General features: G+C 38.8%; 1 protein-coding gene, 1 long non-coding RNA gene and 1 other non-coding gene across 4 annotated transcripts; 2 read left to right on the top strand and 1 right to left on the bottom strand.

Moving 5' to 3' along the window:
• Window positions 1–21,658: 21,658 nt before the first annotated feature.
• On the top strand, window positions 21,659–21,762 carry LOC132616363 (small nucleolar RNA R71). Its single transcript, XR_009573149.1, has one exon. It is a non-coding gene; the product is annotated as a small nucleolar RNA R71 (small nucleolar RNA).
• Window positions 21,763–37,119: 15,357 nt separating this feature from the next.
• LOC132615191 (uncharacterized) lies at window positions 37,120–40,919 on the bottom strand. Its single transcript, XR_009572610.1, has 2 exons — window positions 40,501–40,919; window positions 37,120–37,574 (listed from the first exon to the last, which is right to left on the bottom strand). It is a non-coding gene; the product is annotated as an uncharacterized LOC132615191 (long non-coding RNA).
• Window positions 40,920–50,111: 9,192 nt separating this feature from the next.
• On the top strand, window positions 50,112–55,540 carry LOC132613582 (uncharacterized). Of its 2 annotated transcripts, none has more exons than XM_060327654.1 (3): window positions 50,112–50,269; window positions 51,058–52,639; window positions 55,157–55,540. In XM_060327654.1, exons 2-3 carry the CDS (start codon window positions 51,059–51,061, stop codon window positions 55,370–55,372), a joined length of 1,797 nt encoding a protein of 598 aa, XP_060183637.1. In that variant the 5' UTR covers window positions 50,112–50,269; window position 51,058; the 3' UTR covers window positions 55,373–55,540. The 2 variants fall into 2 exon arrangements, with proteins under 2 accessions (XP_060183637.1, XP_060183638.1); XM_060327655.1 differs by having other exon boundaries at window positions 55,168–55,398.
• Window positions 55,541–72,089: the final 16,549 nt, after the last annotated feature.

Raw genomic sequence — 72,089 nt, 5'->3', positions numbered from 1 at the left:
CAATTTTTCCATTGTTTCATCTCTATCTTCTTCTTTCTTGATTTTCTTCTGAGATAATACTATTTTAGAAGGACCTCCTCCAACGATTTTCGCCTCTCTAGTATGCCAAGCTTCTTCGGTCTCGGTCAATTTATTGAGTAGAGTACTCACCACATCATATGAATTGTCCATAACTGACCCCTCCGCAATATTGTTAGCCACCGACTTGTTGACCAAGTCAAGTGTCCGATAGAAAGTTTGGAGAAGAACACTATCTGGCAACCCATGTGATATGCTCAAATTACGCCCATTAAATAATGTAAAGCGGACGATATCAAATATAGTAGCCCAAAAATGTTGGGATCAAATGTCACATGGAATATGGTGTGAAAAGGTTACTAAAGTCGTATAGTACTTTCTTGCAGTCTAGTTTCATATTCCGTTGAGTTTGTAGAAAATTAATTGTTTATTAACTAATTGCTTTTGGTTGTAATAAATGGATAAAGGAAATCAAGGTTGTGTCACCCTTTAGAGAAAGTGTATGCTATGATGATTAATCATGATATACTTCTAATGGATCATTATAAGAATGCACTTAACCTCTAATTAAATCCCTAATGTTTCCCAACAATTAAAGATTATTTCTCGTTATGATTTTCCCAAATATAAAAGAGTGTATATGAAGAACGGTTAATTTGTGCCAAGTTAATTCCTCTTATTCCTAATTGAATTTATTAAACAAGGGTTAAATCCTTGAGTTCTTGTTATTTATTCCTACCAAACCCTACTCACTTTCCCAAGTTAAGCAAAGTTTATGGCTTAAATCAATGTTTGCAACCATCAATTATGAATGAAGAACAAAGAATAAATAAACCCTAACAATCCATTATGCATGTATCAATATCAACCCCCAATCACAAAACACCCATCCTAGGGTTCACTACATTAGTACTTGGTTTAGTTACTCATAGTAAATGAAGAACAATAAGAGATAATAGAAATCATAATGCTTACAATTGATTAGAATTAGAATAAAGTAACTGCAATTGTCTTGTTCTCCAAAAAGCATTAAAAACTATGAGTATTCAATGCTAGGGAAATAGAACTGAAATCTGATAAAAAATAATCTAAACAAACCCTACAATGAGTATTTATAATGGTCCAAGTCGTGAGAAATAAGATGACAAAACTGCCCCCATCGGCATTGTTGTGCAGACCGTAAAATGTTATACGGTCCGTCAAAATTCCTCCTTCAGCCGTCAAACTAACTTCATCAGACTTTTTGAGCTTCCACTTTTATGGACCGTCAAATGTTATACGGTCCGTATAATTGCTCCACAGAATTTCCCATGTCTGAGTTGCTCTCTGTTACTGCTTGACGATGGCTTTTACGATCCGTAGAATATTCTGCGGACCGTCTTTTGCTCCGTGAAATTTCCTTTGGTCACAAATATCCTACGACAAGTCTATGGTACATTTGACGTGCCGTAGAATGCTCTGCAGTCCATCTCTTATCCCATCAAAATGCTTGTTCAGTCAACTTGCCATTTTTTACTTCTTTTTGCAAACTTTTCATGTAACTTCTCCAACTTTCGCCATATAAACACTGAAAAACCAAAACCACAAAAACAAAACCACATAAGAATGACACGAACTTGCTTGAAAACAAGTAAAACTCTTTGTTAAAAGCATCAAATGTGCCGAAATTACGCGGCATATCAAGACCCCCAACTTAAAGTCTTTGCTTGTCCTCAAGCAAGTCACAGAACACAAATGACTCAACTAACTTAGATATAACAGAGTAACAATGTCTACAATGGTTTTGACTTTGAATTGCAGGCATGCAAGTTTCTCACAGCTAACCACCTCATTCTCATGTTCAAAACTACGACACAACGCTCAAGAATGCTAAAACTGACAATGACGCTTTGATCCATGACATTACATTACCGGAAATATCAATGAACACACAAATGTCGCCTCGGATGGTCTTTCCGCATTTCACACTTTCAATCGTTATGCCCTCATACAGACCAAAGAATGTCCCACACACATATATATAAAGAACAGGGGAAAAGACAAAGGAGAAGATAAAACACTCACACTCACACTCACACTCACTGAGAAGTTCATACACTATAAAAGCAAATGCCATATCCCTTCCCTTATTTTCACAGCCTTTACCTTCGGATGGTTTGGCTGTGATCACACTAGGACTTTGTCTCAGCTTATAATGTAGGCTTAGGGACGGGTAGGATAGTTATTTAGGTATTAGTGACTCACCTTTCTTGAACACTACACTTCTCTTTACGTTACTTGCCTTTTTTTTCTCCCTCTTTTTACTTTTTCAACTTCGATGTGTTTTTCAAACTAATGTATCTTAACTATCTTTTTGTGCAACAATTTTCTAGTTTTTGATATTTTTTTCTCTTTTTTAATTTTTTTTATAAGTATTTACAGCAACTATATGACAACCACATCGAGTCCTCAACTAAGTAACTCACACCATCCCCAACTTAGGCATTAGGCCTCTTTTTCACACATGTTTCACCCCCAACATAGGCTTTTAGCCTCATGTTCTCTTATAGTGTCAAGGAGGGAACGGGTGCAAAGCTGGAATCATTTAAAACGAGGGTATGGGTTTGTTAACGGCTAGTCAAGGAAAAGGTCAAAGGCTCAAAGGGGAAGACTAGGGATTATATACATGAACGGGTAATCGCATATAAGGCAAAGTGACTCATTTACACAAAAAAAGCCTAAGATCATCTCAACAACCAAACTATCCTCAGAATTCAAGCATGACAAACTGGGAAATTTCTAGATTACAAATGTAGCACATGAACACAAACTAACAACTCACACACAAAATGGCATAAGGATCTCTTTTGCTACTGCAATTACAACCTCCTAGCAATCATTCATTATCCACAATACCTAATAACCATGATGTCATAAAAAAAATCAATTACATCAATCACTAGCAGTTCTTAAGTATGCATCTAAATTTTGAGGGGTTTACAAATTTTAACCAAATGCACAAAACATGCCATCAGTTCAAAAACCACTACGATATAAGTCATTATACTCTATTCTATCTAAGCAACAACCTAAACATACCAGTTTCAATAAAATAAAACCCCTTAGGAAAAGAACTTTGGCAAGAAAAGCCGAGGGGGTTCCTAAACACATATATACAATTACAACAAGATCACATATCCCACCCCTAACTAAAAATCATGCATTGTCCCTAAAGCATGTAAAAAAAGTAAAAGAGAGGGTTAGGACTACCTTGGGCTCTCTAGGCGCGCTGCTCGTCTTGAGGTGTAAACACCTCATCAGTGTTGACCAGTGCTGGATCAACTGCTGGGATCGTAGTACCAGTGGGTAGCTCTGTCTGTGGTACACCTTATAGTTTTGTACGTTAGAATTCGTTAGGTGTTAGCTTTGTAATTGTGGATACTGGAGTACCTTCTAGGATATATGAGATTATATGCGCCTACCTTATGATTATGAGGGTTTAAGTTCATATAATAAGCTAGGGAAGAATTTGAGCGCAAGTGGATTAAGGAAATTACGTTTGTTGGAACTTTGGAGAAAAGATGGGGGATAATTTTTGTCCAGCTCGGAGAAAGAATATCTTTTGGCATATGAGAAGTTTTGAGGTAAAGTAAAAGCCTAAATTGAAATTCAGGAAGTCTAGTTTCCAACGCAACAAACCCGCATCAATCCGACATCGGAATCAAACGTTATGAGCATTTTAAGACAGAATGCCGGGGCAGGGAATAACCCTGCGCGAACGTGCCTGGGAGTGGCGCAAACACGTAGAGGAGCAGGCAGAAACTCAGCGCGAACGCTATAATAGACGCTAGAATATTATAAAAGGTGGTTTACCCTCTCATTTCTCATCCAAAACACCCCCAAACCTCCTCCAAATATTCTGAAAATTTCCCCCTACTTCCAATCATCAAATTTTAGCGCAAATTAAGTATAATCTCCGAATTTAGGTTCGAACAACGTATAGTTGCGATTATAATATCGTATTGCGAGGGATCTTGTCTTGGATTCAAGGCAGATATTAAAGATATTGCGGTTCTAGCGGAAGTATGGTATGAATCCTTCCTTATTGATATTGATTTAGTGTTATTTACGGAGATAGCTATTAAATAATCGTATAACGAATTAATGGGTTGAGAAATTGGAAAAACATCGTGTGAGATGTTTTATGTAATATTTTGGTATGGATGATGATGTTGTTGGTATTAGAGTTGTTGTTGTTGTGTTGGTGGTTGGTATTGTGATTTCGGGCTAGGTATATAAACAAGGGAGATGCTGCCCGAATTTTGGCAGATTTTAAAGAAGTCTAATTTAAAGACTTGAGATAGGCATATGTCAACAAGCCTAACCGTAGTATGAATTCTCTTGAATGTAGATTTACGAGCTTGGGAGGATAAGCGTTAAGTAGAAGGAGATCAAACAGGTATGTTAAGGTTGTTCCTTCTTTTCTTGGCATGATCCCATATATGGTAAGAGCGTAATGAACCTTGTGAATAGAGATTTGTCTAAGTAGAGCTTGTCATATTGTTGCCTGACTTCTGAGTGTTCTGTTATTCTTTCTGAGGGGCCATATCCCCTTCCTATGTCCTAGAGTTTATAGAGAGACAGAAGAGACATGTTACAGAGTCGAATTTTTTAGCACATGCATGATATACATATATTTACATTTTATTTAGCCTGACCACTTGGTAATGGAGTTGTTGCCTGGCCTATGGGTCATGGAGTTGTTGCCTGATCGATGGGTCATGGAGTTGCGCATACCTGACCTACGAGTCATGGAGTTGATTACACCTGGCCTATGAGCCATGGTATTATCTATGCCTGACCCTCGGGTCACGGAGTAATATATATAGAGTTATCTTATCTTGCCTCAGATGAAAGGCAACCTTGGTAGAGTACCTCCAGATGCTTTCTTGAAATATCCAGAGTATAGCTTGTTACTTTACTTCAGCTGTTACCTTGCCTTACATATTCAGTACATTATTTGTACTAACGTCCCTTTGTATGGGGGCGCTGTATTCATGCCTGCAGGTACTTATCGACAGAGTGATAGACCTCCCGAGTAGGTAGAATCGGAGATCAGCTGATTGGTGTGCTTCCTTTTTGTTCAAAGTTGCCAGGTCCTTGGAGTCTCTGATTTTGCTTACTGATTGTATGGTACAGTCACACATTTCCTAGAGGCTTGTAGACGAGTCCTGTATATAGTATGTCTGTGTGATAGCTTTATCGGCTTTTAAATATCTGTTGGATACATGTTGGTTTTGCACGATCATAGCAGCCTCGTCGGCTTGCTCAGTTGTATATGAACACGTTTTGTGTGTGTGTACCCTGTTCAGACGAGATAGTTAGTATCTATATATATATATATATATATATATATATATATCTATATTGCAGTTTGTGGGTATTGTCTGTGGTGCAGGTAGGCCTTACCGGTTTAACTTGGGGATTACTCCCCCAGAGTTCCAGATTTAGAGTGGTTTGCTCAGGCCTGATTTGATCTCGAGTACCGGTCACGTCACTCCGGAATTGGGGCGTGACAAACTTGGTATCAGAGCAGGTCTGTCCTAGGGAGTCTACAAGTTGTGTCTAGTAGAGCCTTGTTTATAGATGTGTTGTGCACAACATCATATAAATAGGAAGCTACAGGGAATTTAGGAATTGGTTACCCTTCTTCCAGATTTAAATCGTGTTGTAGAGCCAAGTCATAGGAGATCTGAGTTAAACTTACTCTTCCGTATTTGTGCACAACTATTTCGGTGACTAGGAAGACTGTAGCTAACCGGAGAGGTGATACGGCAGCTAGTGAGGGGAGCAGTAGGGCACACCCGACAACTGAGGCCCAGCCTGAGGGCTAGGGTGAGACCTTATCCCGGCCATCATCGACGACTTCACCGCTCGAGGAGCTCCCGAGGGAGACAGTACTTCCAGTACCCCCTCCTACACCGACAAACCAGGATCTTAGGCGAGCGTTGCACTTATTGACCCAGATTGTGTCAACACAGAGGCAGCCGAGAGCACTTGCTGGAACACTGACCGCTGATGGGCCCTACAGTTTGAGGTTCGTGAGTATTTAGCACTTCACCTTCAGAGCACTCAAGGGTTAAGCGGGATAAGGATCCACAGAACTTCGTTGATAAGCTTCATCATATATTCAGGGCCATGCATGCTACCAAGATCGAGGCAGCAGAGTTAGATGCTTTCAGGCTTCGTGATATAGCGGTCTTATGGTATGAGCGATGGGAGCATGCCAGAGGTCGTGAGGCACCTCCAGTGTGTTGGTCTGAGTTCTCAGAGGCCTTTCTTTATCATTTTTACCATTAGAGGTACGAGAGGCGAGGTTAGATCATTTCTTGACTGTGCAGCAAGGTAGTTCCTGCGTCCGAGATTATTGCCTCCGATTTGATTCCTTGGCCAGATATGCTCCATCCTTCTTTGATTCTTTAAGGGCCAGGATTCACAGGTTCATAGTGGATTTGCCTCCCGACTATGTTGAGGCTTGTACCCCTGCGGCGATGAATAATAGTATGGACCTTGCTCGTATCCATGCATTCGCACAGAACTGCAAGGATCATAGACTTCAGGGGTGGGCGGTTGAGAACATGGATAGGGAGTATTATAAGAGGGCTAGGAGTACGGGTCAGCGGGGTGAGAGTAGGGGAAGTTTTAGACCCCAGCACCAGGATATGCCATTTAGGCCACCCTCAGCTCAGACCCAGGGATACAAATCAGGATATTATATTCCATCTGGACCAGGTGAGAGCTCCCGTATGTCAGGGTCACAGCAACAGAGAGATTTAGGATAGAGCAGACCAGCGCCACAGGCATGTGGTGATTGTGGTAGAGCGCATCGCGGACGTTGTCAGTTTGGGTCAAATGTATGTTTTGGTTGTGGTAGCCCGGATTACTTTGTGTGAGATTGTTCGCAGAAGGGACCAGGTGGTATGGCTCAGCTGACAGGTTCTATAGTAGGGTCATCCGCATCCATGCGTCCCTCTAGGAACGATCCTCAGTCTTCGGCTGGTAGAGGCAGAGGTAGGGGAGGAGTTTCTGGTGCAGGCGGTGCTCAGAACTGCATTTATGCTTTAGCAGGTCGTCAGGACTTGGAATCCTCACCAGATGTTGTAACAGGTACGTTGACAGCCTGTTCATATAACGTTTACGAGTTAATAGATCCGAGGTCCAATTTGTCCTATGCCACTCCACTTATCGCGAGAAGATTCGGTATAGCGCCAGAATTGTTAAATGAGCCATTTTCTGTGTCTACACCTGTTGGTGAACCTGTTATTACTAGGAATATTTATCGTGGTTGTTCTGTTGTTGTTTGTTATCGTCAGACCATAGCAGATCTCATAGAATTGCAGATAGTCGATTTTGACGTTATTATGGGAATCGATTGGTTAGCTTCTGTTTATGCTAATATGGGGTATTGGACGAAGACTGTCACATTTCAGGTCCCGAGAGAAACAGTTTTGGAATGGAAAGGTAATACAGCTTCGCCGCGAGGTAGGTTTATTTCCTATATCAAGGCGAAAAAAGATGATTTAGAAAGGTTGTATCTATCACATAGTTCGAGTTCAAGATACAGAAGTAGAACCAAAAACTCTTCAGTCTATTCCCGTAGTTAATGAGTTCCCAGATGAGCTTCCAGGCCTCCTACCAGAGCGAGAAATTGACTTCGCCATAGATGTACTACCGGATACTCAGCCGATATCCATCCCTCCTTATAGGATGGCCCCTGCTGAGTTAAAAAGGTTAAAGGAACAGTTGAAGGATTTATTGGAGAAGGGATTTATCAGACCTAGTACATCACTGTGGGGAGCCCCAGTATTGTTCGTAAGAAAGAAGGACAGTTCGCTACGGATGTGTATCGACTATAGGCAGTTGGATAAGGTGACGATTAAGAATAAGTATCCACTTCTGAGGATAGATGATTTATTTAATCTACTGCAAGGTGCTCGATATTTCTCGAAGATAGACTTGAGATCAGGTTATCACCAGGTCAGGATCAGAGGGAAGGACATTTCGAAGATAGTATTTAGGACTAGATATTTTCATTTCAAGTTCTTTGTTATGTCTTTCAGGTTCACTAATGCTCCAGCTGTATTCATGGACCTAATGAACCATGTGTTTAGGCCCTTCCTAGACCTATCCGTGATTGTGATTATAGATGACATTTTGGTTTATTCCCGATCGGAGACTGAGCATACAAATCATTTGCGCGCGGTACTCAGAGTCCTTCAAGACCAGAAGTTATATGCGAAATTCTCCTAATGCGAATTCTGGCTAAACTCCGTAGCTCTCTTAGGCCATATTGTTTCAGATAAAGGCATCAAAGTGGATACTCAGAAGATAGAGGTTGTGAAGACTTGGCCTCGACCTACGACGCCGACGGAGGTTCGTATTTTTCTGGGTTTAGCAGGGTATTACATAAGATTTGTAGAGGGCTTCTCTTCTCTTTCTGCCCCATTGACGAAGTTGACCCAGAAGGCAGCCAAGTTCTAATGGACAGATGCTTGCAAGCGGAGTTTTAAAGAATTGAATGATAGGTTGACTTCGGCACCAGTTCTAGCACTTCCAGAGGGATTCGAGGGTTATGCTGTCTATTGTGATGCTTAAAGGTTCGAATTGGGTTGTGTATTGATACAACACGGCAAGGTGATTGCTTACGCTTCTAGACAGCTCAAGAAGCACGAAAAGAACTATCCTACTCACGACCTAGAGTTAGCAGCCGTGATTCATGCACTTAAAATCTGGAGACATTACTTATGTGGCGTTCATGTCGACATCTATATAGATCATAAGAGTCTTCAGTACATCTTCAAGCAGAAGGAGCTAAACTTACGGCAGAGGCGGTGGTTAGAATTGCTGAAGGACTACGATGTTGATATTTTGTACCACCCAGGGAAGGCGAATGTGGTAGCAAATGCCCTCAGCCGCAAATCTATGGGTAGTTTAGCATACCTGTAGGCTGGAAAAAAGGAGCTGGCTCATGAGCTTCTTCTGTTAGCCAACTTGGGGTCAGAGTAATAGATTCGGGAGATGTAGGAGTCATTATTCAGATTACGACCACATCATCCTTAGTGGCCGAGGATAAAAGGCGTCAATATGAAGACCCTTCATTGACCCATTACAAGGACACAACTCCACAGAAGAAGAAATCACCATTCGGAATTACTAGAGATAGAGTCCTCCGATATCAAGGTAGGTTGTGTGTTCCCGATGTTGTGGGGTTACGTCAGAAGGTTATGGAGGAGGCTCATTGCTCCCGCTATGCTATCCATCCAGGGTCAACAATGATGTACCGCAACATCAAAGAGGGTTATTGGTGGGATGGAATGAAAAAGGATATAGCGGAGTTCGTAGCCCAGTGTCCTAATTTCCAACAGGTGAAGATTGAACATCGAAAGCCAGGCGGATCATTGCAGGCTAGGGAAATCCCGACTTGGAAGTGGGAAGTAGTTAATATGGATTTCATTTCAGGTTTACTCCGGTCTCAGTGTAGGTTTAACTCTATATGCGTAATTATCGATAGACTGACAAAATCAACACATTTTCTGCCTGTCCAGACTACTTACACTGCCGAGGATTATGCAATGCTTTATATTAAGGAGATAGTCCGACTTCATGGTGTACCTATATCCATTATCTCCGAGAGGGGTGCGCAGTTTGCGGCTAATTTTTGGAGATCCTTTTAGGAGGGTTTGGGGACTCAGGTGAATCTTAGCACAGCATTTCACCCCTAGACAGATGGTCAGGCTGAGCATACTATTCAGACCCTTGAAAATATGTTAAGGGAATGTTTGCAAGACTTTGGAGGTAACTGGGATGACCATCTGCCGCTTATTGAATTTGCGTACAACAATAGTTACCACGCCAGTATTTAGATGGCCCCGTATGAAGCTTTATATGGGCGGAGGTACAGATTACCAATTGGATGGTTTGAAGTGGGAGAGATGAAATTAGTAGGGCCAGACTTAATTCATCAAGCGGTGGCTAAAGTTAAGCTTATTCGGGATCGATTACTAACAGTCCAAAGTTGACAGAAGTCTTATACGGATAATCACCGATGAGACTTAGAGTTCCAAGTTAATGATTGGGTATTCCTAAAGGTTTCGCCGATGAAAGGCATTATGAGATTTGGTAAAAAGGGTAAGCTTAGCCCGAGATATTTTTGGGCCTTATAGGATTATTCTTAGAGTGGGCAACATAGCTTATGAATTGGATCTACCTTCCAACTTAGAGTCTATACACCCAGTCTTCCATGTATCCATGCTCCGTAAGTGTGTTGGAGACCCTTCAATATTTGTACCCATCGATGATGTTCAGGTTACTGAGCGACTATTATATGAAAAGGTTCCCATTGCAATCCTGGATAGACAAGTTCGGAGGCTGAGAACTAAAGATGTAGCCTTAGTGAAAGTTCTTTGGAGAAACAATAATAGGGAAGAAATTACTTAGGAGGCTGAGTAAAATATGAAGTCCAGGTATCCACATTTGTTTCCACTCCCAGAAGAAGTTCAGACAGAGACGCTATTGTCTTCAAGTGCGTAACGCTTTCCTTCTTATAGTTTCTTAGTCGTGTGGGGCCATTATTGTTGTTTTTTGTTGTGGCCCTGTGAGGCACTGTATATTTTAGGTTGTTGTGACAGGATGGTAGTGGTATAGTTATAGGGAAAACTCAGGCAAAATTCTCATGGAATTCTTAAAGAGTTTAACATTCGAGGACGAATGTTTCTAAGGGGGGAGGAATGTTAAACCTCATAGTTTTGTACGTTAAGATTCGTTAGGTGTTAGCTGTGTAATCTGGATACTAGAGTACCTTCTAGGATATATGAGATTATATGCGCCTACCTTAGGATTATGAGGGTTTAAGTTCATATAATAAGCTAGGGAAGGATTGGAGGGAAAGTGGATAAAGGAAATTAAGTTTGTTGGAACTTTGGAGAAAAGATGGGGGAAAATTTTGGTCCAACTTGGAGAAAGAATATCTTTTAGCATATGAGGAGTTTTGAGGTAAAGTAAAAGCCTAAATTGAAGTTCAGGAAGTCTAGTTTCCAACGCAACAAACCCGCATCAATCCGACATCAGAATCAAACGTTATGAGCATTTTAAGACAGAATACCGGGGCAGGGAATAACCCTGTGCGAATGTGCCTGGGAGTGGCGCAAACGCGTAGAGGAGCAGGCAGCGACTCAGCGCGAACGCACTGAACAAATTCTAGGTCGGTGCAACCCGACTCTAGAACATTATAAAAGGTGGTTTAACCCCTCATTTCTCATCCAAAACACCCCCAAACCTCCTCCAAATATACTAGAAATTTCTCCCAACTTCCAATCATCAAATTTTAATGCGAATTAATTATAATCTCTGGATTTATGTTCGGATAGCGTATAGTTGCAATTATAATATCATATTGCGAGGGGTATTTGCTTGGATTCAAGGCAAATATTAAAGATATTGCGGTTCTAGCGGAAGTAAGGTATGAATCCTTCCTTATTGATATTGATTTAGGATTATTTACGGAGATAAAGCTATTAAATAATCTTATAATAAATAAGTGGGTTAAGAAATTGGATAAACATCGTGTGAGATCTTTTATGTAATATTTTGGTATGGATGATGATGTTGTTGGTATTAGAGTTGTTGTTGTTGTTGTGTTGGTTGTTGGTATTGTGATTTCGGGCTAGGGATATAAACAGGGGAGAAGCTGCCCGAATTTCGGCAGATTCTAAAGAAGTCTAATTTAAAGAATTAAGATAGGCATATGTCAATAAGCCTAACTTTAGTATGAATTCTCTTGAATGTAGATTTACGAGCTTGAGAGGATAAGCGTTAAGTAGTAGGAGATCAAACAGGTATGTTAAGGCTGTTCCATCTTTTCTTGGCATGATCCCATATATGGTAAGAGCGTAATGAACCTTGTGAATAGAGATTTGTCTAAGTAGAGCTTGTCATATTGTTGCCTGACTTCTGAGTGTTCTGTTATTCTTTCTAAGGGGCCATATCCCCTTCCTATGTCCTATAGTTTATAGAGAGATAGAAGAGACATGTTACAGAGTCAGATTTTTCAGTACATGCATGACATAAATATATTTACATTTTATTTAGCCTGGCCACTTGGTTATGGAGTTGTTTCCTGGCCTACGGGTCATGGAGTTGTTGCCTGATCGACGGGTCACGGAGTTGCGCATACCTGACCTACGGATCATGCATTTGATTATACCTGGCCTATGAGCCATGGAGTTATCTATGCCTGACCCTCGGGTCATGGAGTTATATCTATAGAGTACGTTATCTTACCTCAGATGAAAGGCAACCTAGGTAGAGTACCTCCAGATGCTCTCTTGAAATATCCAGAGTATAGCTTGTTGCTTTACTTTAGCTGTTACCTTGCCTTACATATTCAGTATATTATTCCTACTGATGTCCCTTTGTCTGGGGGCGCTGCATTCATGCCCACAGGTACTTATCGACAGACTGATAGACCTCCCGAGTAGGCAGAATCAGAGATCAGCTGATTGGTGAGCTCCCTTTTTGTTCGGAGTTACCAGGTCCTTAGAGTCTGTCCTTTTCATTACTGATTGTATGGTACAATCACACATTTCCTAGAGGCTTGTAGACGAGTCCTGTATATAGTATGTCTATGTGATACCGTGGTCGGCTTGTAAATGTCTAATGGATACATGTTGCTTTTACACGATCATAGCAGCCTCGTCGGCTTGCTCATTGTATATATACACGTTTTGTGTGTGTGCCTAGTTCAGACGAGATAGTCAGTGTATATATATATATATATATATATATATATATATATATATCCAGATTGCGGTTTGTGGGTGCTTTCTGTGTGCAGGTAGGCCTTACCGGTTTAGCCTGGGGATTACTCCCCAGAGTTCCAGATTTAGAGTGGTTCGCTCGGGCCTGGTTTGGCCTTGGGTGCTGTTCACGTCACTCCGAAATTGGGACGTGATAGTGTGGCTCTGAGATAGTGGGTCCTCCTCGAGGACCATATTGACAGTAGTAGCCGCTACGAGTACCACAATGCTAGGCACCGTCTGTTGAATAGGAGGGGCGTGGCTGGACGACGCTCCCGTGAAGTGGGTATCATGAACGGAGTATCGCTGGACATTTCTCACTTGATGCTCCTCTTATTCTCTTACATCCTCCTCATCATCATACTTATCCGCTCCTGTAGGTCTCTTGCCCGCAGTTTGGGGCGGTGAGTTATCTCCAATTAATCGGACCACTGAACAAGGCTTGCCAAATCTATATCCTGAGCTGGTGGAGGGTTTGCAGGTGCAAGTCCTTCTTTTACCTTCAGCTCTAGTACATCACTCTTCAGCTGCAAAATATCACCCAGAATCACCCCCAAACTAATTACGAGGCTGACCTTCTCTAACTCGAGAACTCTCCTCTCAAGACCATCCATCCGAGAATGAATCTGGCGATGAGACTTCTTCCAAGATTGTTTCAACGGATCCAAGAACGCCTTGATGTGCTTTTCCACGAACCCTGCCAACTCTCCCATCAAACTGACAAACTGTCCGTCAGCTCTATCGGCTCTCACATAGGTATCATGAAAATTCTAAGCAGCAAAATGAATCATGGTGCCTCCGGGCAGAACAGTGGATCCAGGTGCAACATGGGCAGCAAGGGTGGCTGTGGTGGTGGATGGACCTGAGGATGAGGCGGGACCTCTATAGTAGACTGTACTGCTGCATCAGTATCACCCACCCTCCTGTGAAGTCTCGAGCATGGCCCCCCCTCCCCCTTCCTGAGTCTGTCTCTCTTAAGGGGGTTGTGCCACCGTTGCTGGCTGCGCAACAGTAAGCTCTGGGGCATGAAGGTCAATATCCTTGCTCTTCAACAAATCGTATACGCTATTAGCCGGGAGCCGATGATTTCGAATGGAAAAATTTTGAACTCCTGCTTGCAGGCACAACCGAGCAATGAGACACGGGTATGCCAATGATAACTCCTTTGTCATAGCTCTCTGGTGGAATTCTTTAGCAACCAACTGGCAAAAGTCAATGAGGTATTTAGACATGATGGCAGCTACTAGAATGGCCCTCTCATCCGCCAATGTATTATCAGACTGAGTAGGGTACACCCTGTGGATGAGGACACTCCACCAGAATTTCCCTTTAACAAAAAGGTCAGCCTTTTTACCGAGGTAGAGGTATTTTTACTCCAAGCTGGAGACCATATAGCAATAATCGATGCTACCCAAGGTAACTCGGACAACCTGTCTTGTCAGGACCCACTCCACCTATATGTCAGTGTATCAGTGTTCGGTGACAACACACAATCATTCTCGAAGATGAAGCGGTAGACCGTCCGGCTCGAAATATCAATTTTCACCCCTCGAACTGTCACCTCTGTCAATGGCTCAAGTTTCTTCTTTTTGAGTTGGACTAGCTTGAAGGTGTTGTTAATCTCAGCCGCATAGTTGGCATAGAACTCCCGAACTAGAGCCGGTATATATTCTCCTGGGGGTGGCTATGAAAATTCCATTGATAGTAGTCAATGAGAGAGAGGATTCGCGGGAACGCCTCCAACCCATCCATGCTGATTCTTCTTTCCTCGTGGATGCTTCTTCTGGGCTCACCCCTTCTTTCTCTTCTATTCCATGCTCATATATTTCTTTTGACCCCTGAACCTTTCATTCTGACCTCTCGCCGCCTCGCGGCCTCCTCCTCATTAGCCAAGCTACTAGTGGATGACGATGATTCCTCCTCTTCAGACTGGGCGAATTGTCGAGCTTGAGTGGCAGCCCTACCTCGGGTGACTCTGGCCAATGGTACATTATCCTCTGACTCCTCTCCAGCATCCTCGGGTTCGTCACGGAGGTGTAGGCGTCCTTGTAGTTGGCCCCTACCTCGGCCTCTACCCGTGGGTTGAGCATCCCTTAGCCTTACTGGATTCTTCGGAGCCATACATGTACAAACAATATTAGTATCGCCATTCAAGAAAATAAAACAAAATATTTTTGTTTTGTTTGTTTTTTTTTTTTTATTTTTTTTTTTTTTTATTAATCTAAGGCAAAACAAACCAACATATAAACTTAAAATAAGATACAAGTACATATATACACAATCTAGAATATGATAGAATTGGACCGTAAAATATATCACGAGTCGTGAAAAGTTTTGCGATCCACAGGATGTGGCGCCAAATAGTAACAATGAACAAGTTTGTGGAAGGCCATTTTGACGATAGAGTTCTACGGTCCGCAGAAAATTTTGCGGCTCGTAAAACTCACCATAAAATGGTAACAGTGATCAAAACCTGGGGAACCTATTTGACGGTGCGAGTTACGGCCCGTAAAACATTTTACAGTCCGTAAGTTGCATCGTAAAATAGGAACGGGATACTCAATACTTGTATGGGATTTTACGACACCATTTAACGGTCCATAAACAAGTTTACGATCCGTCAAATATGGTCCTAAAATTCACATACAAGACAATTGAATTATTATTTTTTTCAAATTTGAAACCATTCCAATTATGTTGTTTTACACACCACACATGATCATGATGAAGCCTAGCAATTCAAAACATATTTTTCACACTCGCATAAGCCCCGGGGTTACTCGGGCTTCACCCCTTTTACACTTTTGTTCACTCAAGCTTTCAATCGAACAGTTGGTGGGCATAATGATTTACGACTTCAAAATATGAAATTGATGATAGAAATGCCCTCCAACCTAATATGCCAACATCCCATAAGTTTAACAAAAATATCCAACATGCTAATATCCCCACCCCCAACTAAATTTTCGAATATGGACTCCTAAGCTTAAATCCCATGATTTTGCATTCAAGTTTCAACGAAAACAATGTGGCAGTCGTTAACATCACCTTTGAGCATCATCATATATGAGAAGAAGAGTAGAAAAGAGTGACAGTACCTGAGAATCGAGTTTTCTTAATATGTAGAACATACAAAGAACCCTTTTTATTTTTTGACACTGTGTTGAAATGGCTAGGGTATGGTGAGAGGGGATGGTAATGGCTACTTATGTTTGGTGGTGGAATAATGGGTGTTAATATAGTGGAGTGATTTACGAAGAAAAATTAGCAATTTTATTTGGATTGGGATAAGGGGAGGGAACAGTTGAGTTGTAGTGGGAGTGAAAGTTTTGAATGGAAGTTTGGTTTTAATTCAACCCTAGCTGCAGGTTTTAATTTAGACGACTCCTTTTTTTTTTGACGGACCGTAGAATGGTTGAAGGACCATTCTATGGTCACTTAACTTACCTGGAGGATGACCCACTTACTATCACACTTTTACGCTTCACTTCACGGTCCGTAAAATTTTCTACAGGCCGTCAAATTGGGCGTAAAAGCCTAACAGTGAGCTTGTTTCGCTGAACTTTTTATACGCTTCCTTTTATGAATCGTAAATTTTTATACAGACCGTAAAATCTGGCGTATAACAGGAGCATTATGCTTGTTTGGTCATCTCAATTCTGCGCTTCCATTTGCGGTCTGTAAAATTTTTTACGGTCCCGTAAATTCTGGCGCAAAATTTCCATCGGTATTTTTGCAATTCCTTCTTCTAACCTGTGCACATCCTACACACAAACACACATCAAACTACTCTAAAAACAAAAAAAATGTATGAATATAAACTTGGATTGCCTCCCAAGAAGCGATTGATTTAATGACGCGGCACGACGGTGTTACCACTCTATTCAGGATCAAAAGTGTAACCATGCTTCAACTGGTGTCTGTCCACAATGCAGTCGCCATCATTGCACCAATGGTAGTGCTTCACTCTCTGTCCATTTACTCTAAATGTTCGAGACCCATCCATGGTTTTCAATTCCATTGAGCCATTGGGTGAAACACTCACCAATTTGAAAGGCCCGGACCATCTTGATTTCAACTTGCTCGGAAAGAGCTTCAACCTTGAGTTATACAGCAGGACAGAATCATCCTTCTGAAAGTCCCGCTTGAGGATCTTGACATCATGATAGTATTTCATATTGTCCTTATATAAGGCCGCACTTTCATAGGCATGGTACCGGAATTCATCCATTTCATTCATCTAAAACAACCTTAGCTTGGTTGCTTTTTCCCGGTCCATGTTCAACTTCTTTAATGCCCACAAGGCCTTGTGTTCAAGTTCAACTGGTAGATGGCACGCCTTGCCGAAAACCAACCTATAAGGAGAAGTCCCAATGGACGTTTTAAATGTTGTTTTGTATGCCCAAAGAGCATCATCAAGTTTCCGAGCCCAGTCAGTTCTGTTTACATTGACCGTCTTGGCCAAGATGTACTTTATCTACCGATTGGAGACTTCCACCTAGCCACTAGTTTGAGAGTGATATGGAGTAGCCACCCGATGATCAACACCATATTTTGCAAGCAGTACCACAAATGCCTTGTTATAGAAGTGTGTCCCGCCATTACTAATACGAGCCCCTGGAGTGCCAAATCGGGTGAAGATGTTCTTTTTGAGAAAGTTAATAACACTCTTCCCCTCATTATTGGGTAAGCCACCGCTTCTACCCACTTTGAGACATAATCAACAGCTACCAGAATGTATTTCATGCCACCAGAACTTATAAAGGGCCCTATGAAGTCGATACCCCAACGATCAAAGAGTTCAACTTCCATCACATAGTTCATAGAAATCTCATGCCTCTTAGAAATAGCCCCTTGACGTTGGCATTTATCATAGGATTTCACCATCAAGTTAGCATCATGATAAATTGTTGGCGAGTAATGCCCACATTCAAGCACTTTTGCTACAGTCCGATTTTCACTATGATGACCTCCAACAGGAGAGTCATGGCAAGCCTTTAGAATATCCATCACCTCCAACTTTGAAACACAACGCCGCATGATATTGTCAGCACATGTCCGGAACAGGTGTGGCTCATCCCAATAATACTGCTGTGAGTCCCTCAAGAACCTTTTTATTGATATACTTTGATTTAATCTGGAATAACACCCGTCACCAAAAAGTTGGCGATATTTTCATACCATGGTGCCATCTCAGAAGACACCGCTAGAACCCTCTCATCTGGGAATGCATCATATATATCAAGCTCTTCTGACGATCTTCCAGCTTCCTCAAGTCGTGAAAGATGATCTGCTACCTGATTTTCAGACCCTTTGCGATCTTTCACCTTGAAGTCAAATTCTTGCAACAACAGGACCCATTTAATCAAACGTGGATTTGCATCTTTCTTCGCCATCAAATACCTCAACGCTGCATGATCAGTGTATACCACTGCCTTGGACCCCAACAGATAGGCCCTGAATTTCTCGAACGCAAAGACTATAGCGTGCAGCTCTTGCTCAGTAACTGTATAGTTCATCTGCGCCGCATTGAGTGTTTTGCTGGCATAATAAATCAGGTGCATGATCTTATCATGTCTTTGTCCAAGCACAACACCAATAGCAAAACCGTTCGCATCACACATTAGCTCAAATGGGAGTGACCAATCTGGTGAGACAATAATAGGAGCAGAAGTAAGGCACTTCTTCAACTCTTCAAACGCCTTCAGGAATTTCTCATCAAACTCGAACTTAGCCTTTTCTTTCAAAAATCTTGCACATGGGATTCACAATTTTGGAGAAATCCTTAATACAACGCCGATAGAAATCGGCATGCCCCAAGAAACTTCGGACTCCTTTCACAGAGATAGGTGGAGGAAATTTGTCAATAACATCAATTTTAGGTTGATCAACCTTAATCCCTTTTTAAGAGATTTTGTGACCGAGGACGATCCCTTCCTTTACCATAAAACGACACTTGTCCCAATTAAGCACAAGATTGGTCTCTTCACATCTCTTCAGCACTCGACCCAAATGGTCAAGACACTCATCAAATTAAGCACCTACCACAGAAAAATCATCCATGAAGACCTCCAAGAAGTCCTCAACCATATCTGAGAAAATAGACATCATACACCGCTGAAAAGTAGTTGGTGCATTACAAAGACCAAACAACATCCTGTTGAAAGCAAACATCCCATAAGGACACGTGAAAGTAGTCTTCTCCTCATCTTCAAGAGCAATATTAATTTGATTGTAGCCAAAGTACCCATCTGGGAAGAAATAATATGACCTTCCCGCCAGCCGATCAAGCATCTGATCAATAAAAGGCATGGGGAAGTGGTCCTTACAAGTAGCAAAATTCAGCGTTCGAATATCCATATAGACACGCCACCCAGTCACCGTCCTTGTAGGAATCAATTCGTTCTTAGCATTAGGGACCACCAAGATGCCTCCCTTCTTCGAGACACATTGGATCGGGCTCACCCATTTACTATCTGCAATAGGATAAATAACTCCAGCCTAACCATTTTATAATCTCTTTCTTGACTGCTTCTTGCATGGGTGGATTCAATCTTCTCTGTTGTTCAACAATCAGTGTACTATCCTCTTTCAGCTGAATTTTGTGCTCACAAATACCAAAAGGTATACCCCGAATGTCTGCAACGGTCTACCCAATTGCACGTTTGTATTCTCTCTAAATTTCTAGCGACCTCTTTGTCTGCTCATCATTCAGCAATGCAAACACAATCACTGGCAAAGTATTATTAGCACCCAGAAATTTAAACCTCAGATGTGAAGAAAGCTGCTTAAGCTCAAGCTTCAGCGGCTCCTCAATAGATTATTTTGCTGGAGGTGTCTTTCTATTTTCAAGGTCAAGGTCAAGCTTCTTTGGTTGGTAAGAATAGGAACCTAGCCCCACAAGAGAATTCACCATCTCTACATGACCTTCCATATCATCAACATCAAAGTTCACAAGAATGGTTGCTAGAGCCTCACCCAAACACTCTTCCTCCATTTTAAATTCAACAGCTTCATCCACCACATCAACAGAATCAACAACCAAAATGCTTTCGTAAGCACTCGGTAACTTCATCCCCTTACTCGCTTGGAAATTAACTTCCTCATTGTTGACTCAAAATTTGATTTCATTCTTTTCAAATCCATAAGAGCCTTTCCTATAGCAAGGAAAGGTCTCCCCAAGATAATAGGAATATCCCTATCAATAACACAATTGAGGATTACAAAATCAGCAGGCAACAAGAAGTCACCAACCCTAACATGCACATCATCCACCATTCCAACTGGCCTTTTAATAGATCTATCAGCCATCTGCAATCGTATGGTGGTAGGTCTAAGCATTCCCAAACCCGATTTCTTATAGATAGAAAGAGGCATGAGATTTATGCTAGCCCTGTCATCACATAAAGCGCGCGCAAAATCATGCTGACCAACAGAACATGGAATAGTAAAGGCCCCTAGACCCTTCTTCTTCTGAACATTGGTGGTGGATATAACAGAACTAACACGGCAAGTCACACTCACAGTGTCATGCTTCACAAACCTCTTCTTTGTCAGTAAATCTTTCAAATACTTTCCAAATCCTGGCATCTCTTTGACAGCATCCAGAAGTGGAATGTTCATCGATAACTGCTTCAGCTGATCATATAATCTCTGACACTTAGCATTTTCGGTCTTCTTCGCCAACCTCTAAGGAAAGGGAGGTGTGGTTTTAAATAATTGATTCAAAGGATGAAGAGCCCCTTTAACCATTGACTTGCTAGTGTCATTCTTGCCCTCTTGCTTTTTAGAACTTTCTGGATCATCAACAACCTGCTTAACAATAGGAACTTCTGTCTAGACCTCATCAATAATTGTTGGCACATCAGATTGCGCCTCTTCTTCTTCAGCAACTGGCTCGAGATTTATCACCTTCTTTTTAGCACTTTAGAGTATTTTACCACTCCGAGTACTGATAGCATATGCACGGTCTACACCACCTCCCTCATTCTTCAAATTCGGAATAGTGTCACTAACAAGTCCTCCCTTGTGTGGAGGGTGTTGTTCTCTAGAAATATCTCGCATCTACGACTCGAGCTTCTAAATGGAAGCCGTTTGAGATCCCACTGTTTCTGTCATCCTCTTCAATGTTCTATTTGCTTTGTCTTGGTTGACTAGCACCTTTTCAAGCATGCTCTCCAACTTAGAACTCCCTTGTTCAGTCGACTGACCCTTCAATGGAATATGGGGATTGGAACTCCTATTTCTAAAGTTATTATTATTGTTGTAGTTTCCCTGGTTCGAGCCACCATAGTTGTTGTAATTACCTTGTCCCTGTTGAGGTCTCCATTGATTCTGAGTCTAATTTTGATTGCCTCCTTGATAATTCTGCCTTTGGTAACCCCCTTGAGAGTTATTAACATAGTTAGCATCCTTGTACTTCATAGAAGGCCCCTCTTGATATGGACCCTCTTGAACTTGGTACATTTCCTTGGGCATTCCTAGAACTTCCTCAACAACATTAACCTTCTTCGCTTCCTTTTCATCATGTCTCCTGACCAGCAAAGAAATATTAATTGCTATCTGACCTAGCCTGCTGAGTTTCTTGGTTCTCCTTCACAATGTTATGGATCATTAGAGCTCCATAGGCTACACTGTCAATACAATCTGAATGCCATGCTTGATTGTGAGTAGTAAGCTTATCAAGCAATTGAGTGATTCGAGCATAAGTCTTGTCCATAAAACACCCACTAGCTACATTATTTGCGACAGATTGTGTCAACGGATCTAGCCCTCTATAGAACTTCTCCATCAAAATATTTTCTGGAAAACCATGATTAGGAGACTTCTATAAATATTCCTTGAATATATCCCAAGCTTCAAATAGTTGTTCCTCCAGAAGCTGTTTGAAATCATATATCTTGTCACGTATCTCAACTTTCTTGCTTGGCGGAAACCATTACTTAAGAAAACCAGCAACAAGCTCTCCCCACATATGAATAGTGTTGTAGGGCAGCTTCTCAAACCAAACTCTCACTTCACCGGCTAAAGAGTATTTGAAAACTCTTAGCCCAACAACATCATCTGGAACAACATTCTGCATAAGTTAGAAACACACACACCCAAGAAGTTCTTCAAATGTTGGTGAGGGTCATCATCGGTAGATTTTCGAAAATATCCCTCAAGTTTGAATAGTTGGTAGATAGTGGAGTCAATCTTGCAGTTTGCAGCATTAATCCTCGGTGGAACAATAGCAGAGGCATATTCCACCTCTTCTAACATATTCACAAAAACATTCTCCATTTTCACTTCTACTAGTGGGTCTTGCACCAGCACATTCCTATTACCACCTGCTCCACGTCCCCCTCTGTTGTTCATGATCAACCGGTTCACAGTAAACAGCAAACAAGGTGTGATGGAATAGAAAAATATTTTAAGTAAGGCACAAGCTCTTTAGTAATTTCAAAACCGTATTCCCTGGCAACGACGCCAAAATTTGATACGTTCAAATTACACCTATTAAATGATGTAAAGCGGACCATATCAAATATAGTAACCCAACAAGGTTAGGGTTGAATCCCACAGGTAATATGGTGTGAAAAGGTTAATAAAGTCATATAGTACTTTCTTGCAGTCTAGTTTCGTATTCCGTTGAGTTTGTAGAAAATTGGTTGTTTATTAACTAATTCCTTTTGGTGGTAATAAATGGATAAAGGAAACCAAGGTTGTGTCCCCTTTTAGAGAAAGTTTATGCTATGATATACTTCAAATGGATCGTTATAAGAATGGACTTAACCTCGAATTGAATCCCTAATGTTTCCCAACAATTAAAGATATTTCTTTTGAAGTTCGGGAAGTCTAGTTTCTAACGCAACAAATTGCATTTCGATCTGACATCGGAATCAAACGTTACGAGCATTTCAAGATGAACTGCCAGAGCAGGGATTAACACTACGCAAACACGACCAAGGTGGTGCGAACGCGAAGGGAAGCAACTGGGCAACTCTTCTCGAACGCGAAAAGCAAAAATTAAGTCGGTACAAACCGACTTTAAAACAATATAAAAGGGGGTTTACCCCTTATTTTCAGCCAAACTACCCCTTAAAAATATCCTAAAACCTCTGGAACATTCCCCAACTTCCGTCCATAAAATTGTAGCGCAAATCAAGTAAAATCTTGGGATTTAGGTTCAGATAGCATATAGTTGTGATCATAGTATCGTATTGCGGTGAATCTTGGCTTGGATTCAAGGTGAATATTGAAGATATTATGGCTCTAGTGGGAATAAGGTAAGAATCTTTCCTTATTGATAGTAATTTAGGTTTATTTATGGAGATAAAGCTATTAAATGGTCGTATAATGAACTAATTAGTTGAGAAATCGAATAAACATCGTGTGGGATGTTTTATGGAATATTTTGGTATTGACGATGATGTTGTTGATGTTGGTGGTGTTGTCGTTGTTGGTTGTTGGTATTGTGATTTCGGGCTAGGGATATAAACAGGGGAGATGCAACCCGAATTTCGGCAGATTCTAAGGGATTTAACTTGAAGGCTTAAGATAAGTATGACGATAAGACTAACAACAGTATGAATTCTCTTGAATGTAGATTTACGAGCTTGGGAGGATAAGCGTTAAGTAGTAGGAGACCAAAGAGGTATGTTAAGGCTACTCCCTTTCTTTCTAAAGGCATGATTCTTTTCATATGAACCCATACATGTTTTCCATAACGTCCTCACTCCCAGAAAGCTAGAATTTCATGATTCTCAAGTTCTTATGATGCTAAATATAGATGTTTTCCATGATGATATTGATGATGATAATGATTCCATTGTAGAGATTCCAAAGCTTATGGTTTTGATGCTATTATGAGATTATTGAGCTTATTTCATGATTTTCTTGATTTTATTCATTGTTGTTGATCTCACCTTAAGTTATTTGTTCCTTCAAGGTGAGATGTAGCGACGATGATTGTTCCATAATATAAATCGGAGGTTACCGACCTTACGTCACTCCGATAAAGTAGTAGCTTCTATTTGGGCTCTCATGCATGCTACTTATCTTATATATGTACATTATGTATGTACATATTTGATATGGGAAAAAGGGCGAGGCGTTATATACGCATAACCACCTGATCAGCTAGTGTACTATGATATCGTCCCGAATGCGGGATATATGGATAAATAGAACTGGCTGTTCGTTCCGCGGAAACATATATAATCTATAATATTTATGGATCGGATTGCACGTTCCGCAGCACTATTATGTTTTATATGTATGAGAAATGTTTTCTTTAAAAAGGCTAAGCATGCATGGTATCTGCCTTAAGAGGCAAACAGATGTACAGGTTATCTCTTTATCTCATGTTATGTTCCATATCTCGTTTTATGTTATTATTCATGTCTTTCATACTCAGAACATTGTTAGTACTGACGTACTTTCTTGTGGACGCTACATTCATGCCCGTAGGTAAACAGGTAGGCGGATCTAATCTTTAGGGGTTCATCAGCGGAGTCTCAAGAGTGCTCCATTTGCTTCAGAGCTGCAGTTTATTGGTACTACTCTTTTGTGTATAGACTTGGGCATGGCGGAGTCCTGCCATGTCTTTATGTTTTCCTGTATTCTATATAGAGGCTCGTAGATATATGTATGTAGCTGAATGTTCCTTAACCTTATCAGTCCATACTACTGTACAACATTTTGGCAGTCTTGTTGGCATATGTTTATGGGCATAGCTATTGATGATTATATAAAGATGTGTCGTTATCTTATGATATATGCCCTTACAAAGTATGACGCTCATGAGCTAGCTTTGTGGCCTACCTAGAAATGACTATGAGATGTATGTTCGGAGGTGCTCGGTAGGTTAGCACCGGGTGCCCGTCATGACCCTCCGGTTGGGTCGTGACAAAAGTGGTATCAGTGCAGTTTGTCTTAGGTTATGTCTACGAGTCGTGTCCAGTAGAGTCTTCCTTATAGGTGTGAAGCACGCCACACTTATAAACATGAGGCTGCAGGGCATTTAGAAATGATTGTCCTTTTTTTCTTATCTTAGATCGTGCGATAGAGATATGTTATCAAGATCCCCTTTTTCCTAATCGTGTGTTATGATTTCAGCGATGCCTGTGAAGAGGAAAGCTACAGCGGCCCAGAAGGGCAAGACGGTGGCCTGAAGGAGGATTGGACGGGAGCTACCAGCAGAGATAGAAGAGGGTGATCTCATAATGAGGTTCCATCTCGGACCTCTCCTACTCTACCCATTTCAGATAAGCATGAAGGGGCCTCATCTCCAGCTCCAACACCCCTAGTTCCTCCACCAGATGCCTCCGGTCAGGAGATGAGAGAGACCATTCAGTTGTTGACCCAGTTAGTTGCCACTCAGGCTCAGCGACAAGATGCGGGCCGTGGTGATAGATCAGTCAGTGCAAGAGCTCGTGATTTTATTAGCTTGAACCCTCCAAAATTTTACGGGTCAAAACCGGATGAAGACCCGCAGGGCTTTATAGATGAGATACTGAGGATGCTACGGATAATACATGCTTCTGATACTGAGTCAGCAGAATTGGCTTCTTATAGATTGCGGGATGTGGCCATCCATTGGTACAACACTTGGATGTCTTCGAGAGAGGTAAATGCACCTCCCCCGGTATGGTAAAAGTTCGTAGATGCCTTCCTCCGATATTATTTGCCACCGGAGGTTCGACGGGCTAGAACTAACAAGTTTTTGAATCTTTGGCAAGGGAATATGAGTGCTCAAGAGTACAGTCTTCGCTTTAATTTCCTGGCTAGGTATGCTCTAGCCATGATAGCCGATATGGGGGACTGTGTACACTGGTTCGTGAGTGGTTTGGGGCCAAATTTGATTAAGGAGTGCTTGAGGCCTCACTTCAGGATGGGATAGATATTGCACGTATTCAGGCCCATGCCCAGAATTTGGAAGAACAGCAGCAGCTGCAAAGGGGTGAGCGTGATTCTGATAGAGGGTATAGTAACAGGGCTAGATCTTTCGGTGCTGCTAGCGAGTTCAGAGGGGGTCAAAGGCAGTAGTATTCTAGGCATTCAGGCCAATCAGTGGCTAGTGCACCTCATCGATTTGCGAGCAAGAGATTTGATTGCCCTATTTATTCAGGACCGGGTCAGAGCTCCAAAGTTTCGGGTTCCCAGTATCGAGGTGATTCCAGTCAGATGAGACCGCCCTTACCACAGTATAATTAATATGGTAGGCCGCATTCAGAACAGTGCCGCTTAGGCTCAGACGCTTGTTACGCTTGCGGACGGATTGGTCATAGGATGTGTGATTGTCTATTTAGGAAAGGCAGAGATAAGGTTCAGCCCACGGGATCAGCAACTGGTTTTTCATCGTCCATAGGCCCTATGGGGCAAGATTCACTGGCACCAGGAGGTCGTGATAGAGGCAGAGGAGGAGCATCCAGTTCAAGCGGCCCTTAGAACCGTATATATGCACTAGCTAGACGATAGGATCTTGAGTCCTCCCCTGATGTTGTCACATGTATATTGTCAGTATCCTCTCATGATGTATATGCATTGATTGATCTGGGTTCTACTTTGTCGTATATTACTCCTTATATTGTCGATCGTATTGGGGTGAAACCTGAGCCAATCAAACCTTTTGAGGTGTCCACACCCGTAGGGGACCCAGTGGTAGCTAGGCGAGTATATAGGAATTGTGTGGTTGTAGTTTTCAACCGTCATACTATGGCTGACTTACATGAGTTGAAAATGTTACATTTTGATGTCATTATGGGTATGGATTGGTTGGCCTCCTGTTATGTCAATGTTGATTGCAGAACAAAAATGGTTCGTTTCCAGTTTTTGGGAGAACTAGTTTCAGAATGGAAAGGTGATACGGCATCCCCGAAAGGTAGGTTTATTTCCTAACTCAAAGCAAGGAAAATGATTGCTAAGGGCCATATCTATCATTTAGTCCGAGTTCAAGACACAGAAGCAAAACTGCCAACTCTTCAATCTATGCCAGTAGTGAATGAGTTTCTAGATGTGTTTTCGGACGAGTTTCCCGGTCTTCCACCATAACGGGAGATTGAGTTTACCCTTGATGTATTGTCGGATAGTAAGCCCATATCTATTCCTCCTTATTGAATGGCCCCTGCAGAATTAAAGGAGTTAAAGGCGCAACTGAAAGATCTGCTGGAAAAAGGCTTTATTAGGCCTAGTTTATCGCTATAGGAAGCACCTGTGTTGTTTGTAAGAAAGAAAGATGGATCCTTACCGATGTGTATCGACTACAGGAAATTGAATAAGGTGACAATAAAAAATAAATATTCACTTCCAAGGATTGACGATTTGTTCGATCAATTGCAGGGTGCCAAGTGATTTTCAAAAATAGATTTAAGATCAAGATACCACCAAGTGAGAGTTAAGGAAGAGGACATCCTGAAAATAGCCTTCAGTACTAGATATGGCCATTACGAGTTCTAAGTAATGTCGTTTGGATTGACTAACGCCCCAGTGGTATTCATGAATCTGATGAATAACGTGTTCAGGCCTTTTCAAGACCTATTCATGATTGTATTCATCGATGATATTCTTGTATATTCTCGATCGGAGGCAGAGCATGCAGATCATCTATGCACTGTTCTTGGAATTCTTCAGGCTCGGGAACTATATGCCAAGTTTTCAAAATGTGAGTTTTGGCTGAATTCTGTAACTTTTCTATGACATATTATTTTCGCTAATGGTATTCGAGTAGATACCTAGAAGATTAAAGCTGTGAAGACTTGGTCAAGGCTTACAACACCTACGGAGGTCCGTAGTTTTCTGGGGTTGGCCTATTACTACAAAAGATTTGTAGAAGGATTCTCTTCTATTTCGGCACCACTGACGAAGCTGACTCAGAAATCAGTTAAATTTCAGTGGACGGACGCATGTGAGCGCAGTTTTCAGAAGCTGAAGGACAGATTGGCTTCGGCCCCAGTCCTAACATTTCCCGAAGGATCGGAGAGCTATGTTATCTATTGTGATGCCTCAGGTGTTGGGCTAGGTTGTGTGTTGATGCAGCATGGCAAAGCTATTGCTTATGCTTCGAGACAGTTGCGGAAACATGAGAAAAACTACCCGACTCATGATCTAGAGTTAGTTGCAGTTATTCATGCACTGAAAATGTGGAGACATTACTTATATGGCGTTCATGTTGATATTTATACAGATCACAAGAGTCTTAAATATAATTTCAAACAGAAGGAATTGAATTTATGACAAAGGCGGTGGTTGGAGCTACTGAAAGATTATGATATAAGTATTTTATATCATCCTGGAAAGGAAAATGTAGTAGCCGATGCTTTTAGCCGCAAATCCATAGGCAGTATATGTGATGTTCAACTGAAGAAGAGGGAGTTAGCTCGAGCGCTTCAACAACTAGCCAGTCTGGGAGTTCGCTTAATGGACTCGGGCAGTGCGAGAGTTATTGTTCAGAACCCAACTGTTTCATCCTTAGTAGAGGAGGTAAAGAAGCACCAGTGTAAGGACCCCATGTTAGCTCATTATAGGGATGTACTTCCTCAGAAGAAGAACAAGTCACCATTTGAGATTCCTACAGATGAAGTTCTCAGGTATCAAGGCAGATTATGTGTTCCTGATGTTGTAGGGCTACAATGACAAATTCTGGAGGAAGCCCATCATTCCCGTTATTCTGTTCATCCGGGAGCAACAAAATTGTATCATGATCTCAAGTCGATATATTGGTGGGATGGAATGAAGAAAGATATAGCGGAGTTTGTAGCTCAATGTTCTAATTGTCAACAAGTGAAAATTGAGCATAAGAAGCCTGGAGGATTGTTGCAAGCTATGGAAATTCCAACCTAGAAATGGGAAGTGGTTAATATGGACTTCATTACAGGCTTGCCTCGTTCCCAGCGTAAGTATGACTCTATATGGGTGATTGTGAATAGACTAAAAAAGTCACCTCATTTTCTACCTGTCAGAACTACGTACGCAGCAGAAGATTATACAAAAGCTGTATATCAAAAAAATAGTACAACTTCATGGTATTCCAGTATCCATTATCACCGATAGAGGAGCACAATTTACAGCTAATTTCTGGAAGTCCTTTCAAGAAGGTTTCGGAACTCAGGTGAAACTTAGCATAGTGTTTCATCTACAGATTGATGGGCAAGCTGAGTGCACTATTCAGACCCTTGAAGATATGACAAGGGCATGTGTGCTAGAATTTGGAGGTAATTGGGATGATCATTTGCCGCTTATTGAGTTTGCATACACCAATAGTTACCACTCCAGCATTCAAATGGCCCCATATGAAGTTCTATATGGGAGGAAATATAGATCACCAATTGGATGGTTCGAAGTAGGGGAGACAAAGTTAGTAAGCCCAGACTTGATCCAGCAAGCGGTGGAAAAGATTAAGCTTATTCAGGATCGACTATTAACAGCTCAAAATCATCAGAAATCCTATGCGGACAATTGTCGACGAGACTTGGAATTCCAAGTTAACAACTGGTATTATTTAAAGTATCACCAATGAAATGGGTAATGAGATTTGGCAAGAAGGGCAAGCTTAGTCCCTGATATATTGGGCCTTACAAGATTGTGCGCAAGGTAGGTCAAGTGGCTTATGAGTTAGATATGCCCTCAGATTTGGAGTCAGTCCACCCAGTTTTTCAAGTGTCAATGCTTCGTAAGTGCGTTGGAGATCCTTCCAGAACTGTGCCTGTAGATGATGTCCGAGTTACTGAAAAATTGTCCTACGAAGAAGTCCCCATTGCAATCCTGGATAGACAAGTTTGGAGGCTGAGAACCAAAGATGTAGCCTTAGTTAAAGTTCTATGGAGGAATAATAACAGAGAAGAAATGACATGGGAAGCACAGAAAGATATGAAGTCCAGGTATTCGCATCTATTTCCACCCCAAGAAGAGCTTCAGACAGAGACACTATCATCCTCAGGTATGTGATGCTTCTTTGAATGATTTCTTGGTCGTGTGTGGCCAATATGGATATTGATGTTGTATCCCTGTGAGGAACTGTATATTTTGGGTTGTTGTGACAGGATGGTAGTGGTACAATTAGAAGGGAAACTCTAACGAAATTTTTGTAGAATTCCTAAAGAGTTTAACATTCGAGGACTAATGTTTCTAAGGGGGTAGAAATGTTATACCTTGTAGTTTTGTATGTTGAAATTCGTTAAATGCTACTTGTTAAATTGTAGACATTGGAGTTAATTTCTAGGATATATGAGATTATATGCGCCTACCTTATGGTTATGAGGGTTTAAGTTCATGTAATTGGTCATGGAAGGATTGGAAAAACAAGTGATAAGGAGATTAAGTTTGTTGGAACGTTAATGAAAAGATGGGCAAGGTTTGTATGATAATTTTGATCTAACTTGAGAAAGGAATAGCTCCAAGTATATTAGGAGTTTTGAAGCAAAACAAAAGCCTAAATTGAAGTTCGGGAAATCTAGTTTCTAACGCAACAAACCGCTCTTCGATAGACATCGGAATCAAACGTCATGAGCATTTCAAGATGGACTGCCAGAGCAAGGATTAAACCTGCCCGAAGGCGACCAAGGTGGCGCGAACGAGAAGGGAAGCAACTGGGAAACTCATCGCGAACGCGACCAAGGTGGCGAACGCGAAGACCAAAAATTAAGTCGGTGCAAACCGACTTTAAAACAATGTAAAAGGGGGTTTACCTCTTATTTTCAGCCAAACCACCCCTTAAAAATATCCTAAAACCTCTAGAACATTCCCCAAACTTTCGTCCATAAAATTTTAGCGCAAATCAAGTAAAATCTCAGGATTTAGGTTCGGATGGCATATAGTTGTGATCATAGTATCGTATTGTGGTGAGTCTTGGCTTGGATTCAAGGTGAATATTGAAGATATTACGGCTCTAGGGGGAATAAGGTAAGAATCTCTCCCTATTGATATTAATTTAGGTTTATTGACGGAGATAAAGTTATCAAATGGTCGTATAATAAACTAGTTGGTTGAGAAATCAAATAAACATCGTGTGGGATACTTTACGGAATATTTTGATATTGACGATGATGTTATTGATGTTGGTGTTGTTGTTGTTGTTTGTTGGTATTGTGATTTCGGGCTACGGATATAAATAGGAGAGATGCTGCTCGAATTTCAGAAGATTTTAAAAGGATTTAATTTGAAGGCTTAAGATAAGCCTGACAATAAGCCTAACAATAATATGAATTCTCTTGAATGTAGATTTACGAGCTTGGGAAGATAAGCGTTAAGTAGTAGGAGACCAAAAAGGTATGTTAAGGCTACTCCCTTTCTTTCTAAAGGCATGATTCTTTTCATATGAACCCATACATGTTTTCCATAAAGTCCTTATTCCCAAAAAGCTAGAAGTTCATGATTCTCAAGTTCTTGTGATGCTAAAGATAGATGTTTTCTATGATGATATTGATGATGATGATGATGATTCCATTCTAGAGATTCCAAAGCTTATGGTTTTGATGCTATTATGAGATTATTGAGCTTATTTCATGATTTTCTTGATTTTATTCATTGTTGTTGATCTCACCTTAAGTTACTTGTTCCTTCAAGGTGAGATATCGACAATGATTGTTCCATAATATAAATCGGAGGTTACCGACCTTACGTCACTCCGATAAAGTAGTAGCTTCTATTTGGGCTCTCATGCATGCTACTTATATGATATATGTACATTATGTATGTACATATGGGATATGGGAAAAAGGGCGAGGCGTTATATACGCATAACCACATGATCAGCTGGTGTACTATGATATCGCCCCGGACGCAGGATATATGGATAAATTGATCGGGCCATTTGTTTCGCGGCAACATAATATATAATATTTATGGATCGGGTTGCACGTTCCACAGCACTATTATGTTTTATATGTATGAGAAATGTTTTCTTTAAAAAGGCTAAGCATGCATGGTATCCGCCTTAAGAGGCAAACAGATGTACAGGTTATCTCTTTATCTCATGTTATGTTCCATATCTCATGTTATGTTATTATTCATGCCTTGCATACTCAGTACATTGTTCGTACTGACGTTCTTTCTTGTGGACGTTGCGTTCATGCCCGTAGGTAAACAGGTAGGCGGATCTAATCTTTAGGGGCTTCATCAGCGGAGTCTCAGGAGCGCTCCATTTGCTTCGGGGCTGCAGTTTATTGGTACTACTCTTTTGTGTATATACTTGGGCATGGCAGAGTCCTGCCCCGTCTTTATGGATTCCTGTATTCTATATGGAGGCTCGTAGAGAGATGTATGTAGCTAGATTTTCCTTAAACTTATTAGTCCATACTGTTGTACAACATTTTGGCAGCCTTGTTGGCTTATGTTTATGGGCATAGTTGTTGATGATTGAATAAAGATGTGTCGTTATCTTGTGATATATGCCCTTACAAAGTATGACGCTCATGAGCTAGCTTTGTGGCCCACCTAGAAATGACTATGAGATGTATGTTCAGAGGTGCTCGGTAGGTTAGCACCGAGTGCCCGTCATGACTCTTCGGTTGGGTCGTGACAATTTATTCCTACCAAACCCTACTCACTTTCCCAAGTTAAGTAAAATTTATGGCTTTAATCAATGTTTGGAACCATCAATTATGAATGAAGAACAAAAGAATAAATAAACCCTAACAATCCATTATGCATATATCAATATCAATCCCCAATCACAAAACACTCATCCTAGGGTTCACAACCTTAGTAATTGGTTTAGCTACTCATAGTAAATGAGGAACAATAAGAGATAATAGAAATCATAATGCTTACGATTGATTGGAATTAGAATAAAGTAATTGCAATTGTCTTTTCTCCAAAAAGCTTCAAAAACTATGAGTATTCAATGCTAGGGAAATAGAATTAAAATCTAATCAACAATAATCTAAACAAACCCTACAATGAGTATTTATAATGGTCCAAGTCGTGAGAAATAAGATGACAAAACTGCCCCCGTCGGCACTGTTCACCGGAGAGTAAAAAGTTATACGGTCCGTCAAAATTCCTCCTTTAGCCATCAAACTGACTTCATCAGACTTTCTGCGCTTCCACTTTGACGGACCATCAAATGTTATACGGTCCGTATAATTGCTCTGTAGAATTTCCCATGGCTGAGTTGCTCTCTGTTACTGCTTGACGGTGGCTTTTACGGTCCATAGAATATTCTGCGGACCGTCTTTTGCTCCGTGAAATTTCCTTTGGTCACAAGTATCCTACGACAAGTGTATGATACTGACGTGCCGTAGAATGTTCTGCGGTCCGTCTGTTGTCCGGTCAAAATGCCTGTTCAGTCAACTTGCCATTTTTCACTTCTTTTTGCAACTTTTCACATAACTTCTCCAATTTTCGCCATATAAACATTGAAAACTTGAAACACAACAAAACCCACATAAAAACGACACGAACTTTCTTGAAAACAAGTAAAACTCTCCGTTAAAAGCATCAAATGTGCCGAAATTACGGGGCACATCACCATGCTTTGGGAAACTCTTGACTTTCTTTTTGAATCGAGCCCAAGCTTCATGAAGAGCCTCATTTGGAAGTTGATGAAAGTTATTGATTTTGTCACGGAGTTGCAACATCCGAGATGGAGGGAAAAACTTCTTGAGGAAAGGTTCGGTTAATTCCGGCCAAGTAGTGATGGACCCGGATGGAAGATCATCCAACCATGCGGTGGCTTCCCCCGTGAGAGACAATGGGAAAATCCTTAACTTGATCGCCTCGCTTGAGATGTTCGGGAGCACGTTAGTGGTACACAACCCAAGAAATTTCTTAAAGTGCCTATTCGGGCCATCAATGGGTAGACCTCCGAATAGGCCCTTAGTGTTGAGCAGGTGCAACATTGTCTTGTTAACATAGAAACTCGCGATCCCTTGAAGCGGAGGTGGGCGGATAGCGGCTGCATACCCGGACTCCTCCACAATGCCATCATCGGATTTGGTATCCGTCATTTCACCTGAATCAACACAATCAACAACAAAAAGTAAGAAGAGAAATAAAGACTAAAAGTAGAGTTTTACACTAATTGGTAAATTTCTAGACCGTATTTCCCGGCAACGACGCCAAAATTTGATATGCCCAAATTACATCTTTAAATAGGTATAAAGTGGTCGTTGGTCAAATATAGAACCCAACGAGGTTGGATCCCATAGAGAATACAATGAAGAAATGTACTTACCAAGTGTAACGCTCGACTATTAGTCTATATTTCTATGGAAGGGGGTATAAATATTGTTTGGTTTTAAGTTTGTCACACTAGTTGCTAGAGAAATCTTGTTGCGGATATAATTGATTGATAAAAGGACTAAGGTTGTGGTCCTAAAGGAAATTAATGCAAATGAGTATCAATTCAACTCATTTATATGTCTAGATATAGTAAACAATGGGTTACTTAAGTTAACAAAAATCTTCCAGCCAAATTGGTAAATATCATTATTAAGCTTTTTCAAGCCTTGGAATGTTACAAATGTGAACACCCATTTTATTTTCAAGTAACTTTCCTATTCCTAGATCAAGCTATTAAATGGTGTTTAAAGCCCCAAATTCTTACTAATTAACTCTTTTCCTAACTTCTACCTTCTTTTCCAAGCAAAGTACAAGTATTTAGGCACAAATAATGTTGGTCACTATTAAAAGTCGTTCAAGCTTGAAGAGTTAATAGAAAACATTTTTAACATACAAATGACTTTTGAATACAAAACCCAATCACATAACTAACACATTTGATCCCATAACCTTAGCTAATGATATTAGCTACTCATAATAATTAAATAAAAAACAAGAGTAAAGTAATATTCATGGTGCTTACAAATATAATGGAAGATGATGACAAAAGTACAAGATTCTTCTTAAAAGCCTTCAACCACCACTGTTCAATGCTCTTAATGCTAAAAGACAACAAAAAAGTAAAGTGAAGATTCTCATTACAAAACCCTAAAAGAATATTTATACATCCCAAAACGTGCAAGAAGATTGGACAAAAATGCCCTTGCGTACCTCTTCTGCAAATAATGAAACGAATCACATGCGCAACCCGTGAATCTCGCGTTGCGCACTTCTCTCACACGCTGCACAGTTCAACTCCTTAGTCTTCAGTTATAGGCGAGGTGCATGGCAGGTCTGTGATTCACAAGCAAGCTGTGCAAGTCAATCGTGTGAATCATGGGTGATACTTTTTCTCCAAATTTTCCACTCCTATCTCAGACAAGTCGTGCGTTACCTGCGTGATTCAAAGGATTTTCCTGCGATTCACATGAGATGCTAGCTTGTGTCCTTAGCTCATTTTTGTTCATTTCTTATCTTTCAATGTCTAATCTTTACAAACACACAAAAACGTACGAAACAAAATAAAGCACACTTAAAGAGTCACAAAAGTTCAAGAAAATAGCAACAAATATGTCGTAATTTCATGGTACATTAGAGACCAAGTTGGACATATGGAGTAGATATTCCATCTTTTCGTCGATTCAGTTACTTCTTTCTCTTTACATTCGAGGACGAACTTGTGTTCAAGTGGTGGATGATGTAACGATCCGTTAGGTCGTTTTGTTGATTTTACCTCTTTTTGCCCAAATGACCCTTCCCTTAGCTTTATTTTAGCGTATTTGACTTTTGCGGGAATAGGTGGCGGGTTATCGAGGCAATCGAATGAGTATCAGAAAGGAAAACCTAATTTTTGATTTTGAGAAAAGCTTTAACCACTAGTTGACTTTTGGGTAAACATATCCGAAATTGAATTCTGATAGTTTCTTTAGATCCGGAACGTGATTTCTAACTTAGTTGGGTGGTTGCTACATATTATGAGAGGTTCGTAAAGGTTTTGGGTGTTTGGTTGCTAAGTTGTGGTTTTTGAGAAAGTTAGAGTATTTTTGTAGAAAAGCGTGCCTTAATGATGTGGGATCAATGTTTTGAGTACACGAGCAAGTTCATAGCACTGTTTATACTTGAGTTGCATGTTTGATTTATGTTCACGGGGTTCCGAATGAGTTTCGATTGTTGGATTGGAATTTTTGGGAGTTTGAGAGTTGCTGGTTTTGGTGTCTTCGCACTTGCACATGTGGGAGCGCGCCTACTGGGTGCACCTATAGAAGGTTGGTTGCGGGTACGAAAGTGGGCTTAGGGGACAGGACTTCACACCTGCGAAGGGAAGGTCGCAGGTGCGCAGATGTGTGTCTGCACCTGTGAGCCTTGGGTTCTTTTAGTGAGGCACGCATCTGCGAGCTGTTTTGCAAAAGCGACTTCGCAGGGGCAGAAATTGGACCATTAATTTTCACGTTTTCAAATTCTAAAGCTCGGTTTGGAGGGATTTCAAGAGGGATTCACTTGTTTAAGCTTGGGGGTAAGGATCTAATCCTTAATTTAATTGTATCTCTTAGATCCTACCATTAATTAGTAGCTTAAATCATGATTTGAGGTGGGAAAATTGGGGGTTTTAGCCTCAGGTTGAAATTGGGAATTAAATTGAAGGTCAATCCATGATTAGTTATGTATGATTTTCTGGACCTAAACTAATTAGGCTATGGGTAAACTAATTCTAACCTAAAATTCTAATTTTGTCCTTAGGGCTTGGGTTTAGCTATTTTGGGCTCGCCCTAGGGTTCTAAATAGAAGTATAGCAATATGGGTATCTACGGATTCATATTTTAATGTAGATTCTATATTTGATAGACACAATTCATTCAGAAGCTGATAACGTTCGAATCCACAACTCAAGTGTGAAAGTGTACACGATCGTCGCAATATAATTTACTCAACTATGAGTCGGGGTAGAATCCCACAGAGAACAATATAAAGGCAATTAAGAAAGTAAAGGATTTATAACCAACTAAGCTAAGCCAACCACTTTTTAAATATTTGATTTTTGATTTAAAAACTAACAAAGATAAAACTAACTAGAAAGCGGGTAAAGTGATCAATGGCCTCACAAGCAAAGGAAAACAAGAGAAATTACTCTCAAGCAACGATCGAATGTATTTTACAATTTTACAACTAAGAGCGATTTTATGTTAATAGATAATGATTTTTAAAATCTCATTGAAAGTCTTCCAACCAAATCAATGAATTTCACTCTAAGCATTTCCAAGCCTTAGAGTGTGATATAAAGCACAATCAATTTAACTTCAAGTTAACTATCTTATTCCTAGCTCAAGTTATTAGATGACGTTTAAAGACCCAAATACTTGCTATTTACTCTTTTCCTAACCCTTACTTTCTTTTCCAAACAAAGCCAAGGTAAAATGACGCATATAATGTTTGCAACCACTAAATGACATTAAAGCTTGAAGAGTAAATAGAGAAACATTAACCCACTTCATTAGAAATAAAAATTGTTTAACACATAAGCAAAACAAGAGATTCGATCCAAACTTTAACATATGAATGTTTGCATAAACAAGATTAAAGTGATGGAATAAAATGCTAAATACTTAGATATACAATAAAAGCAAGAGTTGAAGAAATGGGTAAAGAAATTCTCATTGAGTGCCTCAAAATCTTCAAACCCTAGGTGTAGTTTCTTGCTCCTAAACTTGGAAGAATGGCCAAAGATGTGAGAAATTTCCCCCAAGTCTTGTTTTTGTAGATCCTCAATTTTCCCCATAAAAAATGACGAAAATAGCCCTTCATATTTCAGATTTTCGAAATTGCAATGCTGGCCACTTTTTGCACTTCTAGCCAGTTTTCTCATTTTCTTCAATTTGGCCTCTTTTGACTTGGTTTCATCCTGATCACTTCTAAATCACATAAAACCTGTAAAATGGAAGTAAACGACATTAAATTCACCGCTTTCTCAACCAAACATGGAAAAAATCTAAGATTACTGAAGAGATAAGTTGGTAAAATATCAACTTATCAAAACCCCAAACTTAAAGTGTTGCTTATCCTCAAGCAAATCAAGACATAAAATTTCTCTCTAAAGACTGTATTCAAAAGTGCACCCACATCATACCAAGTCAAAAGAGTCAACTTTAAGCACAAACACGACTTTGATTGATACCAACAATTAATCCAAGACATATGAATTACCAACAACTTCTAACAACTTCTCAAAAACTTCATCTTCTTTTCAAGTGCTCAAACACCAAGTTTATCAAAGTAGCAATCAAGTGATGACACTTAAGCTTCAAATTTGCCTCTTTGACACAAAACAAACTTTTTTCTATTCATTCCTCTCAATTGGAAATTGAAACAAATTCACACTTAGAAAATGCAATTCAAAACACAAATGCGATATCAAATGGAAAGAATTAGCGCTCTCTCTCTCTCTCTCTCTCTCAAAGATGTTCAATGCATACATGTAGAACCATAGGCTTGCCTTTTATGTATTTCTCACTAATGTAGACACACTTGGTTCAAAATCAATTAGGACTGAAAGGGTTGTAATGTAAGCTTTTGGTTAAGGTAGGGCACAATTTAGATAAGAGTGACTCAAAACCTCTCTAAACACTACAATTTGCATCAATCAAAGCACACTTCCTTTCAAGACTTTACCAACCTTTGCTTCATTTTTTTTTCAACACCTAATCTTCTATTTATTCACAACTCTCATTTCTTTTATTCCTCTTCCCCACCCCCCACCCCACCTTTTTCCTTTTGTTCTTTTTCAAGAAACAAGGAAGGCGGTTTCAATTTTTATTTTTATTTTTGCTTTCACTTCTGAAGTTTTCACCTTTCAAGCAATTCTCACATCACCACTTTACGTAATCACCCCCAAATTTAGGGTTTTAGCCTATTTTACAAGGTTAAAGCACTTAGGGAGTTATGGTGTCAAACGATAGATCATTAAGAACAAGAGGTTAAAGCTTGTAACATGGTTGTCAACAAAAAGGTTCAAAAGCTCAAAGGAGGTTGACTAGGGAAAACATGCAAAATGTAGGCTATTTAAGGCACAAAATGATCCAAGGAAGGCCTAACATTATTTCTCAAAACAAGTGCAGCCTACAATTTTGCCTTGAAACACATTTCAGACAAGTTCTAGACCACAAATAATTCAAAAGAACTCACAAATACCTCACCACACATGGCACATGAAAATCTAAGTAGAATATGTATCCAAAACTCAACTGAAACAAATGAATTCAAAAAGTTATTTCTAGTCTAAAAAGACATTAGGTCAAAAAGTCACAACAAGAATCCTCACTTCTATCATTTTTCTTTTTCAAAGATCAAGAATTCATGTGTCAAGGTTTAAATAAGTTGGTACAAGCAAGCCAGAAATTGGCCAAAGGGGAAAAATATCACGTCCCACCACCATTTTTACTCCTAAACTACCTAAAAACACCCAGTTCAAAAGAAAATGAAAATTACCATCCTCGAAAAAAGAACTGTGGAACAAGAAAAAGCCAAGGATATTGCTACTAAAAAAAATGAACTAACAAAAACTAAAGAAGCTAACTAAAGATAAAAAGAAAACTACAAAATGAAATAACAACTCAACAAAAATAGAAAAAAAAAAAAAGTAACTAAAGAAAATAACTGATCCATGCCAAGTTTACATCATCATCCGCTATAATTCATCTAATATACAATCCAAAACAAGATAATATCCACCGCCAAATTAAAAATGTTATATTGTCCTCAACGCAACTAGAAAAAATAAAGCTCAAGTTAGAAGGACTCCCTGAAAAGATGGCTGGTCCAGTGCAGCAACTTCGTTTTATTTGGATTAGAAAGTTTTCTATGATCTGTCTTCAACTTGTTTATAGCAGCACCTGAGTTGAAGCTCATCCACTAACCATGTTATCATCTCCAGACACCAAAATTCCTATAGAAGACTTGCATAATTTCTCACTTACATTTAGGAACAAAAGTGAGGACACTTCATTCCATATTATTTCCTTTTATTCATTAGCAACAGGTACCCTTTTAGAAAATTCTCCCCATAATCACACAAGATGCAGGCATTTCCCAACACAAATTCACTTATGGCTCATATGCACTCTCCACCAAAAAAAAATGTCTTTGCACATATGCATACACATAAGATTTCATATTCTTCATTACTTCATGGTGTGCAATTACTCTATCCTATTTAGACAAGAAAGTTCTTGTTCTTCTCCCACATTTGAGTTTAAGTTGCAGAAAATAACAGTAGCATCATCTCCACAAACGAAAGATTCACAAAAAAAAAAAAATGCTTTTTACATATTCAAGCTACCAAATAGTTCTCAAATTCAAGCTACCAAATAGTTCTCAAATTCAAACACTTAATCATAGAAGGAAAGATCATAGACTATGTAGTTCATTTTATCCCCGATGCAAACATATTACTGCCTACCAAAATTCAGTATAACTACCATCTATCGCAGGGCTCAAAACAGCTCCGAACTTGCTCTCATACCAAAATCACACACCAAAACGTACTTCTTGGCAGCTGGTAATGTCGCTCGGTTACTTAGACTTCACCGGCGAATTAATTTTTCTCTCAGATAATTTGTCGAGTAAGTTGTGAGCATAACTTAACCAAGGTCCTTGTCACACTTAGAAGATTGAATTACCCTCCCAAAAAAATGAGAATTATAGTTCAACAGTCTAACCCAGTAGAAGATACCAATTCATGAGGCAATTTCGAATTCAAAATCAAAATCAACAATTCTACCCTATACTATGAGACAAACTCTGCCGTAGGGGAATGGGTCACGGGCAGAGAAGCGGAGAAGGACGAAGAGGGAGTTACCTATTAATCACTGGTGGTATGAGCAGCTGCGTGAGAAGCAGAGAGTCGGGGTTAAGAGTTGCGGTGTGTAAGCATGTTGAGAGGTGGAGGGGCGTGGGGAACTGAGAAACAGGCGCAAGAGTTGGAAGGAATGCATAGGCATTACTTTACTAAACATAAAAACACTTACTTGGACTAAAATTAACAAACACCATCTAAACCAGAAAAACAAGCGTGGTCCGCACTATGGGACTATTGAGTGCAAATTTGTTCAGAAAGTCATTTTAATAAAGTTTTGTGCATTTGTTTAGCTACTTCAACACCTCAAATCATGTCTAAAACAATTCTAAATGATGTGAAACTGGTGAATTAACCAAAAATAATAAAACAAGCTTAAATTAAAATTAAAAATGCAAAATTGAAGTAAAATTTAAAAAAAATATATGGATTGCCTCCCATAAAGCTCCCCATTTAATGTCATGGCATGACATGAATTAACTTTACCATTTTTCCCTCCACTTGAGGATATGAATTGACTCCCCAACTTTGAATCAAGTTTCCGGTTATGCTCTAGGGACAGTGGTACAAAAGTAAAGAGGCCAACTCTCGGACATCGTATTTTGCACTTTTTGGCCTTCAAGTGAGGAATGCCATTTTTTCGTTTTGGCATGATAAACTCCAAAATCAAAACATGTTGCTCTTCACCTCCAAAATCCTATATAGGCTCGGTTAGTTCAATTTCCATATCATCAACCAAGCACAATGTTGAAAAATTGTTGGAATGCAGTCTAAGGCGATTCATTTCAAATTTGTGCCACTTTTGACATCTTCACCCCCAAACTAGAGTCCTCAAAAATTATTTTGTGAACCTTTTTGTGGAACTCTAGTATCATTTCTTCAATCTCGGCATCTTGCATTATTTTTGGGTTGGTCGGTTGGCAATTCACCATTAGCTCTTCAAAATCTATCTTGACATCTTTCTCAATGGAACCAACTCAAAATTACACTCCATGACTCTTTGATATTGAGCATCACATGCCTCAATTTTTGCATTCAATCCAGCCTCCAATTGTAGGATAGCAACTTCAAGTTGTTTCCCTTCTTTACTTTGCTCAACATGATTATTTAGAAATTCTTCCATCATCCGTAAAATGCCTTCACGGTGATCTCCATAGACTCCTAGTTGTTGAGATTGATTCATAAGCCAATCTTGACTTACAATTTCCACTTGGTCAAGTTTTTCTTCATGGTGAGAGTCGTTCAAAGTTTGTAAAAATTCACCAATGGAGAAATCCATGTTTTGGGCACTTTTTGGTCTACTTTAAATACCCTCTTGGTGAGCATTATGAGCGTCAACCAATGATTTCATTTGATCCTCCAATGTGAGAATAGCTTTGTCATTGTAATTAATTGCTTGGCTCATGTCATTAAATGCTTGCCTCAAGTCATTAAGTGGTTGCCTCAAGTCCTTGAGTGCTAAGTTCAACTTTTCCTCATTTTCAAGAATGGTCTCCAACATAAGCATTATCTTCTCATTTTGAGCATTTGAAACTTCTTCCACTTCCATATCCCTATCATCATCAGAACCAAAACTAGAATCGTCATAGTGGGGGTTCGGGGAAGGGAAGGAAAAATAAGCACAATTAGCCCAATGATCATTTTGACCACCACACCAGTCACAAATACTCCACTCATAGGTTTGAGATTATGTGCATAATCCGGCCCCAGGAGAATTCAAACAATTTTGCCATGAGTTTGGTCCTCCACAATAAGGACAAGGGTCATCATATGAAAAACTACCATACGACCAATTTTTATTATATGATGTCATTTACACAAACTAAGAAAATAAACAAAGTCAAAGAAAATAACTACCCAAATATTCACAAGTTTGGACCAAAGCAAGTAAGCTTAAATCTCAAACTAAGCCAATTACACCAAATTGTTTCCCGGTAACGGAGTCAAAATTGATAACGTCCAAATCCACTTCTCACGTGAGAAAGCGTACATGGTTGTCGCAATATAATTAACCCAAACTATGAGTCGGGGTCGAATCCCACAGAGAACAATATAAAGGTGATTAAGAAAGTAAAAGATTTATAACCAACTAAGATAAGCCAAATACTTTTTAAATATTTGATTTTTGATTTATAAACCAACAAAGATAAAACTAACTAGAAAGCAGGTAAAATGATCAATGGCCTCACAAGCAAAGGAAAACAAGAGAAATTACTCTCAAGCAACGATCGAATGTAATTTACAACTTTACATAATGATTTCTAAAATCTCATTGAAAGTCTTCCAACCAAATCAATGAATTTCACCGTAAGCTTTTCCAAGCCTTAGAATGTGATATTAAGCACAATCAACTTAACCCCAAGTTAACTATCCTATTTCTACCTCAAGTTATTAGATGAGGTTTAAAGCCCAAATCCTTTCTATTTACTCTTTTCCTAACCTTTACTTTATTTTTGAAGCAAATCCAAGGTAAAATGACCCATATAATGTTTGCAACCACTAAATGACATTAAAGCTTGAAGAATAAATAGAGAAACATTAACCCACTTCATTAGAAATAAAAATTGTTTAATACATAAGCAAACAAGAGATTCGATCCAAACTTTAACATATGAATGTTTGCATAAACAAGATTAAAGTGATGGAGTAAAATTCTACACACTTAGATATACAATAAAAGCAAGAGTTGAAGAAATGCGTAAAGAAATTCTCATTGAGTGACTCCAAATCTTCAAACCCTAGGTGTAGTTTCTTGCACTTAAACTTGGAAGAATGGCCAAAGATGTGAGAAATTTCCCCCAAGTCTTGTTTTTGTAGATCCTCAATTTTCCCCATAAAAAAATGATAAAAATAGCCCTTCATATTTCAGATTTTCGAAATTGCAATGCTAGCCACTTTTTGCACTTCTAGCTAGTTTTCTCATTTTCTTCAATTTTGCCTTTTTTGACTTGGTTTCATCCAAATCACTTCTAAATCACATAAAACCTGTAAAATGGAAGTAAACGACATTAAATCCACCGCTTTCTCAACCAAACATAGAAAAAATCTAAGATTAAAGAAGAGATAAATTGGTAAAATATCAACTTATCAGAAGCACTTCGGAAGGGAAAGGCTCCGACTTGAGGGTTCGAGGCTCCCGTTCGCCTTCAAGGTAGGTTACAGTTTAATCTTTTAGACTCTGATTGAAGGACATATATAGTTTACAAATGTTGAAGGAGTATTGGGTGTGGAAGAGGGTCCCACCTTAGAGATTGTGATGAACACTTGGGTGGGTACCAGTGTATTTGTTTGGGTAATTAATGCAAAGTAGATTATTGTTAAGGGGAAATCATGTTGATCCTATGGGCATTGATTGTGGTGATAAATCCATTAGATTGGTATATTTGTTTCATGCTTGGGCTATGATAGCCATGTTTGATTAATACGTGTGAGCATTGAGTCATTTTGCATTCATCACTCTGTATTTCGTATAAGTCATGAAAGATGAATCATTCTTGATATTGAGTTGATACTATGTAATTATGTCGTGCGCACACACACACACACACATTTCATAATTCATGAAATTGTTGGCATATGTTACCATGCATGTTGTACTTTTCTATACTTACATGTAATTATTCATTGGAGTGAGACTTTGCATGAGATACGAGATAGTCCTACGAGACTGAGAAAGAGGTAAGAATGATGTTCTTAAAATCCGAAGGAAAATGATTCCGGGCATTATGATAAGAGTTGAGTTGATAAAAAATGATTGATATGATAGGGTTTTCACCCAGTCCGAAGGTAAATGCTTGATGGAGTGAAGAGGTATATGGACCTCGCGAGTGCCCCATGGCTCATAACTATAAGGCATGGCCTATAGCATGTGTGTACCAAGTATGAGATTGGCCAGTGCATTGCATTCATTCATTCATTTGATTCATTTCATTTCCTATGTGATTACATGATTACTTGTTGGATTAGGTAAAGCGTGACTAAATGGTTAAGACTAAGGAATGTTAGCTTTATTGTTCCATTAGGTGTGGTAGCTTTATTGTTCCATTAGGTGTGGTTTTCAATCTATATATATATATATATATATATATATATATTATGCGTGATTCCTTCGTTGTCGGCCTATGATAGCTACGAAGTACTAGTGGTTTTGTACTCATACTACACTTGTTGCACTTTTTGATGCAGATACAGACCTGTGTTTCAGTTCCAGGACTCGTGGCTGATCCCGAGGTTATCTTATTCCAGATTATAGGGTGAGCTATAGTTGAACCTGCAACACTGGATTTCTCTTTTTGTTATTCTGTCCCTTTCCATTTCGAGACAGCTTTCTATTTCTGTGTTATCTAAGACTTGTAATTTCTATTGGAAGGTCTTGTATGAGTTGGACCAGGTTTTGGGTTGTATTTAACTAAGTTATATTCCACACTTTATATATTTATATTAAGAGATAATGTCGCAAGTGTATTCTACTCTTTTGCTTTACTTTATAAATGATTCGATAATGTTTGGGGATGGTTCGCCTATCAGTGGGATGGTGTAGGTGCTATCATGACCCACGAATTTGGGTCATGACACACATGTCGGAAAATTTTGTCGGTTTTTTACATGTATTGCAATCATGTATGAATGCGGTGCATAAATACATGAAAAAATTTATTTTTGTCAAGAAAAGATTCAAACACACGTAACTGAAATTTTAGCTTATTTTTACATGTACTTCAGTCATATACGACTGAAGTTGAGACGTACATGAAAAATTCAAACATATATGGCTGGAATCTTAACCAATTTTTACACGCACCTTAGTAAAAAATGTCCGAAAATTTTCTTGGCAAGCCAGCAAATAGGTGAAAACGCCTGATGGTCTTCACAAGACCACACTTTCAGACGTGAATGTCTGAAGTTGCAAAACTTCAGACGCGACTGTCTGGAAGCGACTAAACTTGCAAAATATATATATATATATATATATATATATATATATATATATATATATATATATATATATATATATATATATATATATATATATATATATATATATATATATATATCAAAGTGGACACAAGTTAAATGGCGATCCCAAAAGCGGTTATTTGTACACTTCGGCCAAAAGATAGAGAAAAATCTAGAAAATGACAAAACTGACAAAGACTGAAATCGACATAACTTTCTGAAATTAATTTCTTCATTTTAACTCATGTATCTTTTTTTTTTGTTAGTTTGTTTAAAAATGAATTAATTTGTTAAATCTGCAAAACACAATATATTTTAGAATTAATACCTAAAACATCTCCTAAACTATTCACATTTTATTAAGTTAATACTCCCTCCGGATAAAAAAAGAGTGTCCACTGAGATTTTATTTTTTGATTTAAAAGAGTCCTTACCAAATCAAAAAAGAATGAACCTTATTTTTGCAGATTTTTCCTTATTAAGTGTTAAGTAACCAAATCTCAATGCCTATTTAATTAGGGATAGTTTAGTCAAGCCAAATTACCTATTTTTACCTAAAAGTTAGCATATTCTTAAGAGGTGTGCAAATGACTAAGTGGACAATTGGACATTCTTTTTAAACCGGAGGGGGTACTTATTAGTGTTCTTACCTCCCTAAGCTGTAGTAATTTCTATCTAAAATCTCATGCAATGCCAAGGGATGTAGTGTGTGAGAACAAGAAAATGGGGCATAAAAGCATTTATGTGACATTTAACATTCATATGATTTTAGTTATTTTTTTTCTCTTTCGGTAGATTCCGTTAAAAAGACACAAACCATAAACCATAACACACCCAATATTTATTTTAAGTACTAGTGAAATTGTCCGCGCTTTGCGCAATGATAAAAATATGAGCAAATTTATATTTTAATTAGGTGTTCTACAATAAAAAGTAAAATATACAAAAATATATGTTATCGTTCTAAGACATTCAATTTGGTGGTGGCGGTGTACTTTTTGACAAACTTTATAATTAGTATATTATTCAGTCGTAACACTTTAATTTCAGTTACGCCTGGAATAAATATTTTCATAAAGTTGATTGTTGTTTATCAAATATTGAAATCTTATTTTTTTGGACTTCAATGCATAATATCAAGCACAAAACCTTCATAATCCTATGACATATTTGTATGGAAGTAATATGTATTTATCTTGCTTTTCAAAAGATAAGGAGATCCTCACATAATTGCTCGTTAAACTCGACCAAATCATCAAATTTGAAGTCATTTTATCCAATTTCATACATCTTGCAACACAGGTAGTAGTATTCATTGATTTATTTTTCAGGACATTCGTAGAATCTTTATTTAACAATTACTTCAGCGTCTTCCTTTTAGCGTATACAGAAATCAAAACTGAATCAATTAATTTTTTAAAGAATATCAAATGTAAAAAAATAGTCGACACAAATTTTAATTCCATTACGTTGAAAATTGGAAGTAGCTTCATGATTATACTAACATTCTAGATAATTATGACTACAAGAACAAAATAATAGAGCTTTCGCCATTCCCTGCAAGAAATTAGGGTAAATAATAGTTAGAAACTTTACCCGACTTTGACAAACTCTTCCTTAAGTCCTCTAAAAATATATGCATAATCAAAATGATGTTGCAACATAAACCCACATCATTAATGAAAATAGCTACATACTGATCTTCACAGGTTAGTATTTGATCTATGTGAAAACTAATTTCATCATGTATTTAGTATATAATTATTTATGAAAATCCAAATAAAATGAAACAAAAATTGCATACCTGTTCCAGAATTATCTCTTTGTGCATGGTTGTTAAGAAGAGTATTCTCAAACCTGCAAATCAAAGTGCACATGTCATCACTACAAACTCTAGATAACCAGTAAAAAAGTATTATCCAAGATTACCAATAACCAATTCAGGTCAATAATTTCATCAAAGTGTAGGCAGAGAGGGATGTTTGTCAATTTTTCACGTCTATTATAGAGCCATATACACGTTCTTTAGCATAAATGTGGATAATTATGAATGGTTGTAACGGTTACAACCATTCTTCAGACTATTTTTATTTAATTTGGTATACTGTAATTTTAGTTATTATAGTCTTGTAACTGATTAAGACAATGAAAAGGCTACATGATAGCAGTAATAAAGATAGTCTAATGGACAAATCGCCAAGTGATATAGAGAGAGTTAAATGTAGCACATTTAACATAATTAAGAGATAATTAAGAAAGTTAAAAGGAGTAACTCTTTATCTTTTTAAAATAGCAAATAAATGAAAAAAAATGAAATAAAAAGGCAAAAAAAGGAGAAAAAAGATAAACAAGAATGGTGGCCATAGAGAGGTGCCACATCACCTTGTTTATGCCTAGCTTTATATTATATATAGATATAGATATAGATTTTTTAACATGCAAACTTTTTAATTAGATTTATTATTATTGAGTAATGTTTTTCTAATTTGCAATTAGCTAGGTTTGATATTATTCATTTATATGTTTCATTTTTATTTTTATTTTAAAAATATGAATATTCAACTGAATTAATATCATCATCATCATCTTAAAGTTATGAGTTTAAATTAACTTACTATTATTATAAAAGAGATTTGAAAAAAAAAGAAAAAAAAAATTCTTAATTTTTTTTTAATTATACTTCTTAGCTTTGACACTATACAGAGAGTGACAAAGCACCCCATAGTTTATGCTCAAGGTAATAACAATACCTCATAATTTAATTATTAAACTGTCAAAATAAAATAAGATTATAGCTTATTACCGTTAGAAATAATTAAGTGTATAAAAATATTTTGATCAATCAACATTTATATTCGTGCTTTTATAATAAAATATAGATAGATATTGATATACTAACTCAATATATATACACGCGCGCGCGCACACCCTCGTTGTCCTAATTTATGTGGCACAGTTTTCTTTTAGTATGTCTCAAAAAAAATGTCATCATGTAAAAATGATTTAACATAGGCCACACAAAAATCCAAGACTTATTATGGACCACAAATTTTAAAAGTTTTTATTATTTTAGTAAATTCCATATCTAGTTAAATTGTGTCACATAAATTTTAAATTACAAATTCAAACATCAAGTATCATATTTTATTTTTAGGGCCTGTTTGGAAAGCCACCCAGGTAATTGAAATTGGGTGTAATTACACAGTTTGACTTGTTTGTTTGACCAAGTAATTACACAGTTAGGTGGGAATTGGGTGTAATTGACAGGGTGTAATTACACTCTCCAATTCTCAAGGGGGGGGGGGGGGGGGGGGGGGGGGGGGGGGGGGCTGAGAATTGGGTGTAATTACACCCTGTAATTACAGGGTTGCTTTTTAGTTTGTTTATTTTTTTACTTTAATTTATTTTTATTTTTAATTTATTTTATTTCTATTTTTTTTAATATTTTTTTATTTCTATTATTTTAATTTATTTTTTATTTTTACTTTTTTATTATTTTTATTTTTTAAAATGTATTATTCTTTTTATATTATATATTTTTCATTTTTTTTCTTTTCATTCCCAACTTTTACTTCTTGTGATTCTATGTAATTGCTCGTATTTTTTTATTTTATTCATTTAGCATAACCGTGTTATTATTCTAATATTTGAAACTACACCTCTTAATATTGAAAAGAATGAGTTATTAACAAACTTGACATATAACGAGTGACGTTATTAAAGTAGAATTTCATTGTGAATGGGGTTATAAACTTATATTTTTCCTTTCTTTTGAATTATTTACTTAAGTTACGTTGGAACTTACTTATGTAATGTTGGAATTTGACATAAGAGTATTATGTTGAACTTTTTCTTTTGGATTTTGAATTTAGGTTATATTTTCAATTTTAAGTTATTTGCTTTCACATTGCATGTTATTTATTTTTCACTTACATTTGATGGATTTTTTGTGTCAAACATTTGAATAATGTTATGACATTATATTTATTAATATTATTTTTTTGTCAAATATCCAATCCATGACGTTCTCACAAAAAAAGTCTTCTTTTAAGTTTTATAATTAATTAAAATTAAATATTAATTTGAAAAATATATATCAATTATTTTTGTTACAATATTAGTTACAAATATATGATTATTAATTAATATATTTTCAAGAAACAATGTGTTATTAAATAACTAATTTAATATCATTTATAAATGCAATATTTTTTAAATATTAATTTTAAATTTTTTATAATTAAATTTTATTTTTAAATTAAACTGACTGTGTAATTACACTTGTGCAACCAAACAACACGCTTGTAATTACATTGTAATTACGTTATGACAAACAAACAGGTCGTTGTAATTACACTACTGTGTAATTACTAGACTGTGTAATTACTACCCTAGTAATTACACCAATTCCAATTACCAGGTGGCTTTCCAAACAGGCCATTATTTTCTTAATAAAATTTCTATCTGAGAGAGAGAGAGAAAGGAGTTGAGTGGTCGTGTAAGTCCAAATGAGACCATCTTGGGGGTGCGTAGTGGCAAATCCTATGCCTTCTGCAGGTCTTTTTGTATACGTGGATACCTCTGATTTTGCATGCAGCTTCTCTGCTATCCCACAACGACGCCTGTCATGGATTCCTCTTTCCCACTGCAGCTATTTTTTTTTACTATTCGGTCATGCTTATCTCCTTATCCTAAACAAAACAAACACCACCCCTTAAGCTATCAAAATTTCTCTCTGTTTTTCAAACGGGTTCTCGTGACATTCTTGAAGTAGTACTACTGCTGTATAATAACTGTTGCTTCTATCGTTTTTCAGGTGAGTTATAGGAGTGCCCATGTATGTTTTCTTGCTTTTTTTGCTGGATTTTCACATGGTTTCTGGTATTTCATGTCTTTGCTAGAAGGGGTTTCATTCATGTAGTTTATTGCTTTTTTAGATATCTGGTACCATGTGTTGTTTGTTGTGTTTCACTAATGTTGCTGTTCTTTTTCTGAATGTTCTCTGCTACTTTCGGTATTAGTACCTTGTTTTCTTCATCGCTGTATTTCCTTTTTTCATAACTACTTTGATTTTCTATAGCTTCGCCTTAAGTCGTTTTAGGAATTGATTCTTTTGAGGGAGTATCCATAAAGATTTTCTTGCTTATTTTGCTTGATTTTCCTCGAACTTATGATTACAACCCAAATAGGAATTTGCTACTTGCGCAAAAGTTAGTTTGTTTATGGGCTTGCAAGCTCCTCCTATGAGCTAATCCTAAACACTACTCCCTGTGTCCCAATTTAAGTGTGTTATTTGACTGACCACAAAGTCTCTTGTGGTCTTAAATTAAAATTGTGTGGTCTTAAACTTTTCTGGTAGAATTTGGAATTGAAAAATTTACTAAATATAGAAAGAGGTACTCTTTTTTGGGATAGACCAAAAAGGAAGTAAGAGATTTATATTCGGGACGGAGGGAGTACTACTTTAGTTTTTTGTTATCCTTTTAAAAAAATAAAAATAAAAATATTAATGTTTTCGATTGGTTCATTTTTAGAGTTATTAGATCGCGTTACTGTTAATTCACTTTTTTGTTTGCTCAGAAATGTGATTATGTTTGTTTGTAGGATGGAAGATCAAATTGTGGAGTGGAGGATTGTGGAGCATACTTCTTTAGAAGATGAGGAAGAAGAAGAAGATGATGATAACGAGGGGGAAATGAAAGAGAGTAAGATAAGATGGATTTTTAATAAAGGATTGTGGTTGGGGAAGAAGGTTATGATCACCGGTATTGTAATCTCTTCTGCGCCAGTAGTTCTCCCTCCGCTTTTCGTTATTTCTGCACTTGGGTTTGCATCTTCGGTCCCTTTTGGTATTGCTTTTGCTGGTTATACTTGTACTGAGAAGCTTATGAACAAGTTGCTTCCAAGATCAGAGCCACCACCTCTATTGTTGGAGTATGAGGAAATGTATGGAGACGACGAAGACGAATTTGATGAACAAGTAGGAGGGAAAGGTCCTGGTTTTGGTGGTGAAATGTTGATGGAAGAAGAGGAAAAGAATGAAAAGGAGGATGTAAAAGAAGGGGTTGAAATGAGGATTGAGTTGGTGATGGATGAGAGCGCGGGACCTACTCTTGTTGAAGATGAAGACGTTGGAAGAGCCGAAGAAGAAAGAGAGACTAATGTTGATGAGGGTGTTAAAGAGGAAGGATATGAAGAAGATGTGGGTGAATACTTGGAAGGAGAGAGTGAGGGACCAATGAAGGAGATGAATTTGGAAACTGAACGAGGGAGAGAAGCAGAAAATTGGGAATTTGATGAAAAAATTAAGAAAACAGAGGGTTTGGATCTGGTGGCCACAGAAGCCAGGGGAGAAAATGAGGGTGAAAAAGATGTTACTTTAACACCAGGTCTGCCAGAGAGGAATTTGGTTGAAGTATATGAAGAGAATTCAGGTGGACTTGAGGGAAATGAGGATGGGAAAGATACTCGTCCAGAAGTAGTAGAGAAGTCATTGGAAAGCAAAGATGAGAAGGTAGATAGTCTTGTGAAAGAGATTCAAGGAACAAAAACTGAAAAAGGACCTGAGGTTACTTCAGAAGAAAAAGAGGTTTTAGAAGTAACGAAGAAACCAAATGTCAGCAAAAGCTCGAAGAAACACCACAAAAAGAAGAAAGCAAATGATGGGAAAAATGTTGCAATATCAGATAAAGGGGAAGGGTTGAGCAACAAGCAGCAGGAAGACACTGATGTGAAAATGATAGTAAAAAAGGAAGAGATGAGGGATGAAGTTGAGGTGAAGCAAGACGAGAAGCATTTACCAGTGAAAAGGGAGACTAAAGAAGGAAAAGACGAGGTCAACCGAAGTGGTGCTTCCAAAAAGGCAAAGAAAGCTGCTGAGGTGGACAAAACACTGTCCGGGAGCAGAGATACAAGAAATGGCAAGGATGTTGGGCAAGCTGCAAACTCAACTAAGGATCCTAAAGAAATATCCAATGGTAAGCATGTCGCTAAAGATGCTTCTCGCCCATTGGAAGGAAAAGATAACCTGGTAGTTGCAAAAGAGGTTCAAAGGAAGGCATCTGATGTCCAAGGGAACCTTCCGTCTGAAAGAAAAGGGACCACTGATCAAAAGAAAAATGCAAATGCAAGTGGTGTCCCTCAGGTTCCTGGAAGAGCAGGGATTGCGGAGGCCAAACATGCCAAGGTCAGTTCTAAGTTTAATTCTGCCATCTTAGATTGCTTGTGTAAAATTTCTGGAAATCCCTAGAGAGGGTTATCTTTTAATATTCGTTGTTCTCTTGGTTCTTTGAAGTTTCTCTGGAAGAATTGATGAATCTGCTTGGAAGCATACTTAGGTTAATCTGGCTGGACTTGCTTCTTATGCTTAGTGTTAATTGGGTATATTCAGACTGTTTATTGCCTTAATTCGCTCATAAAAGAAAGAATCCTTATCTTAGCAAGAAATGCCACTCTTCAGGAAGAAACTAGACTGATCCTTGATAGGGGCGGAAAAAACCTGCATGTTACCTGAAGTATGAGTTAGCTACCGACGCTCAAGTAAAGTATCAGTTACTAATTACATGGTCTACCTCCAGATGCTTGCGTGACAAAGCATAACGTACACTGAAGACCTAAGAGGTTCTGGAAGGTTTCACAATCCTCAAAAAGAAAGCTAGTAATGTTTAGCAGAGTTTATGAACTAAGCATGTCCAAGGCATCAACCAATGGCCACTAATCCAGATTTCTCAATATGGAGCATGATATCAGTTACGAGATTCATGAGTCTTGTAGCTCGATGTGAATATTCTGCTTATAAGGGTATTTGTTTAAGAACAAAGAAGAACTTTAGAAAAGGGGCTTGCTTCTCTCTCTCAGTCCTTGCAGGTTAGAGTACGGGTGGTTGATTTTTTTTATGTTCACCTGGTCTTGTTCTTTGTTAAACTTAAGAATAGACCTTAGTTTGTTCTATTTGTTAGTGGAGAGATATAATTTTCTACTTCGTTTCTTCTGCTAATTTGGCTTTCTCCTTGCCATTGTTATTAGTGCCTTTTCTTTCATTACTCGTGTCCTCTTATTTTGTTCCTAGTCTTTAACTTTGGTCAAGGGATGCTCTGCTACGACACACAGTTTTGAGTCCATATGCATCGGACTTGGTGGGTTGATACGCCTAGCACTGGTCGTAGTGCAACGCACAAGCTGTCTAAATGTCAAAAATATTCTTATAGTTGTCCGATGCCAGGTTTGTCTCTTAGTAGGATAAGGAGTAGAAGAAGATTCTGAGTTTTCATTTGTCTCTTTGTAGGATAAGGAGTAAAAGAAGGTTCTGAGTTTTCAATTTTTTTCTTTGGAACCTTTATGATCTTTTATCTTTTTATTTATTTATTATTATTTATTTAAGAGGGGGTGGGGTGGGTGGGGTGGGTGCTGAACCTATTGTTAGTTGATGACTAATAGTTATGTGAAGAGAGGCCAAAAGTATGACCCTCAGAGAGGGAGTAGAACCCTTCCCCGTGGGTGTTCTAGAAAGTGGAAATAAGAGTCTCAAAGAATGGGATTGCGTGACAAATGCAACCCTATTATTGTCTATTAGCTGTCAAGCACTTGCCAAAGATACGTGGGTTCTAGGAAATCAATATCATATGTCTTTGTTTGGCAAACCTCAAATCTCTTGGTTCTTCATTTCGAACTTAAGTTTGTTTAGTATTGGTTTTTCCCTTAAAACAGTTGTTTAGAATTGTTTCAGACTCCCTATGTCAAAGCTGCGATTCTATGAACTCGGTATGATATCTTATGTAATATAGAGAAAGATGGTATGATATCTTATGTAATATAGAGAAAGATAACCAACTTTTCTAGTCTTCCTCAAAGGCAACATCATTCAAAGGCTTCATTCTTGTGGAGTATTAGAAGAAGAATATTGCAGGACTAGTAAAGCAATACTTGTGTGCCAGGTGTATATTTGCTGTATTATGCATTTTTTAACCAATGGACAGCTCTTTGAAGAGAGAAAAACTAATGTGCTTAGTTGGGGGTTGGGTGGTTCCAGGAACAAATTATTGTGTTTCGCACCTGTAGCAATACTTTGTTTGTTCATTGAAACCAATTAGGATGTGATGCAGCATTGAAGCAGCCTTATGGCTATGAGTGTTAGTGTACATATAGCATTTTGACTCTAATGACGTGTATAATTAATGCTGTTCGACCATTCTTCAGCCTTCAATTTCAAATTGTCGGGCTGTCCTCTGTGCTTTATTTAGGTCCAAATGATTTTAATTACTAACCCTGAGTTGCCTCTACGAAGAATATATGGTTATTCCAAGTCTACCTGGACTGTGGTTATCACTAGTGGATTGCATGCACAGCTGATGATTCGAACCGTAGAATCCCTGCTAATGTTGAGTTTTTTAACATGCGTTGTTCCTGCGATTTTGTTTTACCATTATATGTGATATCAAGGTTAGTCTCTCCCCCTTTTATTCTTAAAGAGGCTGTTGACTGCTATAGTTTTATCATTGGCGGAAGGTAAGATGCGTAAACACTTTGCTCTTCATGTTCAATTTTTTAGATCTGGTCTCCTTGGTACTAGCTGCCTGTAATATTCATGTATTTTATTCCCTGCATTCCAGATAATCTAGTATATATATTCTTATCTTCACTCCTGCCTGACAATAATATTTGAAGCCATGACGATTCATTTTTCCTTGATTGATGATATTGCTAGGAGCTCTTCAGTGAGGAGAAGATATGGGAGAAGATAAACGCAATGAGAACAATCGTAGGATACACGGTGGCACCTCAACCTTTGTTGGTAGATGAACTAAAGGCATTATACATCTTTACTGGAGTCGAGCCGCCATCTATGTTCAGTAACTTGTCCAATTTGGCAGAAGTGAATGACAAGCTTCAGTTTCTTATGTCGATTGTGGGGATAAAGTGAACTATTAGTGCTTTGTTTGGACAGTATTTTCTCATTATCTCCTTTTGTGTTGTTAGTTTGTTAAATTTTACCTTGATACCGGATTTGTGTATGATTATGCTAGAAATTGCACTAAGATATTTCGCTGTAAAATCATCACCTTGAATGTCATACAGTGAGTTCTGGATCCTTTTGGGAAAAAATTCTCTTATGCTTAAAACGTCCCTGTATCATGGTGGTGGTGGTATTGGTGTTGGTTGATTTGGAGCAGGAACTGTTGTCCTTGTTGATGAATTTGTAGAGCGAGCTTCAAAGAGACTCTAGAGTACTACCTAGCTAGTACACAGGTAACAAGGTTAAATTTAATTAAATGTACCGTGAGCTTTTACTTACTCTTGAGACAAACTAGAAGATACTTTGGAAAGTCAAGAAATATATATCCAACAATGGATGTCATTATAGTCCAAGACGTGTCGAAAAGGTGCATCAACTCTGGAAAATACCAATTGCAGATATGTGAACTTTTAAATACATAGAGAAAAATACTTGAACGAAAAATGAAAGAAAATGCATGGAATGTTTGTAAATAGCCCTCGTAAATTCAATTGGCAGGAGCTTTTAGAGCAACATGACAGGAAAGGAGAGAGATTAGTGTAAAGAGAGATGCTAGCAGAGAAAGCCCTGCAGATACAAAAATCTTGTTGAAGAAACTAGTTGGCTCTAGGTCGGCTACGACGCTCAATTCCAGCGTATAACCATACGTTGCAGCTGCGCCTGAGACGAGTATATTTTGCTGTGATCTGCGCCAAAGTAACTTTTACACTATCAATATAATATAACAGGTTATATTAAGTAATTAGAGAATATTGCATCATTCATGTTATATTTGACAAAAACTCAATTACAATTTCATACTACGCCACATTTGCCGTAGTTTAAGCATTTGAAATCATCGAAATAATCAAGTGTATAAAACATTTAGAAGAGCTGTGCAACTAAAAAGAGTAACACATAAACATTTCGAAGATAAAATGGTCGTATAAATACCATGTCACCAAATAGATCTAAAAGACTGACTCAAATATGTATAAGTAAAACAAATAAAACCCCTTTCGGATTAGTATCAAAACAATAAGAGTTTTGATTACGTAGGCTCAGATCTGTATTTTGTATTCAGCAAAGGAAAATCCGTCATGCCATGACTGCAATCCAGTTGCTCGTCAGACGTCCTAGCCGCCTCGCCAAGATACATGCTCTCAAGTTTCTTTGTCTTACCACTATCTAGATCTTTCGTCATCGCCTCTTTTCCAAAGGGCCCAAAACCGAGGGTTAACCATTCTGGAGAGGCGTGGCCTCAAATTAAATTTCATTGGCCTTAATGTAGTACCGTGTTCAAACCAGTTTAATATTAAAGGGTAGCATCTGCTTATTCTCAGGAAAGCAGATCAACTTATTTTATCCAAGTATAGCGATTGCTCCGCAGGGGCTGCAACTTGTAGCAGCGATGTCTCGACATGTAGCAACAAATAGTCCAAGAACGCAGCGGCATATGGCCCGAAAATGCAGCAAAAACAACCAAAAATGCAGCAGCTCATGGGCCAAAACACAGCAGCAAACAACCCAAAATACAGCAGCAAAATAGCGCAGCAACATGGCCAAGAATGCAGCAGCAAAAACAAGGCCAAAAAACGCAGAAGAAAAATGGTCAAAAAATGCAGCAACAAACAGCCCAAAATACAGCAGCAGAATGGCCAAAACTCATCAGCAAAATGGGCGAAAATGCAGCTGTTCATCAACAAGTATGGTAGCAACAGTTCGCCTCAAGAATGGGAAAATTTGCCAATCTCAAGGACACAATAATAGCCCAAACATAACAACCTCTTATCCACAAAATGGGCATCAAAACAGCGACTTCGACCCCTTTGAAATGCAGTAGCCAATCTCTAAAGATACCTCAAGGACGTTTGGGATTTGAAGCTCCCCAAATCATGCAAAGAAAGTGGGGGTGAAGAATGAGTATCCGGAACAAAAGGAATTATAACAAGATAATATTAAACAAGATACTTTCTTTGTTAAATAATTATCACAGTTTGTTGGAAGAATTAGCTATAGGTGACTTATGGAACCACTCGAAAGCAAAACACAATTAAATTTGGGATTAATAAAATTGGGTCTAAAATGTATTTTTTCAAACTTCTTAATCTTTTACAAAATATAAAAAGACCTCAACTTAATCCAAAAAACCCACCAACCCCCTTCTCCTCCTCCCACCCCTCCCCTGCCCACAACCGCCCCCCCCCCCCCCCCCAATTTTTTTTTTTAAGTTTTGAATTTTTTATTTGCTTTTTCACCAGCCACCCCCTCCTCCTCCCACCGCTCCCCCCCACCCTCTTCCCCACCAACTTTTTTTTAATTTTTTTTTTAATTTATTTTATTTTCTTTTTTATCAGCCCCCACTCCTCCTCCATTTTTTTTAAATAAATTTTTTATTTTCTTTTTAAAAAAAAAAATTGAATTTTTTCTTACCAGGCCCCACTCCTCTTCCTCGCCCCCCAAATTTTATTTTAAAAAAAAATTAATTTTCTTTATTTGTTCCCCCCCCCCCCCCCCCCAATTTTTTTTTAAATTTTGAAAAGTTTTTCTTTTTGTTTTTTTGCACCCCCACCCTTTTGGAAAAAAAATTATTTTTAAAAAAAAGAGGTTTTAAAACATTTTATTTTTTTGCACCCCCCCCCCCCCCCCACACACACACACAAAATGATTTTTCTTGAAAAAAAGTTTTGAATATATTTTTTTTTGGTTTCTTACTTCCCCCACCCACCCAAAAAATATTAATTTGATTTTTTGCAACCCCCCCCCCCCCCTCCCCTACCACTCCAAAAAAAAAATCTTGAAAGGAAGTTTTTTTTTTTTTTTTTTTTTTTGGGTTTAGGAAAAGTTTGGATAAAATCCAGGTTGTTGTTATGTGTTTGCAGTGAAATAGATGGTTTTTCTGTTGTTGTCCTGGTATGGTTCAGGGTTCAGGAAAATATACTCAATAGATAGTTTCTTTGTTCTTGTCCTGGTATTTATCTGGTTCTATTTGTAGAAGGTAACCAACAGATTTGTAGTTGTTACAACAAATTCTACACTTTTTGCAATAAGTAAACAATCTGTTATAACGACTCACTAATCTATTCGATATAGCTTCGGTTATTTGCTTCTGTTTGTAGAAGATATCCAACAGATTTTTAGTTGTTGCAACAAGTTTTGCACTTGTCGTAACAAATAGACAATCTGTTGCAATAACTACAAATCTGTTGGACATAACTTCAGTTATTTGCTTCTGTTTGTAGAAGATATCTAACAGATTTTTAGTTGTTGCGTAATAAGTAGACAATCTGTAGCAACAACTACAAATCTGTTGGACATAGCTTCAGTTATTTTGTTCTGTTTGTAGAAGATATCCAACAGATTTTTAGTTGTTGCAACAAGTTCTACACTTGTTGTAACAAGTAGACAATCTGTTGGACATAGCTTCAGTTATTTGGTTCTATTTGTAGAGGATATCCTACAGATTTGTAATTGTTGCAACAATTTCTACACTTGTTGCAACAAGTAGACAATTTATTTATGAATCAGCAAATGTTGAGGAAAGATATAGTCAGATTGGCAGCCAAACTGAAAATCAATCCTCAGAAAGAGATGAAGAACAGAGCCAAGAAGCAGTATATACAAATGAAGAAAGTGAAGAAGAACTAGAAGATGAAGAAACTGATGATGGAAATGAAGGAGATGAAGTAGATGAAGGAAATCTGCTACACCCCAGAAGGCAGTTGAACAATTTTTTTTTTTTTGGAGGCTGTGGTATTTGTGAATGATGTTTATGTCCTTTTTTGTCCTTTATGTTATTTGTGAATGATGTTTATGAACTTATTTATTTTTATTAGTTGTGATATTTGGAGCCAAGGTGGCTATTGAACAATTTCTAGTTATGAACTTATTTATTTTGCTTACTAATTGTTGCAATAGATGCATACAGTAGAATTGCTTAGTTGCTTAGTTGTTGCAACAAATTACTCACCTTGTTGGAAAAAATCAAACAATTGCTTAAATTATTGTAAAAACTAAAAGATATGTCGCAACAGATGAGTTAATTGTTGCAATAGATCATACACTTGTTAAAAAAGTTGCAACAAGTTACTAATATGTTTCAACAGATGGATCAGTTTAAACAAGTCACTAATCTATTTAGACAAGTTGCCTAAATGATTGCAACAGATCATACAGTTATTGAAGAAGTTGCAACAAGTTACTAATCCACTAATCTGTTTAAACAAGTTACTAATATGTTTAGACAAGTTGCCTAGATGATTGCAACAGATCATACGGTTATTGAAGAAGTTGCAACAAGTTACTAATCCGTTCCAATAAATAACTAATCTGCTTAAACAAGTTACTAATCTGTTGCAACAGATTATACAGTTGTTGAAGAAGTTGCAACAAATTACTAATTTGTTTAAACAAGTTACTAATCCGTTCCAATAAGTAACTAATCTGCTTAAACAAGTTACTAATCTGTTGCAACAGATTATACAGTTGTTGAAGAAGTTGCAACAAATTACTAATCTGTTTCAACAAGTTACTAATCCGTTCCAACACATAACTAATCTATTTAAATAAGTTACTAATCTATTGCAACAGATCATACAGTTGTGGAAGAAGTTGCAACAAATTACTAATGATTTTAGTAGATATATATATATATATATGGTTGATTTTCACCGTTTATCACTAAATATGGGTGAATCAAGTAGTTCACACCAATTCATTCCAATGATCACTCCATTTAGTACGTATTGGACTTAGTTGATCATCTATCCTGACCCAAAACACCATCAAACTGCTTAAGTATATATATTGATCACTAAATATGGTTGATTTCAATTGTTTATCACTAAATATGGGTGAATCAAGTAGTTCACATCAATTCACTCCAATGATCACTCTGTTTAGTGCGTATTGGACTTAGTTGATCATCTATCCTGACCTAAAACACCATCAAATTGCTTAAGTATATATATTGATCAATAAATATGGTTGATTTCTATTGTTTATCACTAAAGATGGGTGAATCAAGTAGTTCACATCAATTCACTCCAATGATCACTCCGTTTAGTGCGTATTGGACTTAGTTGATCATCTATCCTGACCCAAAACACCATCAAATTGCTTATGTATATATATTGATCAATAAATATGGTTGATTTCCATTGTTTATCACTAAATATGGTTGATTTCCATTGTTTATCACTAAATATGGTTGATTTTCATTGTTTATCACTAAATATGGCTGATTCCCTTTATTGATCACTAAATATGGTTGAACTGTTGCAGCAAGTGTAGTATCTATTGGAACAACTGTAATATCTGTTGGAACAACTGTAGTATCCTTTGTAGCAAGTGTAGTATCTGTTGTAGCAAGTGTAGTATATTTTGCAACAACTGTAGTATCTGTTGCAGCAATTGTGGTATCTGTTGCAGCAACTGTAGTATCTGTTCTAAGAATACACTTAGGGTTGCTCATCTAATCCATGAAATTACTATCTAATCCATTAAGGATGTTAGTATATTTATATATATATATATATTCATCACTAAATATCATTGATTTCATTTGTTTAACATTGAATATGGGTGAATCAAGCAGTTCACATCAATTCACTCTAATAATCACTCGATTTAGTGCGTACTGACTTAGTATATCATCTTTCCTGACTCAAAATACTATCAAATTGATTAAGTATTATATATTGATCACTAAATATCGTTGATTTCATTTGTTTATCACTAAATATGGGTGAATCAAGTAGTTTACATCAATTCACTCTAATGATCACTCGATATAGTGCATACTGACTTAGTAGATCATCTTTCCTGACTCAAAATACATCAAATTGATTAAGTATTATACATTGATCACTAAATATAGTTGATTTCCTTTGTTTATCACTAAATGTGAGTGAATCAAGAAGTTCACATCAATTCACTATAATAATCACTCGATTTAGTGCATACTGACTTAGTAGATCATCTTTCCTGACTCAAAATACTATCAAATTGATTAAGTATTATATATTGATCACTAAATATCGTTGATTTCATTTGCTTATCACTAAATATGGATGAATCAAGTAGTTCACATCAATTCACTCTAATGATAATTGGATTTAGTGCATATTCCTGACTCAAATTACCATCAAATTGATTAAGTATTATATATTGATCACTACTTATTATTGATTTCCTTTGTTTATCACTAAATATCATTGATTTTCTTTGTTGATCACTAAATATGGGTGAATCAAGTAGCATCCATTGCAACAAGTGTAATATCTGTTACAACAAGTGTAGTATTTGTTGCAACACCTGTAGTATCTGTTGCAACAAATGACATAGTTGTTGAACAAGTCCTTACTCTTGTTGGATAAAACACAACAAGTTACCCACTTTCTGCAACAAGTCACTCCACTTGTTGGAAAAACCCCAACATGTAACATAGTTGCTGCAACAAGGCCTGTCAGTTGTTGCAACAGATTGCTTATTTGCTGGAAATCTTTTAGCAGTTGGATAAAACACAAGTTACTAATTGTTGCAACAAGTCCTGTTACTTGTTAAATAAAACCCAACATGTTACAGAGTTGTTGCTACAGATTCATTACTTGTTGAAAACTGTTCAGCAATTTATTAACAACAATACACACATTTGTGATTTGAACACGATCAACATATCATATAAACCAAGTTCACAAGCACCAAGAACAGAAATTACCATTCTAAAAAAGAATAACATTAAAATGTCATAAAGTTCCAACAAATAACTATTATGACAACACAATGCAATTAACAACTATGGAGCATTCCGACTTGGACAATAACTACAAATCTATTGGATATTTTCTACAAACAGAACCAAATAACAGAAGTTATGTCCAACAGCTTTATAGTTGTTGGAACAGATTGCCACAAGTGTAGAACTTGTTGCAACAACTATAAATCCATTGGATATCTTCTATAAACAAACTCAGATAAATACCAGGACAAGAACAAAAAAACCATCTATTGGATATCTTTTCCTAAACCCTGAACCATACCAGAACAACAACAGAAAAATCATCTATTTCACTACAAACACACTATAACAACCTGAATTTTATCCAAACTTTTCCTAAACCCCCCCCCCCCCCACCAAAAAAAAAAAAAATCAAAACTCCTTTTCAATATTATTTTTTAGTGGGGGATGGGGGTGGTGCCAAAAAAAAAACTTTTCAAATTTTTTTTTTTAAAACAAACTTTATTTTTTGGAAGGGTGGGGGGTGGTGGGTGCAAAAAAACAAAAAGACAAACTTTTCAAATTTTTTTTAAAAAGCAATTTTGGGAGGGGGGGGGGGGGGATGGTAGTGAGGGGTGGGAGGAGAAGGAGGTGGGGGGGGGGGGCTGGTGAAAAAATTAAAAAAAAAATATCAAAATATTTTTAATTTTTTTTTGGGTGTGTGGGGGGGAGGGATGGGAAGAGGAGTGGAGGTTGGTAAGAAAAAATCAAAACTTTTTTAATTTTTTTTGAAGGGGGGGAGGTGGGGGGTAGTGAGAGGTGGGAGGAGGAGGGGGGGGGTGGTGAATTTTTTTTTTAAAAACAAAATAAATTTTTTTTAAGTGTGGGGGAGGGGGGGGGGGGGGGGGAGGGATGGGAAGAGGAGTGGAGGCTGGTAAGAAAAAATCAAAACTTTTTTTAAGGGTGGGGGGAGGGTTACGAGGAGGAGGAGTAGGAGGACGAAGGGTGTGAAAAACTAAATCAAATTGTTTTTTGGAGGTGGGGGTAGTGAGGGGTGGGAGGAGGAGCGGGAGCTGGTGAAAAAACAAAAAAATATCAAAGCTTTTTAATTTTTTTTTTTGGTGAGGGGAGGGGGGAGGAGGAGTGGAGGCTGGTAAGAAAAAATCAAAACTTTTTTTTAATTTTTTTAGGGGGTGGGGGGAGGTTTACGAGGAGGAGGAGGGGGGGGGGGGAGTGAAAAAACAAATAAATAAAATCAAAATTTTTAATTTATTTTGGGGAGGGGGGGCGGGGTTGCGGGGTTAGGGTGTTAGGAGGAGGGGGTGGGTGAAAAAAAAATAAAGCAAATCAAAAATAATTGGCCGGGGGGGTGGGGTGGGGGAGGGGCGTGGGCGGCATGGGATCGGGGGCGGGGATGGGTCAAAGTGTTAAAAATAAAACTTGAGTGCAAAGTGTTAAAAATAACGTTGAGGGTTAAAGTGTCAAAATGAAATTTTTTGGGCAACTTTAAAACCCCTTAATCACTAATAGAAAATTATTACCTCCACCTAATAATTAAAACTTGAGTCACCTCTCCTAAAATAAAAAACTAAAGAGTCACCAATAATTAAATGCCCCCAGTTTGTTTAAATTTCAACATAGGTTGAGAAGATAAAAGAATCAAAATTCAAGATCTTAAGAGTAAACGAATCCACAGAACCGATTCAAGAGGTGACCAAGGGTGCTCAGATATCATAAACTAAGGAAGACAAGTAATTAACTCTAAACACAAGAAATGGAAACCTATTTGCTCAAAGGAACATTTGGTGATTACTTGGCGTAGCTTCCAGAAAGTAAGAGTATTAACTCAACATAGCGTAACTTCAAAGGGAACTAATCCCAGAATAAGTAATTCTGGGATAACTTGTTTCCCAACCAAACAACGCCTAAGGGTATTTTGCCAAATGAAATGCCAAGATAACACCAAAACTCGTTAGAAAATATTTTTGACTTTATACATGATTATTTTACTATTTCTAAAATTCAAGAAGCTTGATCAATAAATTAAATATGAGAAGAGCCAAAATTAGGTGTCAACCGTGATAATTGATAATCATCACAAGCCGGATAAACACCACTTGAATTGATAATCATCACAAGCCGGATAAACACCACTTGAATTGTCGTGATTAGGTAAAAGTTTACCCCACTTAAGCTAACCCAAGGCTCAAAGTTATCTTGAAGAGTCAACCCTTTTTGAATTATTGCATGATCATCGGGTGTCACTTGAAGAATTTAGATCATCTACGCCAAGAGCGAACGATGAATCGCCATTTTGTTTTTCTTTTTCTTCTTTTTGATGAGTTGGCCTACTTTTGATGAAATCATATTCCAAAATTACGCATAATCAAATGTTGGTAAATCTTATGGTAAAATTGTATACGGTAAAAACCGGGTGTATGTTGAACCGGTGAGATCAAAGGCCGAGGGAAGAAAGGGACAAGAACGTGCATGAAGGCTCCCATTCTGAACCGGGGAAACGCTTGGACCGGAGCAAAGGAAGGGCATCATTTGGTCCGGTTCTTTCATGACCGGTTGTTCGAGGACGTATGTCCGTTTGGTCGTGGTCGGTGGTCCGGGAGATCCGTTGCGCGGTTTCCACGCGTCGATGACGTCCTGCTATGTTCAACCGCCAATCGTACGGGTGTCAAACCGTACGGTCTACCTAATCCAACCTAACCCAACTCAGAGCTTTTTCATTATTATTTTATTATTCTATTATTCATGTTGTGTGAAGCCCATGGGGCACTACTATAAATAAGAGGCATTGTCCTCCTCTTAGGGGGTTGGCTCCTTCTTATCAAGAATTCTTGTAATAGCAAAATATATACAAAATCTCTCTCTCATACATCAGATTCGTTCCATATTGGTTGTGCTTGTTTCTCACGTTACTTAAACCAAATACGCTTGTGTATTAATAGATACACGAATCTACAACAAACTTTCGATCATCACTTGCTCCTTTCTAGCACGTCCACATATTTCTTTTCTCTATCAAATAAGTTCAAGATATAACCGCATATCCTATACCTCACCAACAATTTTAATTGATTATCCAAATTCGGGGTAAACAGTTTGGCGCCCACCGTGGGGCTAGAATAATAGTGGTCTTTTATCTTGATCTCTACCTTACCCATCTAAATCAAAAAACACCTTCTGTTCGTCTCTGAAAAAACGGACTAAATGGCTGACAGTGGGCAATCTGGTCACGTCAACAACAACGAGATCGTGGCCGAAAACGAAGGCAGCGGGCCACGAGGATTGCCGAACCATGATGACCCTAACCCCATTAATTCGAGGGAGGGCCTTAACCGTCAAAACACCGTGGACCAGGAGAATGCCACCTTACCGGCCACTGATCCTCTAAATACTCACAATTCTGTTACTTTGTCCCGGGCACAGGGCCGGAAAGAATCAGGTACACCTAATGACAATATTGACTTACGTTTAATCTTTGAAATGTTGCAGGAACAGAGAGCAGCGATTGCCGAGCAAGGGATCGCAATTGCCCAGTTGCAAACCCGAGGGGATACAACGACCTCGGAGAAGTCGAGCGGTGTTGCTGAACCCAGAAGGGATGAGGCACGCGTTATCGAGAGCAATGGATCCGGAGCTGGCTCCTCCACCGAGGTTCTAAAAATGCTCGAAACTTTGGCAAAGCGGGTAGACTCGACCGAAGAGAGGGTCGAAACATACAACTCTCGGGTGGATCAAATACCAGGGGCTCCGCCTTTACTGAAGGGGACGGATTCGAAAAGGTACATCCAAAGGCCTTTTCCTTCGAGTGGAGCCCCGAAATTAATCCCGAAGAGGTTTAAAATGCCGAATATCCAGAAATATGACGGCACAACGGACCCACACGAACACGTGACCCCATACACATGCGCCGTAAAAGGCAATGATATGGAGGAAGATGAAATTGAATCGGTGTTGCTGAAAAAATTCAGGGAAACTTTGTCAAAAGGAGCATTGACATGGTACGACCATCTACCCGAACATTCGATCACCTCTTTCGAAATGCTCGCCGATGCCTTCATCAAAGTTCACGCCGGTGCCAAAAAGGTGCAGGCCCGTGAGGCCGACATTTTCCGTATAACCCAAAGAGACGACGAGTTACTGCATGAATTCGTCAACCGATTCCAAAGGGAACGGATGGAACTCCCCCTGGTTCCAGAAGAATGGGCTGCACAAGCTTTCACAAAGGGGCTCAATTTTCAGAGTTCAACAGCTTCGGTCAAATTAAAAGAAAGCTTGCTGTAGTACGAGGCTGTGACATGGGCTGATGTCCATAACCGATACAACTCGAAGATTCGGGTGGAGAATGATCAATTCGAGCTCCCCCCAGGGCCAATAAATGTGAATAAAAGTTTTGAGAGACCAAGGAAGGGTTACGAAACGAAGGCCGAATCGTCGAAGGAAAGGTATCAGCCATACTCCCATTCGGAGAAACAAAGTTTTATGTCGGAAAAATCAAGGGTGAGCCCAAGCCGTTTCTCCGGTCGGGGTAGTAAACGGGTCGAGCGCCCATCGAACAGCCGGGGTCTCTCATTCAGTAGCGATGCCGGAAGCTCTGCCGGCAACAAGGACTCACCAAAGATATCGGAGTACAACTTCAACGTCAGTACCTCGGGTCTCATCTCGGCCATCGGTCGTGTCCCGGATGTAAGATGGCTGAGACCTATAAGGTCGGATCCGAGCCAATGGGACCCGAGCATGGTGTGTGAATACCATGGAACCCATGGTCACAGAACCGAGGATTGTCGCCAGTTGAGAAAGGAGGTAGCCCGGTTACTGAAGAATGGTCATCTCCGAGAACTGTTGAGTGAACGAGCCAAAAGTCACTACAAGGAAAGGGAAGCTCTCGAAAGGCCGAGCCAGTAGAACCCCAGCATATAATCAACATGATAGTTGGGGGTATCTCGGGGGCCGGTGATGAAACGGGCCAAGGTTTCTGTTGTTCGCGAAAAGCGTAGCCGGGATCATTTACCCGGGGGTTCTATCTCTTTCAGCAACGAGGACGCAGAGGGCATCATTCATCCGCACAATAATGCATTGGTAATTTCTGTACTTATCTTTAAAACTAAGGTTAACCGTATTTTGATTGACCCAGGTAGCTCGGCCAACATCATCCGGTGGAGAGTGGTCGAACAGCTAGGGCTGCTCGATCAGATCGTACCGGTAGCCCGGGTACTCAGCGGGTTCAACATGGCGAGCGAAACCACAAAAGTGGAGATCTCATTGCCTGTGAACATTGATGGCACTATCCAGCAAACGGTGTTCTATGTAATTGAAGGGGACATGAAGTATAATGCATTGCTGGGTAGACCTTGGATACATAGCATGAGGGTCGTGCCCTCAACACTGCATCAGCTGCTGAAATTCCCCACCCCGGAAGGGATAAAAACCATCCGAGGTGAACAACCCGCTGCAAGGGAGATGTTCGCAGTTGAGGAAGCGACACCTCGGCCCAAAGAATCAGTTCAGAAGGAAGAAGATCTAACCGGAGGAGAGGACACCAAATAGCAATCAAAGCACACCGAGTCGGATCCGGGGTATGAAGGGGATGATTTCGATGTACCCAGATCGTTTGTCATGCCGGATGACTCGGATGCAACCAAGTCGACTGTAGAGGAGCTGGAGCAGATCATCTTCTTCGAGTACCTACCGGACAGAAAGGTATACCTGGGCACGGGGCTAACCCCGGAGCTCAGGAACGAGTTAATTGAATTTCTTCGAGCTAACGCAGATTTCTTCTCATGGTCCCATATAGACATGACAGGTATATCACCAGAAGTAGCAGCTCACAAGCTTAGCTTGGACGGGAAGTTTCCCCCGGTGAAGCAGAAGAGAAGGCCCATGGCGGAAGCAAAACACGCCTTCGTAAAAGACCAGGTAACAAAGCTTTTAAAAATAGGTTCTATCCGGGAGGTAAAGTACCCGGATTGGATAGCTAATGTGGTAGTGGTCCCCAAGAAAGGTAATAAATTTCGAATGTGTGTTGATTACAAGGATTTAAATAAAGCATGCCCGAAGGATTCATTTCCGTTGCCTCACATCGATAGAATGATCGATGCAACGGCCGGGCATGAGATGTTAAGTTTTCTCGATGCTTACTCCGGGTATAACCAAATTCGGATGCACCCGGAGGATCAAGAGAAAACATCCTTCATTACCCGGTATGGGACTTACTGTTACAATGTCATGCCTTTTGGATTAAGAAATGCCGGTGCAACTTATCAACGCCTAGTTAATGAGATGTTCGAAGAACAAATAGGAAAAATAATAGAAGTTTATATTGATGACATGGTAGTCAAGTCCCTGGAAACAGAGGACCATTTAAAACATTTGCAGGAAACCTTCGACGTGCTCCGCAAGTATAACATGAAGCTCAACCCGGAAAAATGTGCCTTCGGGGTAAGGTCCAGCAAATTTTTGGGTTTCATGGTGTCAAACCAGGGGATTGAAATCAACCCGGACAAGATCAAGGCCATCGAGGATATCGAGGTGGTGAATAACGTCAAAGGAGTACAGAGGCTCACCGGAAGGATAGCGGCGCTGAGTCGCTTCATATCGAGGTCCTCGGACAAGAGTCATTGTTTCTTCTCCTTACTAAGGAAGAAGAATGACTTCGCTTGGACACCGGAGTGCCAAAAAGCTTTACAAGAATTGAAGAGGTACTTGTCTAGCCCCCCGTTGCTGCACACACCGAAGGCGGACGAGCCGCTTTTTGTCTACCTTGCTGTCTCCGAAGTAGCGGTAAGTGGCGTTTTGGTCCGAGAAGAATCAGGTACACAATTCCCTATCTATTATATGAGTAGAACTTTGGGGGATGCGGAGACCCGTTATCCCCACTTGGAAAAATTGGCATTGGCATTGGTAAGCGCTTCTAGAAAACTCAAGCCCTACTTTCAATGCCATTCGATATGTGTAGTAACTACTTACCCCCTAAAAAACATCATGCATAAACCGAAATTATCGGGTAGACTAACTAAATGGGCTGTAGAAATTAGCGGGTATGATATCGAGTACAAACCTCGAACGACCATCAAGTCCCAGATCTTGGTCGACTTCGTGGCAGATTTCGCCCCGGCTATGGTCCTCGAGGTCGAGAAAGAACTTCTGCTGACCCCGGGAAAGAGTGAAGAAGTGCAGTAAAAAGTGAAAATGAAGAAGGAATGGATCGTAAAAATGTTAGAATGAAGAGGTGAAAAGGCCTTATATAGGTAAGGGCTGTGAAGGTTACGATTCCCCAGCCAACCGGGGAGCGCCGCGTGCCCCATAGTTAATGAGGAATGAATTGAAACGACGTGCGTGCGGCGGTTGTCAGAGCGGACCATCCGGGATAAGACACGTGGCCGATGGCAGAAGAACGTGGCGCAACTGTTCCCGCCAAAAATGAAAAGATAACGACGGACAAAGGGAGTCACCGGTTCAGTGATTCATCCACTCCCCGTCACTCCGACAAATCTACGATCCAGGAAGTGTGGGGACTATCTGTATACGGTAAAAATCGGGTGTATGTTGAACCGGTGAGATCGAAGGCCGAGGGAAGAAAGGGACAAGAACGTGCATGAAGGCTCTCGTTCTGAACCGGGGAAACGCTTGGACCGGAGCAAAGGAAGGGCATCATTTGGTCCGGTTCTTTCATGACCGGTTGTTCGAGGCTGTATGTCCGTTTGGTCATGGCCGGTGGTCCGGGAGATCCGTTGCGCGGTTGCCACGCATCGATGACGTCCTGCTATGTTCAACCGCCAATCGTACGGGTGTCAGACCGTACGGTCTACCTAATCCAACCTAACCCAAATCAGAGTTTTTTCATTATTATTTTATTATTCTATTATTCATGTTGTGTGAAGCCCATGGGGCACTACTATAAATAAAAGGCATTGTCCTCCTCTTAGGGGGTTGGCTCCTTCTTATCAAGAATTCTTGTAATAGCAAAATATATACAAAATCTCTCTCTCATACATCAGATTCGTTCCATATTGGTTGTGCTTGTTTCTCACGTTACTTAAACCAAATACGCTTGTGTATTAATAGATACACGAATCTACAACAAACTTTCTATCATCACTTGCTCCTTTCTAGCACGTCCACATATTTCTTTTCTCTATCAAATAAGTTCAAGATATAACCGCATATCCTATACCTCACCTACAATTTTAATTGATTATCCAAATTCGGGGTAAACAAAAATCTTTATTAATTAAGCTAAAGAAACATCAATGAATGTGTGAGATAAACATCAGGCAAAAAGGGACATCGATGAACGTGTGAGATAAATATGGTTAGCCGATGTGACAGGCAAAAAAGAAACAATCGATTGAGCAATTAAATCACCCAAATGTGAGAAAAAGAATCTTCTATATTACTAATTTGTAATGTATCTAAACCAAGCATTCAATAAGAATAATAAGTAATCTCTGCACTAGTATTAATTTTCTCGGCATTAATACATCGGAAAAGGGTCAAATATACTTTGGGAAATAATTCATCTATACTCTTCGTTATACTATTGGGCCAATCATGCCCTTGCCGTTATACTTTGAATCCAAATATACCCTTCCTCCGTTAAAATTGTCCAAGATGGACATGAAATATGATGTGACACTAACAACTTGGTGAGGTGGACATCACATGGCATGCCACCTCACCACCCCAACCCATTTATCCCTCTCTTCCCTTTCTTCATTCACCACTACCATCTCCTCCCCTCCACAACCTTTGCAACCATTAGCACCACCACACCACCAAGCGAAACCACATTCTTAGACTACAAAATCAAAAATTAATTACTGAAAACAGAGTTGCAAGAATGTGAAGAAAAGTGGTGGGAGTAATGTGAAGAAGGATGGGCCATTTTTTAAAAAGGATTTGTAATTAATATGAGGGAAATTTACTTGCCATAACTACATTTAAGACTTATTTATGAATAATAACCACCTTATTTTTTATTTAATTTTCGTAGCTTTATTTTTCCAAATTTACATTCCATAACTGGTCCAGTAACTTTCAAAATACATATACCTCTCTATATTCTCCCTCACTATACATTTAAGATTTTTCATCTTCTCCAAACCCTAAAAGAAATTCTCTCTCCTCTCTTCTCCTTCTCCTCACTGCCGCCTCTCTCCCTCCTTTCCTCTATTTTCGGCCTCTCCTTTCCTTCCCCTCACTTACCTCTCCCTCCCTCCTCCATATCCACCACCAACACCGCTGTCAGCACCACCACCACCACTACCATCACCACTACTACAATCTACATCTCCAAACCCGAGAAGCTTAAGCTTCTAGTTCTTCAGATCTGAACTCCATATGCTTCATGTTGTTGCTTTGAGAAGAAGATAAAGTTAAACATGGTCATAAAGTTATGTTTATCGCAAAAAAAAAAAAGTAGAGGATCATTGAATTACATGGAAAACAGATTTCTTTTACGGGGATTTTGAGTAACAAGGCTGTAACACCCCGTAAACTTGAACTAGGTGTGAATGTGTAAAAATCTAGTGTCAAGATGATATTTTATCTACATGAATCCATTCGGGATGAATTTGGGTGGAAGGTAGTTATTTTGAAGTCAAACCAACTAGTAAAGTTCTTAAGGGCTCTTAATCTCGCCTAAGTTTCGGTAGGTCTGTCTTCTGGGCGATTTTTGTGAAAATGTGTTGATAATTTGGAAACACCTCCTTGATGAAAGTTGTAGATCTTTGAAATAGCTTTCAATGGTAGGTCGCCCAGCCCAAGAAAAGCTACGTACAAAAATTTATGACCGTTTTACTGAAGCCTGTCTTTTCAAGAATTTTGGTCCACGTTACGGTGAGGCGTTACGGACCGTAACACCATACCGTAACGTCAAATTTTTTCGCCAAACATTCTGGAAATATTGGTCAC

Source organism: Lycium barbarum, chromosome 10, assembly GCF_019175385.1.
Source record: "Lycium barbarum isolate Lr01 chromosome 10, ASM1917538v2, whole genome shotgun sequence".
Classification (NCBI taxonomy): Eukaryota; Viridiplantae; Streptophyta; class Magnoliopsida; order Solanales; family Solanaceae; genus Lycium; species Lycium barbarum.
The sequence above is the reverse complement of the archived record's forward strand: the minus strand, read 5'-3'. Positions and strand labels throughout refer to the sequence as shown.

Bases quoted from the DNA above. Each gene is read 5' to 3' on its own strand.
- LOC132613582 (XM_060327654.1), top strand. From the start codon at position 51,059: ATGGAAGATCAAATTGTGGAGTGGAGGATTGTGGAGCATACTTCTTTA. The intron at 52,640-55,156 runs GTCAGTTCTAAG...TGATATTGCTAG, and splicing joins CGGAGGCCAAACATGCCAAG to GAGCTCTTCAGTGAGGAGAA.